Genomic DNA, 70,690 nt, shown 5'->3' on the forward strand with positions numbered 1-70,690 from the left:
CTTTAGCATTACATTAAACACAAAGGCTATCAGAACATAACAAGAGAGCTGGAGCCTGCTGGATCATTAGAGGCAAATGTGACCAATCCATCTGAATGTATCTGTCACAGAGCTCTGTTTGCTGTAAAATTGTGGCTCACGCAGCTGGTGACTGCATGTAATCAACATTTTTTAATTACATAAAACAATGCTTTGGAAAAAAAGAAAAAAAACAACCAACAAGCCTGGAATAAGAACCCAAACATTTAGAGGTGAAGTCACATGGAGCCTACACGGGGATTTCCATCCGTTTAGGTGACTGGCAGTCGTCTGTGCTTTCGCTGCTGCTGTTAACACAGGGGCCAAAGGAACAGAACGAAAAAGCATCCTCACAAGACCTACACTGACACGAATGAGCGCAGTCAAAGGAAATCATCACACAAATAGCTAAAGGTAGAAAGAAAGTGGGGGAAAAAAGAGAAACCCTTACATTTGAGAGCACAAGCTCTCCTCATCCTTCTGCTTTTCACCATTACAGATGCTTTTTCTGAGGGTGCCTGCATTCCCCAGATGCTGGACATCACTGCAGAGGCATCCAGCACCATGCCTGCTCCGTTCCTCCCAGGGTAGGAGAGACACTGGTGAAATACCGGGCAGCAGAGTCATGCCTTTCTGGGGCTGGAAGTTCACACACAGAGGCGTACAAAGCACCGCTTCCTGCTCACGTGCCCCATCACTGGGTCCAGAATACACTAAAGCTCCACGACAACTTTTGCACCCCTAAGTAATGTCCTTTGGCTTCCACCACAAGGACTGTCCTTTCATCACATCTGAGTTAAGGTCCTCATGCTCAGCAAAACAGAAGCGTAGATGGATCTCCATCTGGCAGGCTCAGGCTACAGGAGAGTGACAGTACAGAGCAGTAGCTCCCCCCTTTTCTCTGTGGGGTAAAATACTGGGTACAAATCCAGCTGCAGTCAAAACCATTCTTTGAAAATACCTGCTAACTTGTTACAAATTATAGTATTTTCTTATAGCAGTGGCTTGTTTTCAACAGAACTGGAAATTAATCAGCACCCCAAACCTCTGGGTAACTGCAGCGTGGGATTACACAAAGCTGTTGTGAAGTTCTACTGTCATTTAGCTAACTCTACAGAGACAGATATCAGTACAATGTAGGATTAAACTCCAGCTTAAGGTCTGAAGATGGTTCCTGTCTTTGTGGCAGTTCGTATAAAACCCTTGTAATATTCTGGATAGGCCTTGAAACTTTTCAGAGAAAACCCGCACCGTGGCTGCTGAGAATCCCACCACACGCTAAATTCCTGTTCTGGAAGGGGAATAAGTACTGAAACACAGCAGAAACTTATCTCTGATGTTACAAAAGGGTAAGATAAACTTACTAGAGGGTTGTTCCAGTCTAATCTACTGAAATATGCACAGAGCCAGTTCCCCTACAGGTGGGGAATGAGACGTCTCCCCATTTTACCAGGGTTTTGTTCAGATCTAACAGAAGAAATCGGCAAGCTGGAGGGGGTAAAGGAGTACCAAGGCCTTACACAGACTCTGGCTCCTGCAGGAGCTCTCCTTATACAATCCTATCGCCCACCGCAATGTTCACATCCCATGAACACTAGTTAAAGCATCATCCGCAGGAAAACACCAACCACCACAAGTTGATTCGTACCAGCAAAGATCCAAAACAAATCCTCAGGCAGCTCCTGTGTCCAAGCTGATGATTTCATTCCCAACAAAGCCAACTGCTCCGGGTGCAGCAGCCAGAAGATGGACAACTCTCTTGTCCATCACACATACACATTGAAAAGAGGTTGAAGAAAGAGCAGAGGAACCACAATGACACGTGGAAATCACTGCAGGATTATGGAGACAGTAACGATGTGGGGTTTGTTAGTAACTTTATGTGCACACATTCTGTAGCATAGGAGGCTGCTCTGAGTGCTGGGGCACATTTCTGGTAGCAGCTGATCATTGTCCCACAGAGGGAGGAGTTCGCATACACTAACTGTATAGCTGCTTCCTCTTTGGACAGAAAGGAATAGTATAAAGGCACCCTCGAAGCCTTTGGACTCTTGTTAAGTTGATGAACAGATTTACACTGCTAGTTTGGCTTGGTCTTGGAGACCTGCGCTGCGTGGGGAAGGGAAAACAAACCAGCCAACCCAAATCAAGCAGCAATACAGATTCACCAACCTTTTCTGACACACCAAACCTCTAACAGAAGATTCCTCAAAGATTAACTCCTAATAGAGGAGATGTTGCTCTGTAGTGTGACCCTTATTTCCATGGATTTCTTTGTAATATCTGTCTACTCTTGCTTCTGCCAAACCATGCAGCTAAATATGCCAACTAGATTGTGGTTCAGAAGTGTCTTCCTGTAGATCAGGCTTCTACGAACCCCAGCGAAACCTTACACAATGCTCTATAATAAAACAATTAGCATCGTCCCTGTGGCAATATTCACACAACCACTGGCAAATTCAGACACTTATACTGGAAGCCACCTTCATTCACAAATCCAACCACAGATGGCTTGCATAAATTTGGGATATATCTTTTCCACTGACTTAATTGTGGCAGGACTGCAGCAGCTCAGATGACGCGTTTTGTTCCTCATCTTTCACTGTAGCTAACTGTAGCTGTGTCCCACACCTAGAACTGCAGCGAGTCCTTAATATAGCAGTGGGTAAACAAACATCACCCAACACAGCTTGCACAAGAGAGATGTGGATGCCTTGGAGACAGCCTGCTCACGTTTTTACAAGTGCTCCGATGTTCTAGGCAGTGTTATATTTCTGCCTAAGCCTTTTAGAGCATCGGTTACCCTTAACGCGCTTGATAATAATCCTAATTTAAAGAACTGGGTCTCTCCAGTTGTAGAGAGCATTTACTTTTGCATGTGCTAACCAAATGATACAGTATCCCTTTTTTTCACAACTAAGATTAGTTCAGCACATTATGTTTACAGTTGTAAACAATAGTCTCAGGAGAGTGAAGAGCTGCTGAGAAGAACTGTTATCTTCTGTGATTTCATGTCCTCAAACAAGCCTCTGACATCCCTTCTTTAGAAGCACACGTGACCCTCAAAAGCAAATGCCAGTAATGAAACTAAATAACAAAATCGAGCATCCTCTAAAAAAGTGGTCTAAATACAATATATAGCCTTGTAACGGCTGTATTCCATATCACCACATACAAGTCAAGGGAACAAAAGCATCTGGTATAACTCTCACAAGGTGACACCTCCACTGTGCCGCAAAAACGACAACGGAAATTTAAAATTTGCTTTTAATGCAGATCTGCTCAGGGATCCAGTTGTCAGCTCAGCTTCTCTCTGAAAACTGATCCTCACTCCATTAGTGACAGCTTCTACTCACAGGGGAAAGAAAAGTAAAACAAAGGCAAGTTAATTGTGAAATTAAAATGAATAGCTCATACAAGGAATAAATTAAGGAATTCACAGTGTTTGAATACAAATCCAGGATTGTGTTTGGTTGGTTTTTTTTAAATAGTATTTAACTACACTCCAAGGCTGACGATAACAATCGTAACATGGGATAAGAAAGGATTTAAGTTCTTTTATATGCATAACTCCATCATTTCATGATTTGCAAAGCAGCAGCAAGTCAGCTCCACTGTCACTTGTATAAAGTACGCAAAAACCAATCCTAAGGCGAAGAGCCACATCTTCTACTGTTTCTTGTCAATAAGACAGTCCAGTATTTAAAAACACCAACAGTGTATGCCACCCATGTAATGCTATCCCATGATGTGGAAACTGAATTAGCTGACACCCCTTAGAGCAGCCCAGAATCTGTTGGAATCTGCAAGATAGGATCTCCTGCAGAAGGCTGAGTTCAGACAAGAATTGTCTCCCCTATGTCCTCCTGCACTTCCTCTGGCAGGTGCCATGTCCCACCCAGCTGAGACACAGCAGCTCTCAATTTTCATCTTTTGCACCATCTTCCTAGTTTATTCAGATAATCTCTTCCTTCTCTTTTCCCCAGCTCCTTCACACTCCTCCTCTCCTCCCACCAACTCTCTGCTTTGTCCCACCTAAACGCTTAGCTCAGAACTGCGGTGCTTCTGCAGAGGGCTCACTATACACTACAGCGCAGAGCCAAGTGACTCGGTCTGGGGATGCTGCCAGAGCCCGTACTCGCCACAGTACGGCCGCTCCTGCGCTGTCACTATTCTGCTGGGGGACACTTGCTTCACTCACCACTGTAGCAACAGGTTTGCAGGACCATGCAGAATTCATGCATGACAGAATCTTTGTTATCTCCTGGAGGGATACGGGGTCATAAGGAAGAACCGGTGGCTCTTACTTCTTGTAGGGAAAGCCCAAAGCCAAGCTCAGTCAGAACCACATTGCGAGATAAACTTTATTTACAAACATACAAACTTCAGAACTAGTGTGCTAATAAGCAGTAGGACCACAGGCCCCAAAGACAGCCCATCTCCTGTTTGACAAGTAGTATGAGGAAGGCTGTTGTAAATGATAAAAACACATTTCTCCCAGCCTTTGAAGAGAGAACACAGTCAAATATGAACTCACTGTGGCAAGTTCTAGATGATCTTGTAATCTTCAGAGTGAGACAAGCTGCTGGATGCACTGAAGCTTTGCTATGACGTGTCCAGAGCACTCAGCCCAGCATAGCACTGCTCCACTGGAACAGTCCTCAGCTACCGGATTCAACAACCATCAGGATACAGCCCATCTGTCCGGGAAGCTGACCCCATCCCCTCCAGATGCAAGGAGAAATACTTAACTAGGAACACGTAAAAAGTGCAGAATGGAAAAAAAGATCCCATCTTCACTCCACTATAACTTCCAAAGCCACCATTCTCAATATCCTATGCTAAAATTATGGTTTTTTCTCCTTTTGCTTTTCTACTTCTCCTTCCCATTACCAACCCAAAGGTGAATTCCAATCAGTGAGCCCTCACATCTCTAGCCCTGAACCTGTCATGGTACAGTGGGGTTGCACTACCCTCCACCTTCCCATAACAAGGTCTGTCTTCTGAACTGAATTCTAGTATTTAGAAGCCGTAACCACCTCTGGTTATCAGATCAGCTTACGTCAATGGCTTCAAGTCAATTTTTCTTTGCCTCCTCTTCTGCAAGAGGCCAGGAAACCTGGATGTGATATGGCTCTAGTTCTTCTGGAGTGACATAGTCTGGAGCATTGCCCATCAGGTCTCGTCCCCGGAAGGACTTAGGGAAAGCAATGACATCTCGGATACTCGGAGCATCAACGATGAGAGAAATCAGCCTGTCAAGGCCTAGAAGAAGAAAACAGATTGGTGAACTACTTGAGTTATGGCCCTCTGATTATATTATATTACGTCCTGTGATTCAGAAAAATCAGAAAAATGGAGTAGGTAACATTACTGAGTCTGAAGAAGAAAACTAAAGCAAGTAAGAGGAAAAAATTATTCACAAAATCACAGTAGCAGAGAAATGGACTTGCCCAAGCAGCAGAAATGCCTAGCAAAATAAAGGATTTCAATATTACAGAAAGTTCTGTAACACACCAACAGCTGCAAGACAGAGACAGTGTCTTTGCAAAAACAGTGTAACAAAACCAGGGCAGCTCAGTCACAGAAACACTGTCAGGGCACTGTTTACCTGTTCAGAACTTTTGATCAACCAGTTCTGAAGGATTACAATAACCAGGAGGAATTTAAAAATAACAGGAACCTTTGGGCAGTTGGATATAGGGAAAACACACTGGAAGACCACAGGTTAAAATGCCATCTTTCGGTTTTGGTAGGGTTTTGTTTGTTTGTTTATTTAGTTTGTTTTGGTCTAGGTTTCGTTTATTTGGTGGTTTTTTCTTCTTTTTTTAACCCACAAACCACAAACTTGCAGGGTTTTAGGAAAAAAAACCCACCTGACATTATCTGAATTAGTGTACAAAACAGATGGGGAATAAGGGAAGTGAGACTGAAGCATTGAGTGCAAGGTTGTGGCAGGGCGTGAAGCACAAAGTCCCATGCTGTCCCAGGCCTTCAGGTGTGCAGTACAGGGATCCATTCTGGCTGCACAGGTATGTGAACAAAGATGACCTGATCTTGATGAACACGCTGCTTGTAAAACAGCAGATAAGGATCATCCTTAGAGCCAATATGTGACATGGTCCTCACATAAGAACTATGCATAATCTTGTGACTAAATTCTTGCATAACTACACTATGCTGCTGGGAAGGAACATTGAAATATTCTGCACTTGGTGATGAGACCTCTGTTTCCTTCTACAAAGCAGTTAGAGATGGAAGCACTGTGCAAGCCCACAGTGCTACCATGTTGGTGTGCCAAACAGCAACATCAGAACAGCCGCCTCTGTCAGGAGGAGATGACACTTCTGCTAACAAGCAGGAAGCTTGTTCCTGAGATCTAATATGCCCCAAAAAAAGCTCACAGGACACTTGCATGTGGAGAGCTATAGAGCACTTACCTAAAGCAATTCCTCCATGAGGCGGAGCTCCAAACTCCAAAGCCTCAAGCAGATGGGAAAGCACCTCAGAATCCTCCTGCAAAATTACATAAGAAGTGTCACTGGACAAGCAATGATCTTCCTACTAGCAATGTAAAATGAAGGTTTGGTGAAGTTATCCATTACCTAGGGCCAGAAGGCACGTTTCTTTATCTGAGAAACACAATGAATGTTTCTTTCTGAATTTCAAATGAATATGTAAACTAATTAGTCCTTTCAATCTCCAAGAGAATGTTAGAGTTGCCTGTAGGTGTTACCTTCAGCACTTTCTCCAGCACAAAGCGCTGCTGTTCCGCACTATGAATTCTGATGGAACCACCTCCAACTTCATTGCCATTCAGCACAAGGTCATAGTGCTGGCTACGGACCTGCAGAAAGACATGAACAAGCACCTCAGCAAGGCCAGAGCAAAGCTGCATCTAATAACCTGCACGCAGATGGCAGAGACACTGGGAATGAAGCCATGACATACTACAACACTGGTATCTCAGTGGCACTTTGCAGTTCAGATACCAGTCCTATCAGAGGCATTGACTGCTGCTGACAGAAATGCGAACAGTATAAATCCTTTTGTAAAGCTGATCAGAACCTGAAGCAACATGGGATGGGTCAGAATATAAGACCTTAAGCAACTGTCTCCTATAGGCCTTTTTGGTCAGGGGCACACATGGATATTTGCCACCCAGAGTAATCTGGAAGCCGGTCTCTTCCAAACAGATAAGTACAATATGCAGACAGTTCCATGAAACGACATCTCTTTTTACGGTAAAAACAGACGCTATTTTCCCAGTTTTCTCGGACACACAGCTGGAATGGCAGGCGTGAAGTTAGTTACCTTTGTAGGATCAGAATAGAGGAGGTTGGCATCTGAAGGATGAGGAGCAGTGAAAGGGTGATGAGCAGATTCCAGTTCAGTGGGATTCTCTTCCTTGGGGAGGAAAAGTGGAAAATCCACCACCCACAGAAAGTGAAAAGTTATAGGATCCCGGAGCACCAGCCCAGCCGCCTCAAGGAGGCCAGCACTCTCCAACCGTAGGCTTCCTAATGCAGAGCACTGCAAAGAAGGCAGCAGCAAATGAGACACATCGATTTTACTAACAGAGAAGTCACTCAAACACGGACCAAGGAAAGAGTATTTCCAAGTGTTAAGATTGTTGCCTTAAACACTTTTCCTTTGTCTCCCAAAATACATCACCCTTCTGCTGAGGCAGCAGCAGCTCCAGAGTTTGACAAAGAAAGGCAAGTAAGGAGCTGGAAAGCTCATTTTCTTCCAAATGTTCCATCCTCACAGAACTCAGCTAGACTAACCTCTAACTCTAAACAACTGTGGATTAACTGGGGGAGCACAGATAAGATCTGCACTCTGCAGACAGAGAAATTAAGGCACATAAAGAGAATATGACAAAACTTTGGCTGTCAAGCAAAGCATGACACCTCCAATACTTGGAAGGCAACATCTGCTGGCAAGAACACGGCAGGGTTAGGACAGAATCTCCCATCACTGCTGCTATTAATAATAAGCAGCTGTGCTTCACTCTAATCACCCGCCTATGGGAGACAAAATTACCTTTTTGACTTTGTTTTCCAATCTCTGATGCTTTAAAAATTAAGTTAACACAAGAGAAAAGGAAGCACTGATTTGTTCCTGATTTATATTCCAGCCTTCATTTCATTTACAAGTTCTTCCTAGAATCTGACTGGGGGAAATAAAAGCAATAGGTGTACTTCATGCGCTATTTGCTGTTGCTATAGCTTCAGCTCCAGAGAAACACAGAATTAGATGATGACCTATTTCAATAAGAATAATAATTAGACTAAAGTCAGATAACATTAAAGTCATCATCAGCAACATTCAACTCACACAGCCAGACAAGAAATGCTTCCTACCACTTGCTTGTGTTCACCAGCTGCCAACAGCACCACATCATCCACCTGCATGTTCAGCGCTTGGCTAAGCTCTGACTGCTGCTTCTCACCAAGAAACTTTGTAAGCAGAGACTTCAAGCTTCCACCAGGCCTGCAGATAATTTCCATGATTTCCTAAAGAAAGGTAAGAGTATGTTCAGTCCAGTGCTGCCCTCTCCTGTCTCGATGCATCACATGCTCAAGCACTGATTCTCAGCTATAAAAACTGCTTTTCTACCTTTCTCAGCCTGCAAGCACCTTTATACACACTTTGTCATTCAGTTTCTGATGCCTCAGAAGCATTTCTCTCTCACCTGGTTAAACTGGGATTTTGCAGACTCCTTTAATGACTCCAAATCTTTATTTTTAAGATATCTCTGCGGAAAGAGCAAAAGAAGATACATTAAACATCAGTGAAATCTACTGAAAGCCAGAACAGGATTCAAATCTACTGACTGAGCTCTTTCTAAAGTTCTCAAGGTCTCTTGTTTCTAGCACAAGTTCTTATGAGGGCTTTGGAACAGGACAGAGCCCACAGCACTAGGTTGCAGTCGGGTGCCTTCTCCAAGGGCTTCTTTCAGGAAGAGACCCCTCTAGGACGCACATCTGGCTGCAGTTTTTCTCCCTGCTCACAGATGAGATGCAGCTGGTCAGCAGAGTCAGATAACACCAGCTAAATGCCTCCGGCGTGCAGGAACAAGGCTGCAACACCACACTGCTGATGGGGAAGGCACAGCTCAATTTAGAGGAACAGAAGGAAACCATCTGGGCTGATTCTCACATGCAAAAAAATGCAGTGATGCGAGGACCTGCATCAAGACCTTGATTTTATTCAGTTACTCTTAACGTCTAGGGGCTAAAGAGTCCACTTTTGTTTCAAATAAACGCACACGCTAGTGCCCTCTCGTGGGAAGCCGGTAACTTGTGCTTTGTGCCAAAACTAAGGAATTCCAAGAGAAACCATGGTCAGATAGTCCTATTCCCTAAATAAAACTCAGTGTTTAGTGGATTTTTTCTTTTTTATACTGCCCAAGCCGACAAGACGACCACAGCCAGAATTAAATCTGCTTCTCTGTCAAAATACATGGCTGTGAAAAATAATCTTCCATATCTACTGTCAGCCTTGGATTTGGCCTGTGAAATTCACTAAAAGACATGACTTGTGCCCACAAAAGCAGACACGAGAAGGGGTTGTAACCACCTACCTCCCTCTCACTACTCCAGAACAGAGCTGTGTGATACCTGGCTCTGTATCAATCTCTTGCTACAGAACACAATTTATTATTGAGATGCACATCAGAAGCCATCCTTAACAAAAGCAAGCTGAAAGCCCAAGAGGTTTCCCTGTCCTCAAGGGATCTTGCAGCAATGTTTTCTCCCCTCCACTTCCCGACGACAATATATTCTTCCCATCGCCTGATCATCTCCAATCCGCTCTTCCAACACCACTCAGCCCAACCTGACACCAATCACAATCAATCCAAAGTTCCCTAAAGGGCGCTACTCCCCCCATAATAGCAAGGAACATTTCCATTCTAACAAAGGAATTCAAATTGGCATTGTATTTATTCCCACATAAACCATAAGGCAGTATGTAGAAGCATCACTTACCACTCCCTGAGGGATACAAATGGCTTTGACAGTGCCGTGTGGGTAACTGAGAGCATTCTGCACAAATGGAATGTCCGATCTTCGTAAAAAGTCACTGATATCCACAATCTGCGAATGGAGAGAACACAGGAAAAAGCAGTGGTGGTAGGAACGTGAAGCAAAAATCCTGCACCCGTGTCTTCACACGTTCAGTACCATCCCCTGGGATCTCATTTCTTTCTCAGAGAAATCAAATGGTTCACAGAAAGAAGTGAATGGGGAATAAGCATTAGGAGACTCAGCACTGCAGAAAGACAGACAGGAAAATCTAAGTTTGAGATGGCAAAATCTTACCACAGCAAAGAGAGCTGGATACTGAAATAGCGTCCCCCAAAATTAATTCCTGAAGAAAGATAAGATGCTTTCTTGCTTTTCAGCAACCCTCTTAATACATTTGTCGATACCCTCGTATCATACTTTCATACTCTTATTTCATCTACAAACAGTGTAAGCACACAACTGTAGCTGCTTATCTTGAAAATATCTTCAGGCCATTAAAAGGCTGGAGAAGTCCGGCTCACAAAGCATGCTCACCAGGAATTGCTTTGGAGAGCAGCAGAGAACAGCACCTACTTTATCTGTGAATGCCTTATGCACTTCTGTTCCTAAGACAGCTGAGATATATTGCTCCTTAACAGCCCACCATCTTTAAAATAAAATGTTCTAAAAACATATATTTTGCCACAAGCAAGTAATCAAACCCTCTCTTCTCGAAGATTTAACTCCCTGAACAAAACAGCAATGATGGGATAATACCTTGAGCAAATTATAGCATTAAGAACTCCATCTGCTCACGTGTACGTCATTTAAACAAAGATTATTCATAAAATATCAACCAGAAGGAGAAGCTGCAAATTTCCAGTGAGCAAACCCTCACCTTCATCCCAAAACGAGTGTCTGGTTTATCAGTCCCATATCCAGCCAGTGCCTCCTCGTATGTCATGGACGGGAAAGGAGTCGTAATGGAGCCTCTTTCCTCAGGCCAGGAATACTGCAGGAGGCCCTCTATCAATCTCTGGATCCCAGCTTGATCTACAAATGACATCTCTATATCTATCTTAAAAGAGAAAACAAGAGGGGCAACTCCACATCAGCTACAGGTTTTGCCTTTTCACTACTACTAACAGAAGTCAGCACAAAAAGAAACAATATATTACATGAAATCATAGCATAACTCCATTAGAGTATGTGCTTATGATCTCACTACAGACCGATGACTCAGGTAATAATCTCCGCAGGGAACTGAATGAGGTAATGATGACAAGGACAGAGGGAGAAACTTTGAATGAACCACGTTAGCCCAGAATCTCAAGGCTGAGGAATGGGATGTGTACCGCAGCAAGACAAGGGGCTGTGTCTGTGAAACACAGAGCAAACAATGCTGTACCCCCTGAGCAGCACAAGAAACCTTCAGAAGGAAAAACAGCTACAAGCAGTTTGGGTTGAGGAGAAGGATAAAAGGCAGCCCCAGCTGGTTACCTGAGTGAATTCAGGCTGCCTGTCAGGCCGTGAACCTTCATCTCGGTAGCAGCGAGCAACCTGAAAGTATCTGCAACAGTACTTTTACTTAGACAAGAATTTATATTACCCTAAATTAAACTGTGGCTATGAAATTCTTTATTAAAAAAAAAAAAAGAAAAAAGAAGTCTGTTCCCTTTGCAGCAGATGATCATAGCCCTGGTTGTTCCCATCCCCTCAAAAGCAATAATTTTGAATGGCAGCAACTGTATGAGCAGTGGTATCTATCTCCAGTGGTATCTCCAGTGGCACACGGAGATACAACAGGGCCACATGCAACCCCTCTCCCACCTTCTGCTCCAAACCTGGACTCTACTAAGGGCCATGTAAAACTTACAAATAATCAAGACGTGCTCTGCAATTCACTGCACGAACAACTTTCCCTCTCCTTCAATTTGATTTAGAGGTACAAGCGCAGTTAAAAGCTTAGTCTTCATACACCCTATGAACATGCTTCCCTTGTCTCCATCCTGCTCAGCTGCCCAGCCTCATCTCCATTAGTTCTACAGGTCAGTCTTGGAGAGGCTTTTATCTGATTTTCTGTTCTTCAGGCAGACTGTGCCTGAATTTAAATGGAATCAGGTTTCAACTTAAAACAACAGTGAAGACTCCAACCTTCAAACAGGACACATTTCCTCTTACGTAGAAACATTACTGCTCAGGGGCAAAGGGCCTGCCTGGCCTTGCTGGAAAGTCCCAAGTATTTAAGGATCCCTCTTCAAAGCACACAACCCTTGGCAGTTTTTGGGGAAGTATCCATCTACAAACTCATAGATCAAAGCAAGTAAACCCTGGATGGGACATGCAGAGAATAGGAGTCCAAGAAACACTGACCTGTCCAGGCCTCCAACCATGAGGAGCTGCTTGAACTGCTGAGGACTCTGTGGCAGAGAGTAGAACTTGCCCACTTCCCTCGAGGGCACAATAAACTCCTTTGCTCCCTGGCACCAAAAAGAACAGATAAGCTTACACACTTCAGCAAATTCAACAGAGAAAGAGCTGACATGAATATACTCAGCACACAGAGATACACTGCCTTCCAAAGAGTCCTTGGGGTTTGGGTCTTTTTCTCCCTCCCTTCACTTTCAGAAGAGGCAGGCCTTCCTCTTGCCCAGGTTTTTCTTGCTCAGAATGTTACAAGCAGATATGGAATGGCAAAACCACAGAGTTTATCAATGTTAACAAATGGATTTTAAATAAAAGTTCACCTGAACTTTTCATCTGAGCACATGCACCAGAAACAAGCTATTTCCTACAATAACTCCACCAGACAATCAATGTGAATTCCTCAAACAAAGCATTCTATCACGGTTTTCCTCCCACAGATACTTTTGTGTTTGGTCGCATGAGTTCACACTGTAGCCTTTCCCTCCACTACAGAATTATAACACTTTAGGTTTTGAAACCTTTGCCCCAAGTCTAACACAAAGGGATTTAAAAGTTTTTGAGAAGGCCAATGGAATCATTGCCTTGTTGCCACAGGCAGCCAAGCTAAATACTACAAAATTTAGCAGCTGGTGTCCTACCTCTACCCTAGAAGCTGCAGGTAAGCTAGACATGAGGTTGTACTTGGTCCTTTTGTTGAAATCAGCCCCTGATCTTGCTCTGTTTGGGTCGGCAGGGAGGAATGCCCCATCCCTAGTGTTCAAGGCCAGGTTGGATGGGGCCTTGGGCAGCCTGATCTAGAGGGACGTCCCTGCCCATGGCAGGGCATGATTCAAACTTGATGATCTTTAAGGTCCCTTCCAACCCTAACTATTATATGATTCTATGATTCTTTCCTCTAGACACTTTAGATGAAAGAAACCAAATTAATCCTTCAATCTAGTGCTTCTGCTTTATAAATCCATCTTGGCTGCACAGACACTTGTACCAAGATCATGCCAGAGAATTGTGGCATCACTGAAAAGAGCGAAGGGAAAAATAGAAGGTTGACCATACCGCTCTTTTAAACTGGACCACACAACCCCATACTCTTTGCATTCAAATAGAGTTTATCATGTTTACCAGCCAAAAATCTTTCTTCAGCACGACAGACCCCACCCGCTCTGTGCAGTCCCACTGCATGACAATGTTCTGAAGAACTAAGAACCAATTTCAGAGACAATGCACAAGGTCACACGGCTTTCAGTGTGAACTAGTGCAGGCTACGCTCTTTGGAGGAGAGTAGAAGATGGCTGTGGAAAGAGTAGCAACTAATAAGATAAAACAGCTCTCCAGTTTACCACACTATAGCCTACAGAAGCCTTTGGACTGCTCATCTGCTGCAACCTGGGCTGACTGTTGCCTCGGCAAGTCTGCAGCACTGACTTCACAACAGTAAAGCTGATCTCCTCTGGAGGGAAACCACGCGTGCAGTTCTTCTTCAGATGCATGCTGAAAATGGGAATATTCCTTTTCTGGCTAATAAGCCCAAGAAATACCATCTTTTTCTGCTCCTGTCTGCCTGCCTCTTGCAGCAGAGCTAACTAGAAGACAAGTCAAGCCAATGCTTCCTCATGTAGCCCAAAACAAGTTGTACAAACAGGCTATAAATCTGGAAATAAGCAGGCAGAGAGACTTTTTCCAATATCTGGTAAAACTAAAACACTGCTGTAATCACCACTCTTGAAATCTGGATCCCACTTCTACTTCCCTGATGCTTCCGACTCTCCATTGCCTCATGTGCAACGTGGGCTTTACCCTCAGCTCATGCCACAGCTCAAGCTCAGTAGCAGTTTGCTCAGCTGTGAGGGAAGAAAATACCCGATACATGAAAAAAGCCTTCTGCACAGCTGAAAGTCACATGAAATTCTGAAGACTACCCCCCGCTGTAAGGATGAGGGTATAGAAGTGTCTTTCAGAGAGAAACTACAGAGAATTGAGAATTTCTGAGCACTCATCTTAAAGTACAAAGAAAAGTGACAATACAAGTTAAAATTAAAAAACATCAGTGCATGTGTTTCCTAATCTATGAACCAATTTTCCACACCTTTTCTACAGACTTTCTTCCATTCACCCAGGCAAGAGAAGACTGAAACACTGAATTTTCCAGCAAGAGAGGTCAGCACTTCAACAGAAGAGTGGTATGTTAAATAAAATGCTAATGAAGTGCACCACCTTTTCAGAATTCTCTAGGAATTACAGCAGAGGCCATCCTTTTCAAAGCAGTCACAGTTTTCAACAGACTGCAGAACACCATCTTTTGCTTCCACCACAAGCATATTTCTACCACTGAGCTCTGCTCAACTGTTGAATCCAATGCAGTATCAACATCGTGGACCTTTTTGCAGAAATTAAACATATATAGGGATTAAGTCTTGGATCACATCCAACGTAGAAACGGGGTGGATCATTACTGGAAGACTGGATCTCTGGCAAGCAATCACAAAATAGCCTTAGACACACCTATTTTGCAGGATTAAATCTACAAATTCTAAACTAATATCATGGCCTAGAAGCACAAGAGGAAAGGACTCATTCTCCCCACGATGAAATCCCACTTGTGGTGTACAAACAGCTATTCCATCCCATTTAGAAAAATCTGTTAACCAGCTTAGTCCAAAATATCCCAAAAGATTCTCCACCTCCTGCTCCAAGAAACTAATGCATAACAGTACACTATCCAAGACAGGGGTTTAAATGCAAGAACTCCATGTTTTAGCTTTCAAGGCTCTCTTCTACAGCTCTCTTCTCTGCGATTATTTTTGAAATGAAAATAATATAAACTCAGAAATTAAAATGAGTTAATTACAATGAATCTTGAGTAGTGCCACTGCAGTAATCCACTAGCTAAGAGATAAATGTAGGGGAAACAGTGCTAAGAGGACGTTTTGGGGGTTTGATAATCTGGCTGGCTGTCCCAGGACAGGACTCACATTCAATATGCACTCTACAGAGGCTTTACTCATCTGAAGGTTCAAAACTAACACACAAGACACCACCTCTCCCCTTTCACTCCCTCTACTTTTAAAAGGATCATATCAGAAATTTGCACATAGAGCTGTTACTTAAGTAAGGAACAGCAATGAAGGCAGAGTGGCAAGTGACAGTAATCCAATCATGAACTGCAACCACAGGAGGCTAAAATGCATTACTAACAAAATACGTACCCCTGGGGTTCTCTTAAAGAGCGTTGGAGTTTCTACATCCACAAACCCTGGGGAACAAACACACGCTTCAGACACAGAATATGCCATGAGCAGGAAGAATTAGTATGACAAAGAGTGGGTCAGAGCAGGGTTAGTCAGCAAAATAAGTAATTTAGCACACCATGTAGCCTCTCCAAAACCAACAGATTTTGCTGCTTCCAAGAATAACTTGTGCCGTGACAGACAGAAAGGCTCCGAGCTACTCTGATGTCCTGCCAGAACTGCTGATGATAGAGGACTTCATATAAGCTGAAAAACTGTTTATTCTCTATCCATTTTGAAATAGGCTTTGCTCTTCCAAAAAGAAATTCCTGGTGTTAAGATAAGCATAATCCCTACAAGAAATCTACCTCTTTGATACGCCTCAAGTTGGGGGACCAAAAGAGGAAAACTACCTGCAAAAGGCCTTTTCTCAATGAATTTTCTGGCTATAGCTCATTTGAAATAACTGATTTGTAGCATGCTAACAGATTTCAACATACTTTGTTCTTCAGGCCTGCCAACATCCCTCTAAAGACCCCATGCAAGCAGACATGTCTTTACTAAGTGGGTCCGGTTTGGAGGAGCAAACTCACTGGCCATCTCTCCCAGCAATAAGAAACAGAAGGGAGGGCTAAAATATTGATTGCTGCAGAGTGTTCTTCAAGCGCTTTTCTTACCATGCAGGTTACACAGATATTCCCGCATCTTCATCACCATCTGTGATCTCAGCCGCAAGTTATACTGCAACTGGAAGCTACGCAAGTCCAAGTAACGATACTGCATCCGTAATGCCTCTGATTTCTGGAGATAAAAGGTAATTAGGATTAAGAGACAAAATACAAATTGCATGTCCAACGAAGCTGCTCCTAAAGCCACAGGACAAAAGGAAGAAGCTAAAAAATGGGGCCACTCTACTGCACAGCCCACAGCTCTCAGTCACTCAGTGTTTCCATGCATGATAACCACTTTAAGAAAAAACCCAAATCATTCAAACATTTACGGTGATAAAAAGTCAAGATTTCAGCCCTCCTTATTCTCAGTCCACTGTAGCAAACCTCCTTGTGATTTTTAAGCAGAGGAGCGGTATCATACATAGATCTAAAGGGACAATTAAATGGTGATCCATCCTTGTTACACAGGAAAACTGAAGTACTGTGGACGATGGGAATTGTCCAGGACCTGTGACATGGAAGGAACAGGACACAGTTCTCCCAATTCTAACATCTATGCATCAATCACAGTTTTAATGGCACAGAGTATATCTTCAATAAACACCCACACCACAGAGCCTGCACTATAACTGACCTCTTATAAGGCTGTGTACTTACAGGGGAAGAAATCCTCTGGCTGACTAGCTACTCGTCCAGTAAGACACCCTGGCCTTAAAACACAGCAGTGCACTGGCAGGTTCTGTTTCACACTCTAAAAATCTAACACAGCCTGATTTCTTTTGCTCGTCCCTCTACCATCTATTCTTGCAGCGATATTTAAAAACCCTGTGCACTGGAGTCATTCAAGCCTTGTTTCCTGCTTCACTTTAATTAGAAAAAAACCCTCAAAGCTAACAAGCAGCAGCCCTATTTCAAATACCACCACTCCCCAAAGCACAGCTGGGAGAATCAGACAAAATGCTCAGATGTTTTGCCATCACCCTGGGCAAATTTGCAATTTATTGAAAAGTCTCCATTTTGGTAAAAAAATAAAAATCACCAACACCTTGACAAAATTCTTGATTTCAAAAGGTAGCTTCTTGCAGGAGTTTAGTATCTCTGCAGTCTCCACCTTCACTTCAATATCCCCTGTTGGCATTTTCTGGAGCAAAAAGGCAAGGAAAAAAATTAGATTCAAAACTTAGGGAAAGCAATTGGACAAGAGTATTTCACAAATCATTGGGGGAAAAAGAAACCCATGTGATTATCCTCCCTGCCTCCTAACAAAGGATAACTCAGAGCAATTTTCTCAAGAACAAATTTTTCCTCGATTTCCCTTCTGTTCAGAAAAACCCAAATCATCTCAATAAAGACGGTACGTTCTTTCCCAGCAGCATATTGATCCCTACAAGAAATATAATTACATTTCCTTTGCCTTCTCCTTGAAGGACATGCTGAGCGCAGAGGAACAGTCAGGCACAGAGCTTTCCAGGTCAAATACATTTGGACAAAATACTCATTCCATTAGCTTCAATGAAACCATGCAGTACGCTTTTTAGTGCCCATTAGCAGCATCACCACAAGTCCTTAATACAATCCATAAAATGCAACTTTTGAGGAATTTCTCAGAATTTCTAGTTCAGAGCACAAGTTCTTCTTAGACTCTGAGGAAGAACAGACAGCTTCTCCCACTCAGAACTGTGCCACATCAAAGATCACCTGATCCTACTTTCTATTTACCAGGGGAAAGTAAATATAACCTTCCAGCAAAACATAAACGACTGAAAGAAATAAAGCATGGCTAGAAGCCTGCACTCTTCACAGACATATCTCAGCAGTCAGAGTGAAGAAAAATTACATTCCTAAATCCAGGTACTGTTTTCAGGCCTGACAGTGATGGGATATATACGACCCCAACAATCTCACCTATGCTTTGAAAGCCTGAAAAAGACAGCTGTTATCCTTTCAAAGGGTTGGAATACAATATAATTTGTGGGTGTCTGTAATAGGCTTTGGGGTTCCACTAAGTCACATGTCTGAGCAGTTATTTCACCTCATATTATCTGAGCCTTCACACACACAGAGCCCATGGCAAATTCATGGCACAAAAAACACCAAGATCCCACTACCTAGTGAGCTTTACCACAAGGAATAAAAGCCTTGAAAGACCTCATCCTCCTCACCGGATTCTCCTGCCCTGGGGGCCGAGGGCACACAATTCCCGTCACTCGCACAACAGACTCCACTGGGGCGTCAGACAAGAGCTTCTTCACATGGGAATGTGCCTGCAAGAAGATGACAATGACTCAGAGAAATTCAAAGACAAGGACAAACACACCGTGCTCAAGGGTCTCGTTTCATAATGGCCCGTTTGAATTCGGTATCGCTTCTCATAACCCAGAGGAAATGGCATTAATGTCTCCTGCTGCAGTGTCAGAACACGGCTCTCATAAATCACGCCTAAATCTACTTGTGGATCAGAGCACTCCATCTGACCAAATACTTCATTCTGCTCTCCGTGTCTGCCGGACCAAAGCTAGCAAAGGAAAAACAAATTATGGAGGTGCATAGTTTGGTAGCACTTACTTCATCCTGTGGAATGATGATCTGGGTCAGTCCCTGGAAATCCCTCAAAACCAGAAACATGCCTTGTCTGATCCATGCAAAACACAAAAAGAAAAACATTTTTTTTAAGCATTCAGTAGTCTTTTGCTTTTTAAGCCAAAGCACGTGGCAACTAGCTATTTTCTGGACCTGGTGACTAATCTCAAAGCACTTTGAAGAAACGTACTTACAGATAACTTTCCCACATTGGAATCTAATCTCAACAATTTGTTTCAAATTTTGCCTAGTCACAGGCAACGTGCAAATAACCAGGAAAGGCAGGATTTTAATCTAAACATTAATCCATGTAGCAAAAGGGATTCTGAACACATGTAATTTCTCTGTACAACAAAAAGCAAAAAAGCAATTTTTGATACTAATTAACTTCAAAGTTACAGGGCCTATCTCCATTTTACAAGCATCTACCCAGGATGAGAGTATTTTGGAGCACCGTCTACACTCTTTGCAGACAAGCTTTTCACTGCACATTTAGAAAATCTTCAGCTCCTTAAAAGTGATTATATCACACCACCGGTAGCAGGCTGTTAGAATAAACAATTCAACCCCTGCTTATTACCTTTGCTTAATATTTCTTTTTTAAGCAAAGCTTGCATACTTTAAAATTATATTGTTAGATGCTGTAGCTGAAAAGATAAAACAATGTTGTTTGCTTAAAATTTAGGAATGCTATATAATAGAAATTATTTGCTCATAGCTGTTAAAATTGCTATAAATATGCTATTAGTGGCTTTATGTCCCACACAATGAGGGTAACAACACGTAACTGCTTGATAGTGTTGCAATAAGGATCAATTAACACTTGTATGAAACTGAAATTTTAGATACTGCTCTAGCACAGCTCTCAGCTGTTTTACTCCTTTCAGAAGTGACTGCTGCACGATATGAAAAGATAACCTGAAGTACAACAAGTATTTGAATCCAGGCCTAGAGTCTGGATTTAGCAAATGAGCACCTCAATTTTCACCTTGGTTTGCATTTACCTTTGATACTGAATCCATCCATACAGTGTGACCTGCTGCCCCACGTGAGCAGAACGCAGCTCTCCACAAGTGTTGGTGCGAGGGACAAAACTATTGAAGTCTGGAATAAAAATAAATTCTTTTGTGGCTTTTGCAAGCAAGCAAAACAGTTACAGAATTCCACATGCATACCAGTTTAGGCATATACAAATAAATTATCGCATATAACCCAAATATGCTGTAAGACACTAGGAAATAAATCTGACATGAAATTATTGTAGAGATGTTTTTAAGAGGAATTATTTATATGTCTCAGTTAAACTTTCATACAGAAATCTGAATACAATATTTGAGGGGAGGGGAGTTCAACAACTACTGCTAAAGAGCCTGCACCACGATTACAGAAGACTTTCAACAAACGTGGCATCATGATGTGCCTGGCATCATGATTTAGTTATAAAACTAAGCACATCGTTTAGAAGAGAAGTGAATTGTTTAGGTTGGAAAAGACCTTTAAAATCATCAAGTCCAACCGTAAGCCCAACACTGCCACTGAGTTCACCACTGAGCATGTCAGAGTTTCAGCTCGCAAGGACAAGTTTGAAGGACGTTATTATCTATACGCATATGTATAATTACATGAAATAATCTCCCTTGCTGCCTTCACAAGCGCCTTTATGAATTAAAAGAGTAGAGTAGAGAGAACAAAAGCTTGTTTTCCAACTATCACACCAGGCATTCAGCTACCCCTGTGTTTAGCTTGCATACTACAGAAGGAAGAGAGTCAAAAAACAAAGTAAAAGCCTAGGAAAAAATAAATTAAATTACTTTTGAAATTCTTTGAACCACAATTCACTGTGAGAAACCATATGTCAAACAGAAACACAATGTGGAGATGACATTTAAAGAGTGGGGAGTGGGAAGTGATCTATTGTGTGTGCTTTTACTCTCTTGTGCAGACGACTCTGACCCAGACCCTCACCTGGAGCCAGAGAGGCAGGGACGGTGGCCAACCGGCGCAGAGCTCGCCCGCAGCCCGGCCGGGCCAGCACCTGCAGAATGCAGGAAAGGGCCATGGCACAGCCTAGAGGAGGAACAGAGTGAACTTTCCTACTCCTGCTGAAATAAACACACATAAGTGGAACCACTAGCCACAGCCCCAAGTTCCTCGGGCCCCTGCCCAAGTCCAAGTCAAACCCCTCAGACCCCCACACCCCTGGGTCTCCACAGCCCCTCAGGCCTCAAACACCTCAGCCCCCCAAACCCCTGATGTCCCCAGAACCTCTCAGGCCCCTCAAAACCCCTCACGCCCCAAGAAGTGGCAAACCCCAGGGCCCTCAGATCCTCCTCCAGTCCCTCAGGCCTCAAACTCCTTGGGCCCCCAAGCAGCAAATCCCCAGCTCCTCAGCATCCCCCAGCCCCTCAGACCCCCAAATCCCCTCAGTCCTCTAAACGCCACAGACCCCAAGACAGCCCCCCCACCCCCTCAGGCCTCAAACCCCTCAAGCCCAGCAGCCCCTCATGCTCCCAGCCCCTTGGGTCCCCATAGCCCCTCAGACCTCAAACGCCTCCAGCCCCAGTCTCTCAGATCCCCCGGCCTCTCGGACTCCCAAATCCCCGAGGTCCCTCAAACCCCTCCAGCCCCCCAAAACCCCTCACACCCCCTCAAGCAGCAACCCCCTGAGTTCTCAGACCCCCCGAGCCCCTCAACTTCAAACCCCTCAGCTCCCCAAGCAGCAAATTCCCAGCCTCTCGGACCTCGAAATCCGTGAGATTCCCCAAACCCCTCGACACCCTCCTCCCCCAGCTCTCAAACCCCTAAGGCCCCCAGCAAGCAAATTCCCAGCCCCTCAGAACCCCAAAGCCCTAAGGTCCCCAAACCCCCTCCCCCAGCAGCAAATCATAAGGCCCTCAGACCCCCCCAGCCCCTCAGGTCTCAAACCTCTTGGACCCCCCAGTTCCTCAGGCCCCCAAGCAGCAAATCCTCAGCCCTCCGGGACCCCGAACCCCTGAGGTTCCCCAACTCCCTCAAACCCCCCAAAACCCGTCGCCCCCTCCGTTTCCCCAAGCAGCAAATCCCAAAGCCCTCAGATACCACTCACATCCCCGAGACCCTCAGGTCTCAAACCCCTCGAGTCTCCCACAAGCAGCAAGCCCCAAGGCCCTCAGACCTCTCAGGCCTCAAACTCCTCAGGTCCCCAAGCTCCTCAGGCTCCCCAGATCCTCCTTCTCCCCTAGCCCCTCAGGCAGCCCAAACCCCGTCTTTTGGGAGCCTGGGGCCCCAGTGCGGAGCAGGCAGGGCCGGAGCGGCAGGTCCCCTGCCGGCGAGGCCCGCGACCTCCAGGCTCACCGGGAGCTCCCCGAGCCGCGTCAGAAGAACAGAATCCACGCCGCCACGCCACACACACCTGCCTCCTTGCCCCACTTCCGCCCGGCACCAACATGACGTCGGCAGCGCAGGGCGCACCGCAGAGGGTGTCGGGAAGAGGTTCACACGGGGCGCGCGTCGCGGAAGTGATTAGTTCCTGCTAACCTTCTCCTTGCCCCACTTCCGCCCGACACTAACATGGCGGCGGCGGCGCCCAGTGTGCCGCGAGGGGTGTCGGGAAGGGGTTCGAACACTGCCCGGCGGGGAGCGGCGCCCGCCATGGAGTCAGCGGCGCGGACTCTCCCCGGCACCGCGCGGCTGTCGCGGGGGCTGCCGTTCGGGCGGCTTGGGATCAGCCACAGCCGGCTCCTCCCGCCCCTGCCGCGGTCACAGGTACGGGCAGCGGGGGTCTGACCCGTCCCCTCCCTCTGGGGACAGTGGAGGGAGGGAAGGAGGCTTTTGTCCCCTGTCCCCCCGGGGACACCGGGGGGGGGGGGGTGTCTTTGTCCCCTCCCCTGGGGACACTTGAGGGAGGGCGAGGGACTTTTGTCCCCTCACCCCCCGGGGATACCGGAGGAGGGGGTGCTTGTGCCCTCTCCCTGGGGACACTGGAGGAAGAGAGGAGCCTCTGCCCGTCCTGTTCCCCCGCGGACACCGGAGAGAGAAGGGGGCTCTTTGTCGCTTTCCCCTGGGGACAGCAGAGGAAGAGGGGGGTCCTTGCCCATCCCATCTCCCTGGGGACACCAGTTGGGTGCAGGGGGGTCCCAGACCCATTTTCCTCGGGACACTGAGGGAGGGCAGAGTCCCTGCCCCAAGCCCTTGGGGACACCGGGGTGCCAGGGATCCCAGTCCATCCCAGCTCCCTCCCTACCAGCTGGCAGGAGCACAGGGCCCTGGGTGCCTCTGCCAACCCTAAAAGGGAAACTATGCCCATTTGTTTCGGTATCATTATTTTCCTAATTTTTCTACCCAGGAAATCGCAGATCCCCAGAGAACAGCGTTTCTCCTGCGCAAGCAGTGGACCTTATACAGCGTGACCCCTCTGTACAGATTCTCAGACACCCACCTCAAGGATTACGCTCGGCTGCTCAGCATTTCCATTGCTGCTGAGAAGCAGAAGGGGCTGGCAGTGGAAGTCGGGTTTGAGCTGGATCTGGATATCAAGGTGGATGTCTCCAGCATCCCAGATCTGAAAGGCAGCGACCAAGACCACGCTGCGATCCTGGTGCAGGTAAGGAGCCTTCCTAGCAGTGCTGTAATGAGACTGCGTTGTACGAGTTGCTTTTGCTATCATAAAACACCCTGTCTCTTAAAAAAAATGAAAACCCAAACCTAAACCCTACCTTTATGGAATAACTTGCTGGTGAGGTTTAATGAAGGTGAATTCTGTCTGTTTTTAACTGGGACAGAACATCTCATAGGCAATGTTTAGGTTTAATTGCAATTTTGAGTTCAACTCTGATAAAATCAGAGCAAGACCATAGGGAGCAATCTCTTTATAATTTTTTAGTCCAGCAATTAATTTACTGCAAGAACTTGAACAGGTTATTTAGCTTCCTGGGTAAAGCTGGTATAATCCTACCTCCTGGCCATAGCTCGAGTCTAATTAATGTTTCTGAAATGCTTTGCCTCAACTGAAAGATGCTGCTGAGACACCAAGTTCAGTATAGAAGTGATTATAGGATGTGCTGTGGATTGGTTCTTCTTAAACAGCATAAACTGATTTCAGGACTGCTCCTAATGAAGTAAAAAGTGCTTCTCCTGTTGTTTTCAATGGAATTTTAGGGATGTAATGGATAGACTGAAAAATTTTGAACTTTACAGAGAAAGATGTTGCATGTGAGGTCCGGAGAAAAATCTTTACCAAACATTTAAAATTATAAAGCAAAAAACATCTTTGGCTAAGAGAAGTCAAATGCTTCTTTTCCCCATCCCAGCTTTCTTCAAGATCACCAGCCTCCTCCAAAAATTCAGAAAGGAAACTCATATGGTTGGGCTGCTTCTGCTGTGTGTCTGGAGATGACCTTTCCAAGAACTTGCCAAAAGACTTCACTTATTTACCTCTGTTTCTTGTTAATGGGGCAGAGAAATACACATCTATTATTGGAAGTTGGTTTCAGACGACTTTTGACTGCTGCTTCCACCGTTTAGCTATCAGCCCTTTCAATCTCAGTTGGATGGCAGCAATGTGGACTGGATGCAAAGTGGACAAAACCGCGTCTGCCACAGAACTTGTCTTCTCTGTCCCCCGTCTGCCCCAGCCTCTGGATATTTCGTATGCCATTCATCCAGAAGATGCAAAAGCTCTATGGGACACAGTCCAAAAAACTCCAGGAGAGATCACTCAAGAAGAGGTGGATGTCTTTATGGACTGCCTCTACTCTCACTTCCACAGACACTTTAAAATCCACTTGTCAGCCACAAAACTGGTGAAAGTGTCGACGGCGATTGCCTCAGCACACTGCGATGGGACTATAAAGGTGAGGTTGTAAGTTATGTGTTGTCCTAACTAATGCAAGACTAATAAAATAGTTGACTAGAAATCTCTTACTTTTAAAAATGAAGGCTTTGTGTTTCTTGTGCATTATTTCCTGCAAGAAGTTAGTTAAACACTCAACTTTTATTATAATTAGTTCTGGAGCAGCTATCGTTAGTCTTTTACTACTATTGTATTAGCAGCTCGTAACCCTTGTCTTTGTCTGGAAATAACTGTATTAGCTGTGATATGATCAGGAAAGTGTCTTTGCCCGTTGGCCAAAACTTAGGTTTAAAATATCCCCAAAACCTTAAACCCATGTTGATTAGTTTTCTAGTATTGCAGCTATTAAGATTCAGACAGAAAGCACTTATAATTAACTAGCTATCTAGTGTGGTGTGGTGGCGGTGAGCTGAGAGACAACAATTGACCTTAAGAGTCAAAATATCTTGCTTGAAGCGTCTTCACCTGTAACAGTTTTATGGAAAGTGCTGGGCTCCCTACAAGAGGTATCAATAATGTGCTTTAAAACCATAGAGGATTAAACCTTCCTGAAGTTTCTTCAGGCAATGCAATACGGTCTTGTGAGTTAAAGAACAGTTGGTGTAAATGCGATTGCTTACATTTAGTCAGTCTGTGATGTGCTGATTGTGGTGTTCTGGGTACAAAGGGAACGTTAGGGGCTACATCAGGGACCTCACTCACACACCTCTTGCCTTGAGTGTGAGTTCATCAAAGGAAAGAAAACAAGCTTTGCTGGGAAGCATTTCTTAACAATTTAAGCCTTTTGTAGGACAACTGCAAACCACTAAACGTTACTGTTACATTGCTTAGTTCCACCCGTAGTCATTTAAAAGTGGCTAAAACAACTGTTTACTTTGCAGGTAAGTAAACACGAGAGACACTCAACTGAATAAGCTTTCTGCAGATGAGTTCTCTTTGGGAAGGTGTGTTGTGTAAACCCAGTTATAGCTCTTTCATAACTAGGACGATGAGTTCAAGTCAGATACATTCAGTACGGGAAAATGCAGGTATTTAAGGAAACTGGCATAGTCACCTTCCTACAGAAGGAGGGAGAGTAGCCAAAGGAGCAAAATGCTATGATTCTCACCTTCCAAAAAGCTGGAGTAGAAGCAGGGCATTCCTTAAGTACCATGCTTCACACAGGGCTCTGAAAAGAGCACTGTGTAGGCATTTGTTTGTTTTCCATACCCAGGGCTGAAGAGCAATAAAGGTACCTTGTAAACAACCATAGAGAAGCTGATTTGGAAGCTGGTTTCCAACCATTTAAGAGTATGGAAATCTGCCAACTGCAATGTTTGTTTTAGTGTACTTTTCTTTTCTTTCTTACAGTTTCTACAAAGCAAACACCTAATGGGAGTGATGATGCTACTGACTGAACTAGCAATCTCTCAGATAGAGTGAGAGTCATTTCAGCAAATCTTCATGCTGAAAAGGCTCAGTGCTGGAAGATGAACACTGAGAAATCAACTGGGAACTCGCTCCTGCAGCATCTTTTTTCCTTTTATGCTGTGACTGTCCAAAGCTGGACTCCCAATTCCTGCACTCAACTCCATAACTAGCTGTAATTCAGTGTCACAGCAAAAAACAAGTGGACATTTTGCCCTAAAGATGGGCTTCAGTACAAACTTCTATTAGCTTCTAAGCACCTTTGTTTTATCATAGTCATGCTGTTCATTTATGTGTAGATTATCAGCCAGCAGCTAAGAGAGACTTTGCAAATCTTTGGACGTGACTTATTGACAGGCGCTTCTGCTGTTTCAAACAGCAAGTTGGTTTTCAGTTTACGGGGTAGCCTAAGCTGTACAGACCTTAGCCTTACAGAAACCGCAACTGCTCTTGGGCCAAAGTCAAGCACACCTGAGAAGGGGTGCATGCTCTGCAACCCAGGGCAGAACAGTCCAGGTTCCAAACTTTCTTCTAGCTTTCCAAGGTCATAAACCATTTGTCTGTATCTTGGCCGGGCTAAGGCAAAGGGCATGAGACTGACAGCTGCCTTGTGTCTGCTGCCTGTTGGTCTTCTCAGACAATTTAATAAGAAGAAAGTGAGGTATGTGTACAAGCTAGATAGTTACCATGATTTGCCTGACATTTGTTGTCTTGGATTGTAATGTAGGCCAGAGAGCTCTTGGGGTTGGAGCTATGGGTGCTACAGGTTTGTATTAGATCTCTCCGTTCTGTAGTAGGTAGGAATTCAGAGAGCTCGTGCACAGCACCTGGCTACAGCTTAAATGAGCAAAAAGGAAGGAAAGTGTATTTTGTAACTTGTGTTATGTTTTTTCTATTATAGTACCAAATAAAGAAAATATTTGCCATCTTTTGCCACTACACTGGTCTTCAGCAAAGTCAAGACCACCTCTGCCATCAAATATATATATACTTGGGTGGTGCTTCTTTCCAACCATAGCTTATGTGACTAAACAACTATTTGTTACCTATTTAATAATTCTGTGACGTCAAAATTCAAAGTCTAGTTTCCTATACAGTTCACTTTAATAGTTTTGCACTTGTGCAGCATCTCCAAGGTCTGCTAAGTTTGTGCTCTGACCTTCCCGCTCAGCAGGGATGCAAGGTTTAGGATTTATTTGTCAGCTGTCACTAAAACTGCATTTTCTCCCCAGCACTGTGCAAACACATAACTGCCTAAGATGACATAATTGCATGCTCAATTCCTATTTTAATAATCTATTTTCAGAATTAGATAAGAAACATGTTTACTATTTGAAGATGAGTTATTTTTGAGTGTAAAGGTTGCATCCTGCAAAGTGTGAACTCCTACCATGGTAGGAGCAGCTAAGCAATCTTCTGAAGGTCTTGGCAGCACAGCACCTGTTTAAACTATGAGTTCTAATGCTTTAGTTTCCTCTTATGAAACATCTTACACAAAGTTTGCTATCTCAATTCACAGGAAGAGTGGGTAAAGCATAAATAATCTTACAGAACCTCTTTTACATTTTTCCTTGCCCGAAGAACACAGACCAATAGCACATGAAACTCCAGTGGAGGATGTGTATGAACTACAGCCCTACTCAGCTTTCCAGGGTGGTACTTTGCTATACACGCGTGCTGTGTATGGTACTGCTGAAATGAAAAGCTACTCCCTTCTCTTTTTTCACATGCTTGTCTTCAAACAGGGGTAGGTCCTGTATTGGTAACTGCAGTTAAGTCAGAGCTAGGTTTAGCCAGCTAGCACAGATGCTTTCTTCCAAAAAAACAGTTTTAAGCCAGTTTTACTTGGACTGGATCTGAAAAAAAACAACCCAGCATCTCTGTCACACAAACTATACACATGTATAGTTCACTGCTTTCACCTAAAGGAATAAACAAAAGAACAGCATAGAAGAAATTTATTAACATAGCACTATTTATACAAGTTACTCATGCTAGAAAAAAGCATAAATGATACATGTAAACATTTGTTTACAGAATACTTGTTTTCCTTGTAAAGGTGCAAATGATCTTCATATGTAAACACAAGAATACCAACCTTTAGGGGAAAGGGGGCTTTTAAAAAAAGTTTTAATGACCCATTTATTACTGTAGTGTAATTTTTACTATATTCAAGCACATTAAAATGCTGAGTTACATGAATAAAATTATGAAGTTAAAGAACTTAAGATGTCAGCACTGCCTTTTTCATCTCAAGAATTTACAGTCCTCTTACTCTTTCAAAATCTGATTTAGTAAGGTCCAGAGTTATATCAGGTGCAAAAGGTCATCTTTTCATACTAGACAGACATGAGATAGAAACATATCAGAACCTTTGAGACAACCGCAGTTCATCCTTCCTCTCCCCCCACCCCTGGGTGCCCCCACTTGTATCATAGCAGTTCCAGTGCCAGCAAACAGTCCTTCCCCTTCAAGTTCTGTGTGAGCCTCACACCTTTTCTTGTTCTAAACAAACACAGGCGAAGTGCATAAAAAGCACTAGAAGGGAGGGCACCATCACCTCATGGTCAGTGTTTTACAACAGGAGTTCTGAAGACACGGGAAGGAAGGCAGCTAAGATGACGCTGGTCTAAGCTTTTTTCAGCAGGAGCTGATTGTGGATCTGCCTTTCCGGCCGGAACCTGAGAAGTGAGGGTCAATCTAGGCTAGCCAGAACTAACAGACAGTACCTGCATCCCAGGTTCAGACATGAACCGATATCTAGCAGGCAACGCGAGAAAAAGGTTTTTATAAGTAAGCAACAACTAGTTGGTTCTATGTTCACATAGAGAGGAGGGGAGAGACAAAAGCTGAACTTTCGTACCATACGCTGTACAGTAAAAAGGCATTGTTGGAAATCCTTTTCACTCTCACCCCTTCTGGGCACCATTCAGTCCACAGATGAGTTCCAGTTCTACTTCCTGCCCCCACCAAGACTGAACGGATACTCAGGGCACCCATCCTTACAGCTCTCCTGTACTCTGAGAGACCCTAAAACACTACAAGAGTTGGAACCACAATAGCTGGCAGGACATAGCCCTGCCCTAACCACCAGCTTCTCAAAACTCCAATCGCACACGCACATATACATATATATAAAACACATATATATATATGCACACATATATATGTATATAAAAAGCTGGAATTATCGCCATGAGCAATACAAAGAAAATACTTGATACAAATTAAATGAAAAAATAAATATATTCTGTGCACAGAAAAGCTTCTGTGCAAAGGTGGCACCTGGCAGGTCAAGTACTTTTTTTGAAGCTCTCTGTAAATAAGGCAAAAGCAAAGTTTTCTGTATCCCATCCCTCTTTCGGGCGCCACACAGCTGCCACATCCACTGCTCACAGCAAGAGGGAAAGCAGGAAACTCTCCTCCTTGCCAGACTCCCAGTATAGCACATGGTCTCTACATTAGCATTGTTTACGCTACAGTAACTTTTACAGTTTGGTTTATTCAAAAATGTAGACTATTTAGAAAAAACATGGACATAAGCAACACTTCTACTTTTGTCCAGTGGTTCCGCGGAGTCTGACAACGTGGTCTCCCATTGGGCACGCTCTCACAGAAGTCATTTTTTTAATTCCATAGAAAGAGTCACCGGCAAAGATTTACATTGGATCTAGACCGTTCATACTAGAGCTGCAAAGAGGTCCAGTGTCAACAAGTCTCTTCAGTTTTTCTAGGAATGAGAACTAAGGGGTCTCCCTCCCTCTGGATGCTTACCATATATGAGATTCACAGTGCGTCATTTTGATAACACCTACTCCTCCTCCCAGCCGCCGATAGTTCATCCCTCCATACAACCTGCAAAGACAAGGGTTTGGTGGTCACATCAATTCAGCTCCTTCGTGGAGTTACTGTGGGAAAGACTGGACCAGCCCTTGTAAGCATAGCTACACCGTTGTTAACTTCTGGTTAAAGCAGACCACGACGAGCTGGGCAGCAGTCATCTTACATCCTTCCAAGGTAAACACCTGTAATTGTTCATGCCTTTCTCTCTCAAAACAGTAACCACGTCTTGGTTTGACGCCACAGGTTTCTGGTACTTGAGTAACCACTTGCTTTCTCCCTCTTTGGTGATGTGCAAGATAGGAAAGAACTTTGCGGGCTGTATCTGATCTTGGGTTACATTTTGGGTAACACAAGAGCACGGATAGGTTTGCTACTTAAAATTCAACTATTTTTTTTGTATTTTTAATACCCTAAATTCATCTGATCCATCAAAGATGTAACACATCCCAAGCACCATCTGTTTCTCCAAAATGCTACTGAAATGGTGCCTGCATTTCATATGGAAATCTGATCCCTACAGACTCCAGCATCCCACTCACTTCAGCTGCATATTCCCCTCTCTGCCCCTGAAGCCCGCTGGCAGAAACAGGAGAGACAAGTTCTTCCAACAACTCCTACCAATGCCTTTTGTTAAATTCAAATTGCATCGGAAGCATTTCTCAGTCAGGCTACACAAAAATATCCTTCATGGAGCAAGAAGTACAGCAAACAAAACAAAACCACCGTAGATGTTCATCAGCTACACTGAATTCAAAGGGAGAAAAAAAGAAGCTAAGGTGGTACCTTGAACAGCCTCCTAATCTGTGAACGCGAGCCCAGGCTGTAAAGCTCCTAATTCTAGACATCTTGTTATTGTTAATGCCACTAGATGTAGCTAAAAGCATTCAGCTACGGAATGTGATGTATGTATTACTCTCCACTCAACTGGTTTTCTCAGTAGCTCAAAAGGCATTGTCCATTACTCAGCAAACAAGAGGAAGTTCCTCCACTGCTTCTTAGGACAGCTTATCTCAGCAGGAAAGGGTTAATTCACTAGTATTACTAGGCAGAAAGAAATGAGGACATCAATTTCTTTCTGTTCCCTACCTTTGCCAGATCCCTAAAGAAGCAAGAATACAGGTGGGACGTGAAGTTTTCTACTGATTAGATTTGGGAATAAATATACAGGCAGTAGCTTTCAAGCGTAGTTATGATTAGAAAAGAAACAAGAAAAACAGTCTTTCTGCTCAGTATGCATTTTTTGATTGGAAATTTTGCATTATTTCTCTAAGCCTGTCAATCAGATAAAATCCTAATTGCTGTCTTGCAGGTTTAAAGGGGAAGAACATCATATGTTCAAAGCTCCTCCACAAGTATCTAGAAATCAGAGCCTCAGCTTTAAAGCAAAAAAATGAGTAGGCTGAGTTCTACATCACGACCGTGAGCTCCTTCTGCTAAGGGCAAGCTTAGTTTTATTGGGAAGCAGAAGAGACAGAGCCCAAAATAAACAGGAGGGCAGTATCTCTCTCAATGCAGTCCATTGTTGTTATGTTCAAAAGTTGCACTTGGAAATCAAACTAGGCTTTGGTATGAACCTTTACTCACTATCCAACAAGCCTACCAAGTCAGTTATTTTCTCTGGCTCTCAATAACTCACCCATACATGGTTTTCCTACCTGGAAAAGATACAATGAGACTTCATTCATTATTGGTTAAGTCTGCTGGGATACTCGAATGAGAAAAAATATGGTAAACTATCTCCAATTTTACTTAAAATGGAGTCAGTGGCTGGAATTCAAACAGAAATATGCAAGAAAATGTTTCTCAACTGCTTACTGTTGTCATAGTTATAGACATGGGGATGCTGTAGGTAAATGGCATAGAGTTGTTTCTCAAAATGTGATTCACTTCCTTACACTTTCCTTCAAGCCAAGAAGCCTCCATGGGAACATTACGCTGGCTACCTGTGGTGTACATCACATTTCTAATTTGGCTGGGACAGCTCCAGCTGGGTGGCAGCAGCTACAGCTGGGAAGTGCTATTGGATTGTTTCAGAAACTAAAATTACCTCCACGTGTTAGCATCTGGATCAAACACCTCAATGGTCTTCAAGTACGTCGTGCCATCAAAACCCCCCACTGCCATCAGCTGCCCATTCACCACTGCGAGGCCAACCTGCAAACAACCATCACAGACAGAAGCCATTTATTGGGGATGTCCTCAAAAGAAGGGTTGAAAAGAAAATACTAATAGAAGAATTTAAGTCGTGTTTAGGAAAAGGCATTCTGCAGTAGAAGGCAGGGGGTAGGATAAATAAAATAGCCTAAAAAAATATCAAGACACGAAAAATTAAATATCTATATCAAAATGAAGAGCAGAGAAAATAGAGAAACAGAAAAAGCAGGTTCCCATTATTACCAGCTACAAGAACTACAAGTTTGCATGGTAACAGATACATAAGACCCTAAGACCCTAAGTTTTTATCAGCCAAAACTTACGTCCTGGACTGAAATTCTTCACCAAGTGTGGCATGCATGCAGCAGAATATCTACCAGACTATAGCCTGGAACGCTCGCTTAAATAAGAACCATATGCAAGGCCCTCTCCTGCTCCTCTTGGGCTGAGCCTTGGACCATCTGTAAGCACCTTGGCCTCCAGCCTTTCTATTATGTCTTTCTGCTAAAGCACAAATCACTGAAATCTCAAACAGTTCTGTGGTTTAGGAAGATCACTTCCAGTGAAAACATCTCGTGGCATAACAAAAAGATGACAAGAACAGAAGGCAAAATGGTTCTTGTTTTGGCTTTGAGGAAGTTAGGAAACTCAGGAGGGCTGCAGATAATGATGCATCTATTCAGCAGTTTCTACAGAAAGCAAATATAGGAAAATCAATGAGAAATCAATGCCTAATCAGTAACAAAAAAAGAGTGTTGGACAGTACTTGAGGATGGATATAAATACGTATTCTCTGCCTCCAAAACCAGTAGTTACTCAAGTTATAATTCATACTTGCATCATTGGATAACGAAATACTAACATACAGACAGAATTAATCCACCCTTTACTATATAATCCAGTATCCAATGATAAATATTCATAACATTTGTATCTGTCCAAGTGCAATGACTCCCTAAAACGTTATGTTAATCTTTTCTTCACATGTCTATAGAAAGCAGGAACATTAGCAGCTGATGGGAACATGCTGTTACATCCTGTACTCACAGGATTCGGGGAAGAGAGGCAACATCCCAAATGAAAGCCTAGAAACCCTGTTCCCACACATCGCAAGGCAATAAAAAGACTTTGAAGGAAGTCTGTGTCTAAACACATGCTTGCCCAGATTCTCAGCTCTCTCTTCTGGGCAGGTAGGTACGTTCACGTCCTAATTCATCCAAAACACACTGTGGGATGAGAATCGGGTATTAATTTTTATACTGTTCTCTAACAGTCCCTCATGTCAAGTATGGCTACTTCACCAAGTAAACAAAAGTACTCCTCTGTTACAGGCCTAAGTAGTTGACTCTGCATAACGGACCAAAACTACTAATAAAGACCTTCAAATGACTCCATTTTCCCATCCTCGGGCACATCAGCCAGCCGTCTACAGCATTACACGACTACTGCTTCATTCTCTAGTCTTGCTAAAGAGCTTGAACTTCTTGCAAACCTTTACCCTCACAGAAGAGAGGTGAAAAGTACAGAGGAAGCAAGAGGAAAACCTCACAAGATAACCCCCCAGCTCTCCCCACATGGTCATGTAAAGTATAGGCAAGCAAACCAAGCCAAACTCACTCCACTCCGGCGCGATGTCATGGCCACAACAGGAGACCACTGGTTGGTTCGAGGGTTGTATCTCTCAGCGCTACTGAGCTCTGTCGTGTCATCTCTGCCTCCCACAGCATATATCATGTCTTGGTATACTGCACAGCCCAGGTGCTTCCTCCTCGTCCCCATGGGTGCAATTGTGTGCCAGCGGTTCTCCTGGGGATTGTAGCGTTCCACTGCAGAGGAAATGACACATCTTTGGACAACAGGGCTGGCAGGCAGTGGGGGTTAGTACCTGTGAACCTGCACCCAGAGTACTGCTCCATCTGTAAAGACACTGCAATTTCCACACACCAAAAATACAATGAACCAGTTTCTTACCACTCTAATGCTTCTCTTCTACAGAAGGCTCGCTGTTCTCTCTCCTGTACAGTCAATCACATTCAGCATCTTAACTCAAGAGTGAGCTGGCAATGCTACAAACTGACCTGCATTACCATCTTGCAGTAGTTTTACCTTTGGCACCTTCCTTCCTACAGCAGAAAAGGGCTACTGCAGGATAAAAAGATGTGCTTGCAACTGCTATGCAAATGAACAAAGTATTGTATTCAGGACACTGCCAAATGCAGCTTTGAGAAAGAAGAAAATGACACGGAACCGGGTAGCAAGGGCTCTCCACTACCCTGGAGAGTCAACTACTGTATGGCAAAAATCATATTTAAAGAAAACACGGCAAGCTGACCACAAAGATATTCAACAGCCATCTGGGGACACTAACGACAAACAAGCTCATGACAAGTGCTGACAGCAACAAGGGACAGCAAAAAGCATACCAGTATTGAGAGGGGAAGTCCCATCAGAGCCTCCCACAGCATAGAGGAATCCCCCTAGCACAGCCACTGCAACTCCCAGGCGCCTGGTGCTCATGGAAGCCACTCGAGTCCATTTGTTTTCTTTGGGATCATACCTGGCAAAAGAACACACGCCAAAGCTTAGTGAAGCGTTGACATCAAAGGGACAGGAAGACTGACCTCACTCTCCCCAAACAAAAATCTTCGTAAGATTCATACAGTATTTACCTCCTCTCCAGCTCATCTGCATCAACTGCCCCTCCCAAGTCCCTCCTCTCCCTGCACCCCACTTTTTTAAGTTAAAAGGTACCTTTCCACAATGTTGAGACAAGAGACACCATCCTGGCCACCCACAGCGTAGAGGTAGCCTCCAAGAACTGCTACTCCAACACTGGTCCTGCAGGTGCTGGTGGGGGCCACATCACTGCTCCACTGATTGGTCTTTGGATCATACCTAGAAAAACAGGAATTGCCTGTCTAGGAATGCTTCAGACTCTCCCGTGCTTCGGAATTAGTAAAGCAGTGAAACTGGCCTAGGTTGAGTTTAAACTGCAACACAGCTATCTGTAAGCTGGATAAAGCCCCTCAAGTCTTTGTAAGCATCCGATACATCCCTGGAATAACACGTTCAAACTGCAGATCAAAGGTTTATGTTCATAAGGCAGCAGGTTGCCACGGACAGGCTGACATGCAGAAATTTGCATCTCTGCAAAAAGCAGCAGCCAGAGTTCCCTGCAGTTCACACAAGAACTCAGCCAGCACTGGGATCTGTACTTTGACATAAAGATGAAGGAACCAGATGGAATTGGCAATCCAGAGACAAAGGAATATGGTGCACAGCAGAAAAGTGCAGGAGATGGAAGATGTAAGGCTAGTGTCACAATGTGGGAAGATGGAACTATGAAAGGATATGCGTGGGGAGGAAAGGGAGGCTCAAGGTAAAAGCAGATATTTGGATAGCTTATTGGATTTGTTACAGGGCCAAAATTTAGAGTACCAAGAGTGCTTGAGCTGCGTGGCTTTTAGGCTTGGGGATTGCCATATGCAGCTCCCAGAAACAAGAAGCTTGGCAATGCCTGTTTGATTTTCATCCTTCACAGGTTTATAGGACTGACCTATTTTCTTTCTTCTGTCTAAGTGCCAAAGTTCCTTAATTCTCTAGCTACCACTCCACAATAAAATTCCAGGATCTCTCCCTCAACATCTAAGAAATGCTTACTGTAACCTCACCTTCCTCAACAATGCTAAAAACAAACCAGCAATTGCAGAGGTTAACCAGCATCATCGCTCCTCCCATCAATTATACCCAGACCCATCTTTTACACATGCCTTCCTTACACCAAAGGCCATGTCTTCTCTCATTAAACTGGGGGTAACGTGACACAAGCTGTTATGCATGAAGCCCTAGTTCAGCAGTAAACAAGCATGATATTGAAGGCGTATGCAAGGGAGGAGGAAATGTAGATAACGTGTAATATAAATTTAAGGTTTTCAGCAGAACAACCACACAGCCAGAGAAATGAACTTATTTTTAAGAGGCTGCACCCAGATTTAAGGAGTCAGAGATAACACTGGCCTTACAGAGACTTACCTTTCTACACTGTTAAGATAAGAGGAACCGTCGTGGCCTCCCACAGCATAGAGGAGATCATCCAGAACGCTGACTCCAACGCCACAGCGCCTTTTGCTCATGGATGCCACCATCCGCCACTCATTGGTTTGAGGGTCATAGCGTTCTACACTGGAAATCGCGTCTCCGCTACACCAGCCTCCCACTGTAGGAACCAACGCAAGAAAGTGTCACAACAACACGCTGAGCTCAGGTAGTGTATCTGTGCCTGGTACAAAGACCTTCTGGTCTAACCCACCTCCTAGTTAGTCATTTTCAGAATTATAATTAGAAGACAGAATGCAATTTTCAGGAGGATTAGCATAAGTTTGGAAGTAGTGTGGCATTCATCGCACCAAAGAAATCATACAAGTAAGAAAGGGTAAGTTAAATCTCCAACTATTAATGCACAGGTCACTTCAGAAATACGTTGTAAAGACTAGCCTTAGGGAAGCACTCTCACCAGAAAACCCAGACTTGAATCTCCTGCCCTAAGCCAGCAGGAGCTATACATACCTGCAAAGAGCACTTCTCCACAGCGTATGGGTTTGCGTGGTCTAGTTCTTGGTCCTTGCATCAGTGGCCGCTCTTGGGGCAACAGCAGGTAGTTTTTAGCTTCATCCACTAGATCCCTGTGCAAGACAGGAAAATATTATTCCCCAAAGTTCCCCTGACACCAGACTCGGGAGAAGGTACAAATTAAAACTGATGGCAAGAGCAGCCAGCACCAGTCATGCACTTCAGGTATTCACAGATCCAAAGTGCACCAACAGTTCTAATTAAAACATACACTGTCACCTGAATACTCATCAACAGTTTACAAGTCATTTCCACAGTGACAGCAGGAGACCAGTATCAATATCTGGATAGAGTTAATAACAGATATTGCTTGCTACAAAGACTGATAAACTGTGACAAGAGATTTGTCAAGCTTACTCTCCAGAAAAGAAAAACCCAGATTGCCTCAAGCTAAAACTTGACAATCACTTGTTTTGTCTAGGAACAAATTGGGAGCTGAAAAGCACACAAATACATAATACACAAACAACCAATAGATGGAGATAGTACCCTTCTGATGAATATTTTCTCCATCAGCTCTGGCCAGCTCGCACTGTCCATCCACTCATGACTTGCCACCTGGACTAATCCTAATATTCCAAACCCTTGAATAAAACAAAAACCAAAAAAATGTCCTCCTTCCCCCTACAAACGTGGAATTCCCCCACTATGAATGCTTATTCAGGAAGATAACAGTTTAGCGTATCCCCTGAACTTTCGTACATTAAGCACAACAAGAAAAATAGTGTGCTTCATAGATGATACAGAACTCCTTAGAACTAGAAAGGGGAAACTCATACCAGAAGAGAAGGAACTAACAGTTTCCTTGCACCAGCACAGTGGGAAATAGTGGACTAATCCCAGAGTCCAATTCAGTTATCATCAAAGCACAGATTTTTTTACAAAGAGAAACTACTTTAAGCCATAACGAGATCATGAATGCCATGCAAGTGGTAAGCTGTAATGAATGGCCATGACTAGAGAAAGAAAAAAAAGGTGAAATGAGAAAGAATACACTGAAGAGTATTTTACCAGTGGTCAAACTGTGCACTCAAAGTCTGGTATTGCACTGAAAACTTGAAAGAACAAAAACATTTCTAGGGCACACTGACTACAACACAAAGAGAACACAGGCTTTCTTGCATTTCTTCTCCTCCCAGTCGCAAAAATGGAAACTGTGAGTGATCATTCATTTACCACTGACAAATCAGCACCATTTTAGGGAACAGATGCAAATAAGGCACCCAAATACAGCAAAATCCAATTCTGTACATCAGCGAGGAGATTTACCGGCATTCCTCATCGCTCTTAATAAGTGGATCAGAGCCCACTGTACCCACAAGGAACTTGGGACTGAGCAGTGGCAGACGAACATGCTGCAGGACCTAGAACACAAAAGAACGTAGATGGTAACCACGTGCACCTACAGCGATGCAAGTAGCCAGATGGCAAACAACAGTGGCTAACAAGCTTTGATAAAGAGTTAATAATTCCTCTGGCATGGTCATTCACACCTCCAAAACCTGGCATTTTAGTGAAATGCAGTTCCTCTTACAGCACCTTTGCCTTTTCCATGTATCCAGTTAGATACCCAGGAGAAAATCAGTATCTGAAAGAAGACAATCCACTGGACCCATTAACTGACGAAAACAAGTCACAAGATTGAAAATCTTTACAAAATTACAGACATCATTACATCTGCTTGAAGCACTTGTTTAGTTATAAGTTTTAGCCACCATTTAGCTCCCTTAAATGTGACCGATATTGTGCTATAATTGAACAGTAACGAGTAACAAGCCATTCACAACAGCTTAGATTTAGAGGTGTAAACAGAGGGGCCTAAAAAGGCACACAATTCTAAGAGCCTTAAGAGCTACCTTGACAACAGCAGGTTTTTCTGGTTTGGTTTGTTTATTTAAAACAGTTTTCAAAAGCTTTCTGCTAAATAAAGTTGCATTTCATGTCTATTTCCAAAGCAGAAACACTGAGGCAGGCAGACTCTCACTTCTTTTGATCAGAAAGCCCGAGACTTCAGAGGCTTTCCGCCTGACAGCTTTGTCAGAATCGGTGCTTCTCTGTGAAATGGTTTGGCTTAGATGAAGCATCATATTTCAACAAAACCATTCTGACAAGCTCCAGTACAAGATCATGAGGGCTGATGCATAAATTAAACAGAAGAGCTTAAAGATACACCGCCAATGAAGACAAGCCTTTTCTTATCCACTGAGTTTTTTCTACAACACTCAAAGCAATGCAGGCAGGTTTGTCTGAACAGAGTACTGGAATGATCTAATTTGGCACATCCCACCTGGTAACAACTCAACAGAGTCCCTGTTGAAAGTCCCAGCCACTGCACCTTCTGGCCTAGGTGAAGTGCAAGCACCCAACACAGGTGGAAGTCAGGTACTGTGGCTTTGCACGCATTCAGAATCCTGTATGCTGTAACAGCCCTCCTTGCCGTAGACAAAGCTGTCTCAAATGTCACCATGCCCACCTGTGGTAGCTGGGGTCTTCTTTCCTGAATGCTGTATTTCACCCAGGCCATCACCGCGTTGAACACCTGCTCTTCACTGCGAACGTTTAACTCATCGCTGGATATAATATCTATGAGCTGATTGGCAGGGAGCAGCATGAACTCCTCACTCTCCATCACCTGGTTAAACAGAAAGGGAAGGATAAAAGAAAAGGTAAGGACAGTGGCCAAAGTACAAGAGCCATTCAGCCCCTCAAGACTCCAGAGCAACTCTAAAGTGGATACAGTCATAGAATCACAGAGTGGTTTGGGTTGGAAGGGACCATGAAAGTCATCCAGTCCCACTCTCTTGCAGTGAGCAGGGACATCTTCAACTCAATCAGGTCACTCAGAGCTCCATCCAACCTGACCTTGATTGTTCCCAGGGATGGGGCATCCACCACCTCCCTGGGCAACCTGTGCCAGTGCCTCACAGGAAAACATTTCTTCCTAATATCTAGTCTAAACCTCTCCTCTTTTAGTTTAAAACCATTACGCCTTCTCCTATTGCTATAGGTCCTGCTAAAAAGCTTTTCCTCATCTCTCTTCTAAGCCCCCTTTCAGTGTTGAAAGGCCCCAATAAAGTCTCCTTGGAGTCTCCTCCAAGCTGAACAACCCCAGTTCTCAGCCTCTCTTCACAGGGAAGGTGTTACAGGCCTTTGATCACTTTTGTGGCTTCCTCTGGACTGACTCCAAAAGATCCACGTCTTTCTTGTGCCAAGGGCTCCAGAACCGGACACCATACTGCAGGTGGCGTCTCACAAGAGGGGAATAGAGAAGCAGAATCCCCTCCGTTGCCCTGCTGGCCACGCTGCTTTTGATGCAGCCCAGGACACGGTTGGCCTTCTGGGCTATGAGCGCACATTGCCGGCTCACGTCAAGCTTCTCATCCACCAGGGCCCACCAGTCCACTTGAATTCGCAGCTCATCCAGTGAAGTGCCAAATACCTATCGCTGTTTTGCCACCAACACATGTGAAGGGTTTGTGGCACAGAGCGGAACACGGTCCCTAGCAACACCACACAGACCTCTTTAGATGAGGATAAAAGTGAAAGGGAATTTTATAAAAGTTTTTTTGTAGGACACTTAAAAGTTTAAATCACAGAACACACTGATCAGGTTTCCAAAAATCAGCAAAAACAAAGCCCGTCTTCAAAATCAGCCTCCTATTTGCCAGTAAAGCAGAAATAAAAACATTGCACAGGTGATAAATGAGTGACTGAAAAGTGGTACCAGAATAGAGAGGCTCTATTCACAGTAAATCCAAAACAGCATAAAAATTAAAGGCTCAGAAGCAAGTTGCCAGAGGCATTGTAGAGAACATGGAAAGTCTTCTTGAATGCTGATTTGTGGCAGAACAGAAAACATTTCAGGAGATGATGGACTCCTTTGATCCCACCTCTTTCATTTGCTCTAAATGTATACATTGAATTTTCACAAGTCCAGATGCACTTTAGAGGAAATCGGAGCCTCCTAAGGCCCCAAGGACTGATCTCTTTTGAAACTCAAGACGCTGACAATCTGCAAACACGTCCATTCCCTCAGTACCCAAGCTAGCAACAGAGTTTCTCAAGAGGCTTTAGCTGCTGCTAGAGGACAGTCCACACCACACAGAGCGTGTGTGAGCCAGGCTGCACTGCCTTGGGAGGATACAGAGCTCAGGCACCATCACAGCCTCAGCACCAGTACCAGGGAGACAGAAAAGATGCAAGAATCAAAATAAAAAGAACTGCAGGAATGGTTTGATTGATAACTGCCAGCTTGGCTTCCCAGTTTGCAGCCCAGAACCTCCTAGAGGTTCAGGGGGATGGGAAATAATGGTGCACTGGCTCATCCTTATTACTTGCGACCATATTAGAATTCCAGGACTTATTTTATGATTTGCAGCATAAATGAAAGAAAAATACATTCTTTGGCACAAGCACCACAAGAGCAGTCAGCTGTACAGTCCTTAATTTCCTAAGGACTTTAAGTTGGATGAGGCTATGAGAAACCAGATCCAATGGGAGGTGTCCTTGCCCATGGCAGGGGGCTGAAACTGGATGGGTTTTGAGGTCACCTCCAACGCAAACCGCTTCATGATTCTATGATTAACTAAGAGCATTGAAAGAATATACAAAAACTGCTAAGTACTGACAATGGCAAACATAGTTAAAAGGAACCCAACGGATACTGAGACCCGTTACCAGGCTTTGGTCTCGGATCCTGTGGGCAGGAACAGCCACAGCAAAGCTAGCCCCTCATGCTTCTTCAGCCTCAAAGTACAAACTGGGCTGCCCGTTAAAGATCTCCATCAGCATTTTGCCACAGCCTCCCTCCCTTCCACACAGACTAGCTTCACTCTGACTGTTTGTAAGTGCAGCCTCAGACTCTGAAAGCAGAGGGAATTTGAGTTATGGATGGTCATCCAGACTCTCCCTCCCAGCCTCAGAAAGCCCAGCTGCACCAATGTCAAACCAAGCCATTACTACTGTGTAACTTGCTAGTTTACGTAGTAAAACAAATAATTATTTTAAATGCTTTGGCTTATTTTGGCTTAATTATCAGGACACTAATAATTATCTGACTAATATTAATGGTCTATGTGACTGACCTGCTTACTAAACAAGTATTGGATGGGCTTCATTTCCTTTAGAGTATTCATGTGCATTCAGAATCTACATTTACAGATAGAATAAATGTCAGAGCACACAATATCGAGCACAATTTTTGTCTGTTGATACTGAGTACAAGTTGTTCATCCTAAAGTATATTTTTCCCTTCACACAGGTGCCAGACACCAAACAAAAAACCACAAAGGCTGTTCTCGTACAGCGGAGTTGTTAATAGAACCATTTCACATTACATGCACACAAGATTCACAAGGGGTTTTAGGCAACAAATTCAATCAAGGGGAATGGAAAACTTGGAAAAATATTTTACCAAGAAGTTAACGATGTAATGCAGCAATACACACAAAAATTAATAGAACTAGTGGTTAGTACAGCAGAGGAGGTGAAGCAATTCAGCATTCAAAGTAACTTCACGGCTTGGCCTGATGCCTGGTGCTTAATATTCAGCATTGCCACTCAGGAAATTCTCATCTCGCGTTTCTTTTTGCCAGCTGAAAGGAACGATGACCACACAGTGACGATGCAGAGGAGGGCACATTTTTTAGCAATTCTCAGCCTCCACAGCGGAGAATGGTTAAGTAGCCAAGTCCCTGGTCTCCATCAGGGATTACCAATCCACTCTCCAGATGGAAAACAATGGCAGAACAGAAAACAATCCCCATGCTATTAAGATTGTCTGCAGAGAAACAGTGGAAACAGAAGTGATCATGAAGGATGAAGAGCTGCAAGGGCACTGAAAGGCCCAGGCCAAAGAAACAGTGCTCTAATCTAAGCAATTGTTTTCCAGAGGCCAGGATTCAGTTAAGTCGATTATTATACACAGAACCTTCGAGGAGAGTGTTTTCTCGAGTCCAAAACTTTTGCCTTTATGTGTTTTAACAAGGATAAGGAAGACGGGAAGCTGTCTTCAAGGGACTGCAAAAGAAAAGAACCCACAGCAGGCAGCTCTTAAAAGCCAGCTGCACGTATTAATGCTAAAATGTTTAAAAACAAAATTGTTATGCTGTTAAGAAGTTATTTAGAGGGTTGTAAGCATGCCCTACTCATGTAATAATGAGAAAAGCACAGATCTAACCATTAAAACCACCAAGCACTGAAAATAAACGACCATCTGGTTATCATCCTGCTCCCAAGAAAAACACAGAAGAAAAGAAATGCAGAGCAAGCACGAAGCACATGAAACGGCCAGCTAAAATGTGGGGTTTTGGGGAAATCATTGTGTCCTACAAAAAACAAGCTCTCATGTTAAACAGCAAATTCTATTTCCTATCTTCACGGTTAGGAAATGCCTATTTAATTGTATTTAGAGCAAACTGATGTCATGTGTCTATAGTTAAATATCAAATATTATATTCAATGTGCCCAACAGCCAAGTTCAACTGTGTTTGCTTCTTCTCATAATTTTCTTAAGTCCTGCCTGACTGAAATTAATACAATTCCAATCTGCTTCCTGCAGGGAAAAAAAAGTCAGCAAGCTGTAATCAATCACAGCACTTACACCCTGCCACTTCTCTGAGCAAACTAAATGAGTTGACACTGGAGCTACTCCCTTTGGAAAGGATCCACCTGTGAAGCAGGTGCAAAGAGATTTCTCCATAGCAGTGTACCTGTTCCAAGGGAGGGAAGAGTTTCTGGAAAAGGCAAGAGAAAAATCTCTCTGGCAGGGAACAGACCTTCATGCTGAGCACATTCCTAGAGAGCAGCTGCTTCCAAAACACAGGCCAAGTCTTGTCCTTCCAACAAGGGCACAGGGAAGACACCACTTCAAAGTGTTGCACTCCTTTCTGCATCTGGGTGCAACAGTTCACTCTTCTCAGACTATTGCTCACAAAATCCTTAGTTATTATGCTGATCCTTCCCTGAACCACTTGCTGGCAATTTTTCTTCCCCCAAAAAATCATCCAGGCAGAATTAACAGAAACTTAGGCTTATAAAGGTCAGCTACAATATTACACATTTGAATTACTTTCAGACAACTTCTGCTGAGTAACAGATGCAAAACCATAGCTCTGGTACAGCCAGAGAGTTGAAGACTCCACTGAGGCAGCTGTACACCCCCCTACACACCCAACTCTCCAATCTCTAAACCCAACATCAAGTGTTTAGGGTTTGCTTGATGTACTGTCCTTACTTCAATGCCCGTCTCCCCTCCAGCCATGTACAATCCAGAACATTTTTGGAAGTGGAGCACAATGTCAAACCATGCACAGCCATGTCGGCTATAAAATCCCAAAGTCCAACTATGCCTGTGACCCTGCCTCCTGCATAGCACTTGCCACACACATCTAAGTAACACTGCAGATCATTACAAACCACCAATACAATGCAAGTACCTCTTCCCTCTTTCTTTCCCAACCAACATCTCACAAGCATCGCTACTAGGGCACAGAGTGGATGCAAATGCACGGTTTGAAAGAAGCATAACATGAGTTGTCAACGTGTCCCTCCAGAGCCTGGACATGTTTTACATCATTATTCTAGCACACCAGCATCTTACCTCCTGGAAGTTATGCTGTGTGAACTTGTCAGCAATTCTCAGCAGTTCACGGCACGAGTGAGTGTCAGCAAAAGCCCGGATGCCCAGGCAATTGGAAGGGTCCAACTGTCTCTTAAGGAACTCGCAACAGGCCTCCTGGATCTCAGCCAGCTGGAGAAGGCAAGCAGCTGGCAACAAGGTCTGGACATTTCCCTCCTCCACTGTGATCTGAGAGGTGTACGCAAAGTCAATCAGCAGTTCCATGGCCCTTTCATCGATGTCTCTGATCACAACTTCTGTCTGCCGACTCTCTGCAAGCTCCCCAGTGAACATGGCTCGGAAGTAAGGGCTGCAGGCTGACAGAATAACCCTGTGGGCATAGATCTTCTTCGCACCGACTACTAGCACCACATCGCACAACTCCCGGTGCTTCCGGAGGAGATTGATGACTTCTAAAGTTTGTCGAGGGTGCTTGTCGGAGATGTAGGGCATCCGAGCAGGCTGCGGCACCCCTTCAGGCAGTTTGTTAGGATCTCCGAGTGTGCAACGGCTAGTCACGTCCATTCCGGTCTCTCCTGGTCGAGTACTGGTACACCTGCAGAGGAGGAAGCCATAAGACAGCACGATCATCATCTCATCTATCACCAGCTGCCAGCCAAAGCTCTACAACTCGCAGTGATTACGAGCACAAAGCCAGCAGTGCCCGCAGCTTCATGCTGGAATGTGGAAACAACCAAGTGTTCACGTGAGAGAGGAATCTGTCTCAAACCAAAGCCTACCTAGAAGTAAACAAATGTCAGCTTGCAACAGGCTTATATTTATATCTATTTTTATGTGCTTTCTATGACACACCACTGTAATATCCAACTACACATACATATTTATTAACTGAACCTCACCATAGCCCAGCATGGTCAAGGAGTATTAGCCCCATTTCACAGAGGGTGACTCAAAGCAGAGATTAGCTGACTTGACCATTGACTCTTTAGTTTTCTTTTGCAGGGATGAATTTCCACTGCAAAGAATTCCAGCTGCATGATTTAATGAAAATTCTCTGTACTTTTGCCTACATTTTTGATAGGGTTTCTCATCACTGTGATATCAGAACACACTAAACTGTCATGCAGACTTCAATAACTTAAAGTGGCCGGCAGCCCACCAGGAGCATCTCTCAAGTGGAGATCCTCTCTATTTTGTGGAATATCCATTTAATGATATAACCTCTTCAGTTATTTTTGAATTACGGAGGCTTTTGATTCAATCCACATTCCCTGAGATGTTTCAAAAGAAGGTTAATGTCTCCCAGGAATGGCAGACTAAAAACTGAAGAAGAAAATGGGGATTATCAGACCAATCAGTAAAATGTCAAAACAATCAAAGTATCCACAACTGAGGGCCTTTTTAAGCAAGAAAATAAAGTCAAGATGGTGACTTTAAAGATGAGGAACCACTTGAGAATATATAAAGCAAGTTTCCGTCACAGAGTAGGGAAAACACTATCCTCCCAGCCCCACGTGCAATGTTCTGGCTATCTGGTGTCCTCCTTTATGGAAGTTCAGGTACCTTTTCTTTATCCCCCACATCCCTGAGAGATGCCAGCTCTGTCGTGGCTTACATGCAATACCTCTCTGCACAGCAGGGCTGCCAGATCACGCTGTACGCTCCTAACTTGAAAGAAGGGGGATGAATATTGCCCCGAGCAACTACAGGGATGAACCGGGATGACGCATCTCATACCTCACTTTGCAGCCTACACCTCAGGCTTAACTATCACGTTATGACTGAATTCAGTGCTAAACAAGAAGAATTAAACCCAGCTCTATTTCCAGCAATCAGACTAAGCAGATCAGTGCATGCTTAAGACACCACACACACAAGCAAGATGCAATTTAGCATGGCTGGAACATATTTGAATTTCTGCCACGTATCGTATGAACAGTTATTAAAAAGATGCATCAGCACCAGTGACAGATCAATTATTACAAAAAGAAAGCAAACACAGGAAACTGTACTATTGCCTCTTCCCACTTCAGAGGGAAACCATCACTTAGAGCAATGAAAGCACACTGAGCAAAACAGCAGAACATGGATGGCTATGGATTATCTGGTGAGTGCACTGGCTGCTGGAGGTACGCTGAAAGACTCAACGCATCTTAGCCACTACCAGCTTCACTGGCACACTGACACTTCTGAGCTGTCACTTTAGTCATGCTAAGAGTTAAACAGAAATCTAACTTTGCTTTGCCACTGCTCAGTGTATTTTGCAGCATGCTCGAAGGAAAGAATTAAAAATATAGCCCACACCTTTTCTTCTCATTATTATGTCACATGCACTTTCTAACCACAGGGAGACCAGTCTCTGCAGCAGTTCGAATTATTCACTTGCCTCCGAGCCTGTTTTCCCACTCCCCCCACATCCTCTCCTTGATCATCGTATTCAGATGTTTCAGACCATTACCTTTTCCTCATATCTCAGTGACACAGATCCAGCTGGGCCTCTCCTCCAAGTTCAAGTTTTTTTATCCCTGCTCCATCTTTTTTTATATCCACCATTGTTTTCCTTTCCTGACACCTCTGACAAATCCTTCTCTCGCTTTCCTCCACCCGCTCTTGTCCCTCACAACCCAATTTCACCTTGTGGGGTTTGACAGCCATTTTTAAAGCTCTGCTGAGTTCCTCACCAAAAACACAGCTAAGCTCTGCTCACCACAGCGTACACAAACCAAATTTAATGGTACCACTGCAAAAATCCCAAGAAACCTTGGCTAAAGACTAATTTACCTAATTGGCTTACTTTCATAGTCCTTCGCAGCTAAGGCCAGGGAGTAAGTAATTTAATCCCTCCACTGAGGGATGGGGAAAGATGGTGACAAAAGTCCCCCTGTAGAGTCCAGCTTTTGCTAAGTAAGCCAAATGGATTTTATTGTGCATTAGTGGTTTCAAGTTATGTCAAACTAACCCTAGGAGGAAAAAAGACAAAAAGAAAAGCCCTATTAAGATACATGCTACTGTAATAATTTTGGACAGTTTGTCTTGACCAGGCTGTCAGTCAAAGCACCTAAGGACAGAACAAGCGTTCTTAAAATAAAAAACTCATTTCACATAACTACAGATCACAAGAGATGCTCTATATCCCTGACAGGACCTCCTTTTGGAAAGCAGAACCCCATTATTATCACTGTAGGCTTTCCTCAAAGACGACTTGCACTTAAAACAGCCCTAAAGCAGATCTCAGAGCTTTTTTTGACCGACACAGGTTCAAACTACAGAAAGATTAGATTAAGGCTACGCTGCCACAAGGAATACGGTGTACCTTGTCAATTCCACCACCCACGGCTCTCTGCTGACACAAAGTAAGGAGGTGGCCCATCTTGTGCCATGTGAACAGTTGGCCAGATTTAGGCAGCAGTCCTAGTCTTCCCTAGCAAGGACAGAGCAGGATTTTTCTGCCCCACTGAGACTCGGCTGAACACAATTTTAAATGAACTAACTGAAAAGGAGTCTGGTTAGAGAGAACTGGCGACATTCCTGCATTGTTCCCAGCTACCTAAGTGCCCGCATTGTATCCAGCCTCCTCCCTCCAGGAGAGAAAGTGCTGGTTAATAATTAAAGAAAACTGAATGGAAGGAAAAAAAGAGTAATAAGCAAATTAGTGCTCCTGATTCATCCTCAACTTATCTCTGGGTAACACATAAGCTAGAGATCAATGGGCTGGGGAATTTCCATAGTGGATCGAACCAGATACTTGAAGTTGAACACAGTGGGTTGCTGCCATACAGAGGCACAGAAGTGTGAATTAAAAGGATACTGTCTGATGGCATGTGTCTCCACGAGGACAATAATTTAACTGCATTATGTGTGCGCTATGCATATTTATGCATAGAGAACGAAATGATGAGTCAGTAGCTTAGAGGTGTGAAAGACAGAAGGGAGCACTTGATTCTCACGCGGCAGGCTGGCTGCCTCCCCCTTCGCAAAGCTAAGAGCCGCTCCTCTAGACTCGGGGTGATTAAGAAGGGCTGAGGATCGGAAATGTGTATGCAAGGGTAAAAGATTCACACTCAGCTATGCAGATATTCTGGGATTAGCTTCCATCAAAATGCAGGGCTGGGGAAATCAGCAAATACAATGGGATTAATAAAGGGCTGACAAAGGATCAGGTTTTGTAGCACACTGCTGCAAAGTACAAGTGGGAACACAGGCAGCCTGCAACACTAAGTCAGCTAAATAAATAGGCTGCTCTGCCTCCATTTTATTCAGCTATGACAGTTCCCAAAACTTTGTTCATTAATAGAGGCATCTACAAGACATCCATCCTCACTTAGAGCTCATAGCAGCTGCTTCCAAAGGTCAAAAAATACCTAGTAACACAGATCAAAGAAAAAGTCTCTCTGATGCAGTCATAAAGCTCCTTAACTACCAAGTCAGAGTGGCTCACATCACGTTTTTATTGAAGATAACGTATGTTTTCGCGTGAGACTGCAAACAAGCTTTAACATAGTACAGCAGAAAACAACAACCTGACCTGGGGCGAATGAAACAGAACAAGTCTCGGACTCAAAACATCAACTGATGCCCAAAAATCATACACCGACCTAGTGGATTTCAGTAGCAATGGATTTTAGTAGCAAATAAAGACAAACCAAACCAGTAGCGATTTCTGTCAATGCCTTGCTTTGAATTTAATGCATACACAAAGTATTTCCTATACTCATTACAGAATTGCTTGAACAAAGTTATTTGATTTGGTCCAGCCAAAGGTGACACCTTCAGCAGCAGAAGTGACTATCACAACACTGCTGACTAAGTAAATGGAACTGCTTTATTGTGGCAATCAATATTCCAGGAATAAGTTAGCTAAAAGCCTGTTTATTACTATTTATTAGCTATTTATCAGTAAAATACCACCCATTCCTTTTCTTACCTAGACATACATTCTCAATGAGGCTGAACTATGCAGACAAGCAAATAAACCTGACTGCAATAGATTATTCTAGATTACTGAAAAGAAGAAGAGCAAGGATGCGGTGTATGTGTCCGTATTTACATCGTTCACTTTGATTTTCACTGACCAAGCCCATAAAACCCAGTTTCACCAAGAATGAGGATATCCGTAGTCTGAAAGATGAGGTCATTACCAGAGTCTTCCAAAACCTTCCCAAGCCTTCTGCATTTTGTTTTAGGCAGGAGCAATGTTCAAGCAATTGGTTCCCCCCCTGAGGGCATGTGATCCCCTCAAGATCTGCAGCCTCTCTCCCTCAGCGGGGTCTGGAGCCAGCTCCGATACAGCACCGCTGTAACCTGACATCAGGCTGCCAGGAAAAAGCTGGCTGCAAAGGAGCTGGGAAGACCTCCCCACTTTGCCTGGGAGCTGCTCAAGCCCTCGTGCCTGACCTAAGCCATGTTAATTCTCTACAACTAACTGAAAGGAGGTTGTGGAGAGGAGGGAGCTGGACTTTTCTCCCAAGTGACGGGGAAGAGGACAAGGGGGAATGGCCTCAAGCTGCATCAGGGGAGGTTCAGGCTTGACATCAGGAAAAAAAATTTTCACGGAAAGGGTCACTGGGCACTGGAACAGGCTGCCCAGGGAGGGGGTCGAGGCACCTTCCCTGGAGGGGTTTAAGGGATGGGTGGACGAGGGGTATGGCTTAGAGAGTGTTAGGAATGGTTGGACTCCATGACCCAGTGGGTCCCTTCCAACCTGGTGATTCTATTATTCTAAAGGCATGTATGCACCTCACCACATACCCCACGACTTGTGGGGCTGCCTTCCTGGCCAAGGAGCCCTTCCACATCACTACAGACTTGCCTGATGAGCACCGTATTCTTGGCTGACCCTGGTCATCAGATCTGCCCTGCCCTCCTTGCTTGGGTACTGTGGGACTCTGCCTGGCTTTTACCTTCAGCTAAACAATGCTCTCGTGCTGCTCCCTGACAGCGAGAAAGAATAGCCTGCCCCAACTTCCACTTCATTTCTCATGCAAGACAAATCCTGTTTGAATGCCAGTGTATTTTCTCCACTCTCATCTTTACAGGAATAGCTGCAAAGCCTTTTCTATTCAAATCGTGCTTCTCGTCCTCTGAACGCTGCACACATTTGATACCAATTCACCACGCTTACACAGCACTGACCGAGGCTCACGCCCCTCTCCTTGCGGATTCTAACGAGATCTCGGCTGTGGTATTAAATGGCTGCAGAGCCCTGAGTAAGAGGATAAAAGGAACGGCTCCACCACCTGTTTAGCTGGACTTCATAGGAAGCTCTGACAGCCTGAAATCTAACCAGGAGTCTTTCATTATTTTCTGCTAAGACACGCAGTAGAATAACAAACAGAAATGTTAATAATCCACACTGAGACCTTAACACATGCAAGCACATTCAAGAACTGAAGTCCACAGTCTGACAGAGCTGTGCTTGCCAGGTGAGGCTGCAGCAATACCACACATCCAGGCTGAGAGATCAGCTGAGAGGCGAGTTCAAAAGCAAAGCCATGTAAATATGTCAAATGTGTTTTCCATGCTCTACCCTGGTCTGCCAGAAAAAGGAAAACCAAAAGGTACTGAAGGGTCTCACCTGCATCCACTACCTAAATAAAATTAAAAATATAAAAAAGCCCGAGGTGCCAGGATTAGCAGCATGACAGAAAACTTCTACTTCTGCAGCCCCGTGCTGCTGCCCACCATTAAAACAACCCAGTCTGAGCGGCTGACAGAACTTCCATGAGAGCAAGTCCAAGGCCATAAAGGCACAAGGGATTTTCAGGACCTTTAATGGTCAGCCTCAACACCACACACAGAAAACAGAAGGCATAAAAGTAAATTTAGAACCTCAATCTTTCCACTAGGAGCACAAAAAAAATCAAGCAGAGAGAAAACAAGAACACAAGCCCAGCTACTCACCAATTTTATGTCATTTTGCAAAAACACTTTGATAAATGGAGCACAACATTAAGAACCTGAAAAGCTATGGGTTTTCACTGGCTAAGATTTAATCATTCTCCATTGCAGAAGAGAGTTCGACCACTACTTCATCCGTCTCGGAGAATAAGGAACTCACTATAAGAGTCAAACAGTTCCACTTTGTCTAAACCACATTTCTTATCTTGGCCAAAATGATGAACATCACACAGCCGCTGTGATGCCCATGCCATATCCCAGGGTTTACTCATTAGCTTAAATGAAGCAATAGCACAGTCTTTTTTGTCTTGCCTGAGGAGTTCATTTAATTAAACAATGTAGTGTCACTCCTCAAGGGCTTAAATGGCTACTTATTTCTTACCTCCTTCCCAACACAGGGCCCTGCCTGATGGTTTCTGCAAATGCTGTAGCTCTATACATTAACCTCTGGCTAAAATTCCTAGCTTTCCTTTACGTGACTGTTTTAGAGAATTATCCAGAAGAAAGTTTCCCTACTTGCAACATCCCCAAGAGCACAGACAGACCAAGCAATGTGCATGAGTCCTCTTGACTTCATTTAGAGCATTAGAACTGCAGGCAACTTTGCTTCCACACAGTCTGTACCACCTATAGAAAATATATCGGCTGTTGAGTTCTGCCACGGGATTGCCACCGGAGAGCGAAAAGCCACCAGAATGAGCAGACAATCCCGTTTGCCAAGTCGTCACGGTGCTGATTTACTGTGATAATTTTTTCTCTATGTAACAGATACTCTTTCTGACATAACCACAGCAAGAACTCCCCAGAATTAAACCTCAGCTGCATCTTCAGCTCATTAGAAAAGAGGCAGCTGGCATCCGTAATTAGAAAAGGAAATCTCTTCGCCGAAAACCTCACTTCTTCAAAGGGACTAAATTCTTTCAGTTAAGGGAAAAATAATGTCCCTTAGAAATCAAGTTTAAATTTATTCCCAGGCAGGTTTTTTTTTTCCACACAATTTGAATACTTAAGTAATTAAATACTGAATTTTAAATATGATAGTAAATGGGAGAAATAGGGAGGAGTGCTGGAGAATTATGATAACTTGTCCTCCATAATCTTCCTAGCAGTATCTTCATTTAAAGACTTCTGGTTTTGCAAGCACTGGAAACTAAGTACATTTAAGGAAGGACAAAAGATGAACAACATATATTCTATTTCTCCTAGCCGGGTCTTTAAAAACACAAAAATGTATTTTATCATTTAGGCACTTATGAAACCAAGGCCCATGACTTATCATATTTGGATTAAAAAAGGACAATTGTTTTTCATATCTTACCTGCGCATTGGCTTTCCGTCCATGCACCGTTAAGAGAAACCTTCACCCTGTGCTTCAATACCTGATCCAAAAGAAAAAAGGGAAATAAAAATATGGGGATATCTTGATATTCTGAAGCAAGAAAATCTTCTTTCTTCTCCTCAGTCTGGCTCTTGGACAACAGAACTGACCACATCCATGTACTGATATGCCGCCTTCAAGCTCTTATCCAGCTATAAAATTCACTAGATGAACGATGTCTGGATTGCAGAGAATAAAGCAGAAGAAAATATAGTCATCATTAAAAGTAATTTCACCACAGCTGCATCGTGATTCTTTAGGCAAACGGAACACATACATCATAAAGTCAGTAAATTGTCTGCCTCCTCAAATCCTTAAAATTGTTCTTTCAATGGAAACTATCTGTCAAGTAACAGGGTGCGCGCTCTCCCTCCTCGCTCAGAGCCAGGAGGGATCTCTCGCTCATGCACTTACCAGAGATTTAAGGCAGGCTGGCTCCTAACAAACAGCACAGCTCAACAGCTACACTGCAGAGCCAGAATCTGATGGCAGATAAAACTTGTGTCTGGAAATTGAAGATAACTGTGTGCCCCAGAGGGAAAGGAGATGCTAATAATGGTACTACAGCCACGAAGATTAATGATGCTACACGATGCTCACTCCGCTTCCACTCCAAATATTCATTTTCCGAGAGGAATAACCGTTGCGAACTGCACAGGCCTTCCAAAATCAACCACCAACTTCTAACGCAGATTAACCCCTTTCACAAGGGCATCAACCATTCCCATTTCATTTTTAATGACTATTCAGTTAAGAACAACTTTAATTCAATCATTATTTAAAGCAGTGTAAGCCTAACTTTTATTCATGCCTTAAAAGAACAGAAGAGCGTCTGCTTCCATAATGATACTCACACTTCTTCCCATACAGAAATGGAGTGAGAAATGGGAAACCAGTGAAATTATAGGAAAAGCAATGACACAGAAAGAAGAGCTCTTAAAATAACAGAAGCAGCATTTAAAATAGAAAAAGGTAAACATAGGGAGAATAAACCCATTCTTGGAAGACTGAGATTGTCAGATTGGAGACTGTGTCCAAAGATAACACTATTTTTGGCACAACTTCAGTTAAAAATGGCTATAGCTTGGCTATGTGAACAAGCACCTTGTCTGATCCGCAACCTTCTCGGGGTGCATTATCCCACAGGCACAAACGGGGCAGGCTGCAGTCAATAAAGAACCAACTCTGACTTGCTGATTTCCACAGCTCCAAATGACTCCGGTTTGTACTTTCCTGCAAATAAAGGAAGCCAATTCCCCCCAGGTCAGGGCATCCAGTGTCAGGCTGAGCTGTGGCTGCCCAACTTCTGCTCCTGCTCATCCCACCAGTGCCGAGGGACTCCCTGGAAAAGGCAGGTGGGACATCGGCTGGCCCACGAGCCAGAGCCATTCAGGGCGCTCCAAATCCACAGGAAATGCTGCCCTTGGACCTTGTGCTGCATAAGCTTCGATCGCCTCCCACCCGCAGCTGGGGAATGACCCACTCTGGCCCAGGCTTCTCGAGCCAGCGCTCCCCATGGGGCAGTCGAGAGTCCCTGGGGACTGCTCAGGAGCAGCCTCAGCTCCCTTCCTTCTCTTGCCTCCCACTGGCAGCCCCGTGCCCGCAGCCAGAGCTCGCAGCCCCACGCACCCAGTGCCCTGCAACCCCATACCTGGAGCTCACAGCCCCATGCACCCAGTGCCCTGCAACCCCATTCCTGGAGCTCGCAGCCCCACGCACCCAGTGCCCTGCAACCCCATTCCTGGAGCTCGCAGCCCCACGCACCCAGTGCCCTGCAACCCCATTCCTGGAGCTTGCAGCCCCATGCACCCAGTGCCCTGCAACCCCATACCTGGAGCTTGCAGCCCCACATGCCCCCAGCACCCGGAGACTGCAGCCACGGAGCTTGCAGTCCCATGCACCCACACCTGGAGCTCGCAGCCCCGCACCAGGCAACCACATCCCCACGCACCCACAGCCCCACACACTCAAAGACCACAACCCTGCACTTGCAGCCCCACAACCCCATGTAACCCGCAGCCCTACAACGGGAGACAGCAGCCCTAGAGCCCTGCAGCCCTAGGCATGCCACAGCCCCACGCACACGCACCCAGAGCTCACAGCCCCGCAACCCGGAGGCCCGCAGCCCACACACCCACTCTTCGAACTCATAGCCCCGCACCTGGCGACCAAAGCCCCACGCACCCACAGCTTCGCACCCCGCGGCCCCATGCAACAAGCAGCCCTACAACTAGAGAGAGCAGCTCTGCAACCCTGCAACCCTAGAGCCCCACAGCCCCACGCATCCATACCTGGAGGTCGCAGCCCCGCACCTGGTGACTGCACCCCCACATACCTGCATGGCCCCGCAGCCCCCAGAGCTCGCAGCCCCGCAGCCCCAGAGCTCGCAGCCCCGCAGCCCCAGAGCTCGCAGCCCCGCAGCCCCCAGAGCTCGCAGCCCCGCAGCCCCCACAGCTCGCAGCCCCGCAGCCCCCACAGCTCGCAGCCCCGCAGCCCCCACAGCTCGCAGCCCCGCAGCCCCAAGAGCTCGCAGCCCCGCAGCCACCAGAGCTCGCAGCCCCGCAGCCCCCACAGCTCGCAGCCCCGCAGCCCCCACAGCTCGCAGCCCCGCAGCCCCCACAGCTCGCAGCCCCGCAGCCCCAAGAGCTCGCAGCCCCGCAGCCCCAAGAGCTCGCAGCCCCAGAGCCCGCAGCTCGCAGCCCCGCAGCCCCACGCACCCACACTTGGAGCTCGCAGCCCCGCAACCCAGAGACCCGCATCTTCACGCACCCACACCTGCAGCTCAGAGCCCCACACCGAGCGAGCGCAGCCCCGCAACCCCGATCCCCGCAGCTTCGCAGGCCGCAGCCCCCACGGAACCACACCCGCAGCGCTCCCCACTCCGCCTGATCATTCACTGAGCGGCGCGCTCACCCCGCGCCGCGCCGGCCCCGCCGAGCCCCTCTCCTCGCGGCAGGAAGCGCGCGAGCCCCACTCCGCCCCTTCCGCCTGTCGCAAAACCCGGAGCGGATCCCGGCGTCGCGCGGGATTGGGGGGCGGTGGGGCGGGGGGAGGGCGCCCTGAGCCGCCCCGTCCGCCCCATGCAAAACCCGGAGCGGATAACGGCGCCGCGCGGGATCCGGGTGTGGGGGGAGGGGTGGCGAGGCGAGAAGTCAGCACTGCCACAAAAAGTGGAATATTGTGATTTCAGCTAAAGTCAAATGCATTCAAGTAGCTGTGTTTGTTCAAAGGTCCCCGAGAGCGTGCGTTTTTATAGCACCTTGATACAAAAAGTCATTACTGTTACAAAAGGTGGAATATTGCGATTTAAACTAAAGTAAAACTCACTCAAGAAACTGTATTTTTTAAAAGTTAGACAGTATGTCCCTCTGAGAGCATGTTTTTTAATACCATGTTGATACAAAAACTATTAGTATTACAAAAAGTGAAATATTTTGGTTTAAGCTAAACTAAAATTCACCCAAGAAACTGTATTTTTTGACAGTTAAACAGAATGTCCCTCTGAGGCATGTTTTTGTATACCAAGTTGATACAAAAAGTCATTACTATTACAAAAAGTGGAATATTTTGATTTAAGCTAAAGTAAAGTTCATCCAAGTGATACAAGAAGGAGTTGCTATTATAAAAAGTGGAATATTGTGATTTAAGCTAAATTAAAATGCTTCCAAGTACCTGTAATTTTTGAAAGTTAGACAGAATGTCCCTCTGAGGACATGTTTTTTTTATACCATCTTGATACAAAAACTATTGGTATTACAAATATTGGAATATTTTGATTTAAGCTAAAGTAGAGCTAAGTTCATCCAAGTGATACAAGGAGTTGCTATTACAAAAAGTGGAATATTGTGATTTAAGCTGAAGTAAAATTCACTCAAGTAGCTGTGTTTGTTCAAAGCCAGGCGGAACGTCCCTGGCTTTTTGGTGGATTTTTATAGCACCTTGGTACAAAAGGTCATTACTGTTACAAAAAGTGGAATATTGTGATTTAAGCTAAAGTAAAATTCACGCAAGAAACTGTGTTTTTTGAAAATTAGACAGAATGTCCCTCTGAGAGCACGTTTTTATACCCTGTTGATAAAAAAGGAGTTACTATTACAAAAAGTGGAATATTTTGATTTAAGCTAAAGTCAAGCTGATTGAAGGAACTGTATTTTTTGAAAGTTAGGCAGAATGCCCCTCTGAGAGCACTTTTTTTATGGCACGTTTTTTGAAACAGCATTTTCCCAGACACTGTTACGTCTTGTGTTCCGCGTGCTCTGTGCTGAACAGATGTGTCTGTTTCTACAATGACCTCTGTCTGCGATATTTCCCCATCTCAAATCCAAGGTCACGCAGAGCTGGAGCCAAAGCTCCAAATTCGCAATAGATTTGTCTGTTGTTAAGTTCATAATAACATTAAAATTAGACCTTGGAAAATAATAGAATATGCATAAGATTCCCACGAAAATTTAAACACACGTATGTAAGTGGGAAATCCATTCTGTAACAGCTCTTGTCTCACTGCACATGATTGATGGAGATCACTGCCTCGTGTTGCCCAGGCCTGAGGAAAGATGTTTGCTTTCTAAAACTCAAAAATGAGTCTGAAGAGAGATTATTTGCCAGAATTTTCAGAGAGCAAGCAGGTGCCCCTGTCTTTTAAGGCAGCCGTGTCGCAGAGGTGTGCCCATGCCCTGGCGGCGGAGTCAACAGCAGCACAGGTCCCAGAGAGGTGGCAGTGGCCGCTGCGTGCCCAGGACATTGAAGGTCTTCATAAATGACCTGGGTGCAGGACCGGAAGGTTTGATGTTTTACCACAAGGTGCTAAGCACAAAATGCGATCAGCATAAAAGCCCAAACTCTAGAATACTCTGTGAAATCAAGTTTTACTCAACTTATTGCAGCAAGAAAGGTAACAATTGTTTAGTAGTTATCAATAGCAAGTTAACAGTAACAGCTTTAAAGGCAATGCATCTAATAATTAGTACAAAAGAATAAGTAAAGTAATTAAGTAAGGTACATCACCAGTGTCTTACTATTATCATCCAGACCTGCAGTCGCTGGGAAGCCCCTCTTTTGCAGCAAAGATTACGAGAGTCTGTCCCAGACAATTGGGGTTCCATGCAGTGCATCCACTTGTAGGTGAGGTCTCCAACCATCTCTGCGAAGGGTCCAGCTTTTTATACCCTTAAATAGACAAACTGCATCACCCTAAAAATGCGGGCTCTCTGGTCCCAGCTGCCTACGGACCACTTCTCCTTCTGGAGTGTAGCCAAGGTCCCAGGAGAGGAGAGAAGGAAGCAGCTGGATATCTCTTATCTTCAACCTAAGGGGTTCTCCATTCTCTCAGAGGAGATCTTACAGCGACCTTCCAGTACCTGAAGGGGGCCTACAGGAAAGCTGGAGAGGGTCTATTCATAATTGCTTGTGGTGATAGGACGAGGGGGAGCTGGTATAAACTGGAGAGGGGCAGATTTAGACCAGACATTAGGAAGAATTTCATTACTATGAGAGTGGTGAGGCCCTGGCCCAGGTTGCCCAGAGAAGCTGTGGCTGCCCCATCCCTGGAGGTGTTCAAGGCCAGGCTGGATAGGGGCTTGGGCAGCCTGAGCCAGTGGGAGGTGTCCCTGTCCATGGCAGTGGGGTTGGAACTGCATGGGCTTTAAGGTCCCTTCCAACCCAAACTATTCTATGATTCTATTATTCTGTGGTTGTCGAGATGCAGCAATCCTGCACAGCTCCTCTCTTTTTTATACAGCGCCCATGCTTGTGCTGATTGGTCAGCCAGGGTGTCGATAGTTGTCTTTTTCTCCTCTTGTATATTTGAGAAGCTACAATTAAGGTAGCACAGCCCAACTCTGCTGATAATGCCAGCCATGAAACACGTTCTCACTCTCCCTAAGAACAGCACAGTTATAATCCTCTGATCATAGCAATGTGAGAAGTTACAGATTAAACAATACACGTAGCAATGCAACATGAATCATCCGTGGGTCACCTATATTGTTTTAAACCTGTCAATCAGGCCCTGCCACTTCAGATACTAAGTTTGCAGATGACATGAAATTGAGGGGGAGCTGTTGACACAATCTCTGACGGGATTCATCCGAGGGTAATTAAAGAGCTAAGAGATGTCTTAGAGAAGCCTTTCTCAATGATTTTTCAATGCTCTTGGGATTCTGGAGAGGTCCAGGTGACTGCAAGCTGGAAGATGTTGTCCCAATCTTCAAGAAGGGCAGTAAGGGGTGACCCTGGTAACTACAAGACTGTCAGTCTCACATCAGTGCCTGGGAAGATGATGGAGGAGATTATTCTAGGAGGCACTGAAAAACACCCGAAAGACCACACAGCCATTGGTCCCAGATGGCCTGGGTTCACAACAGGAAAGTCCTGCCTGACAAATTTCTTTCTCTGACAAGGTTACCCTCCTGGTGAAGCGACAGGGCCTGGTAAACAAGCCTAAAACAATACCAGTGGACCCATGGAGGATTCGTATTGCGTTGCTATGTCAACTGTTTAATCTGTGACTTCTCACATTGCTATGATCAGTAGAACTGTGCTATGCTATCTGTAATACATAGAATGTGAGAAAATGCATCATAGTCACTATTATCAGTAGAACTGGTCCAGAGGAGTGCTACGAAGATTAGCAGAGGGCTGAAGCACCTTCCATACGAGGACAGGCTGAGAGAGTTGGTCTTGTTCAGCCTGGAGAAGAGAAGGCTCAGAGGAGATCTTACAGAGACCTTCCAGTACCTGAAGGAGCTACAAGAAAGCTGGGGAGAGACTCTTCATAAAGGCTTGTGGCAATAGGATTAGGAGAAACAGGTATAAACTGGAGAGGGGCAGATTTAGACTGGACATTAGGAAGAATTTCTCCATCATGAGAGTGGTGAGACACTGGCCCAGGTTGCCCAGGGAAGTTATGGCTGCCCCATTCCTGGAGGTGTTCAAGGCCAGGTTGGGTGGGCCTTGGGCAGCCTGAGCCAGTGGGATGTCTCTGCCCATGACAGGGGGGGTTGGAACTAGATGATCTTTAAGGTCCCTTCCAAAACTAACTATTCTATGATTCTATGATTCTATGATTCTATGATTCTAATTGGGCTGTGCTATTCTCAATTGTAACTTCTCCAACATACACAGGACAAGGAAGACCATCAACACCCTGGCGGACCAATCAGAACAAGCATGAACATTGCGTGAACGGAGACAAACTATGTAGGAATGCTGCACCTTGAGTTTGAAGATGAGAGATATCTTCTCTCTTGAGGCCTTGGCCATGCTCTAGGAGGGGAGGCAATGAGCAACTGGGACCAGAGACTCTGCATTTTAAGAATTATGTAAGTTGTTTATTTTATGATATAAAAGCTGGACCCTTTGCTGTTATCTTTGGAGACCCCACCTACAAGTGCATGCACTGCGTGAGACCCCCCCCAGTTGCTGGGGCAGGCTCTCCAGTCTTCACTGCAAAAAGGGGCTCCTGCAGCAGCTGCGGATCTAGATCATGATCATAGGGCGATTAGAGATGTACCTTTCTTAATTACTATCCTTATTCTCTCGTGATCAGATGCATTGCCTTGAAAGATGTTACCGTTAACTTGTTATTCATTACTAGTAATTTGTTACCTTTCTTGTTTTAATAAGTTAAGTAAAACTGTTTTCACAGAGTATTTGAGAGTTTGGGCTTTTATGCTAATCACACTTTCTACTTAGCACTCTGTAGTAAAACACCTGGATGACCAAGGGAAGACTGTTGATGTAATCTTTCCGGATTTCCACTCTGTTGTGGCCCCAGCTTGAGTGCTGGATGCAGTTTTGGACACCACAGGAAAAAAAGTCTAAAACTACTCGAGAGTGTCCAGAGGCCACGAAATTGCTGAAGGGTTTAGAGAGGAAGTCATATGAAGAGTGGCTGAAGTGACTCATGCTCAGCCTGGAAAAGAGGAGACTAAAGAGAGACCTCATTGCAGATTACTGCTTCCTCACCAGGTGAGGAGTAGGAGCAGGAGCTGATCTCTTCTTTCTGATGAGCAATGATAGACCCTGACAGAATGCTAGAGAGATGTACTCATGAGAGTTCGGCTGGATATTAGGAAAACGTTCTTCATCCACAAGGCAATGGAACACTGGAACAGCATCCCCATGCAAGCAGCTTCAGTGCCAAGCCAAGCAATATTTGGACGATGACCTCAGACCCATGGTGTGAAGGTTGGGGTAGTCAAAGGCAGGAAGAGCAGGTGGACTCAATGATCCCTGTTGGTCCCTTCGAACTCAGGACATTCTATGATTGTGTGGTCTCTGAAGGGAACAGCCAGACCATATCCTCGCAGCAGAGCCATCTGGCAGATTCAATAAAATTAATACTGGTAGCACCCTACTATGCCAATTTTCTAACACTGTTCAGACCAATAAGGTTTACTGTACTTGTAGCACCGCTCGTTTCGGTACTGAAGGGATCCAGGGCAGGGGCAACAGGAAAGGCAGTGACGTGAGTCAGGCTGCTGTATGCGAGCTGCATGAAATGTGCTCCAGGAGAGCAGGGAGAGCTGGGCTGGCAGGGAAGGGCCATGCGTGGCTGAGGGAGGCCCCACGGGTGCTCGTCTTGCAGGAGGAGGGCCCCAATCCCAATGGGGTGCCCACGTCCTAGTGACATCCACAGAAGGTGCCCATTGCTCTGTGAGCTGTAAGATGGACCCCCAAGCCCCAGTGAGCTGACAGTGGCTCTTGCCCTCTGGGAAGAGTTCCAGACCAGTCACAATCCTCATTCTCCGCAGTTAAGACTTTTGTCACACCAAGGGGGAATTTTTGCCACCTGGGTAACCCTAGCCAATGCGGCAGGGCAAGAGTCATTGTGTTTATCGGTAGCAACACTAACCAATCCATTTAGCACCTGCTTAGTAGCTTTGCTGATAGATGATGTTCTTTATTAGCTGTCATAAAAGTAGGCAGATTTTAGTAAATATTTATTATTATAGGCAAAAATGTAATGATTATATAAAAAGTTAATTCCTTACTTAGTGCGTGTAGAAATTATTTGATATGATGCAATTACATGTTTGCAAATATATATGGTTGGACTCGATGATCCAGTGGATCTTTTCCAACGTAGTGATTCTATGAGTCTATGATTCTATGATTCTATGATTCTATATCCAAATCCAACAACATCTCCCTGCAATTACTGAGAGAGTTGTATTTTATTTGAGGAGATAGAGCATGGGCAGGTATTCCTTCTCATATTTCAGGAGGCCCATGTGCATTAGGCAAATCTACATTATTAACTCTAAATGTTTCTCTGACTTTATACCACACTTTGTTTCACCGTCATCAAATAAATGCCACATCGCATCTTTATCTAGTCTTTTGATTAATTTATCAGATCATCCAGAAATTATACATAGAAGTATTAACACCTTAGAAGATTTAACAGAAAAGTTGCAACTATAGAATGAACGGAATACATTTGCAGGACTTTTTGTTGGATTTGGACTTCGGATTATAAAATTAGTCATGATAGGTTTTATGATTTTACTTGGGTTTTTTTTGTAGCATATTGATTTGTGTGCCTTGCTTAATCAAATTATTGCAAAGCTGGATTGATAGTGTGTTAAGATAAATATTAGTAGTTCACAAAAACAAAAAAGGGGGAGCTGTCAGAAGAGACAGTGAGCAAGAAATAGCCACGAGTGTTGTTGGGCCTCTGGAGCATTAGTGCAGAGCATTTGATACCAAGCGAGCCGCCGGCCTGAGAATAATCAGCATCAGTGGCAAAACCAAGAAGGCATGAAAACCGTAACAGTGGTCACGAGGAGCTTGGAAGGAGAAGAACGTGCTGTGGAAATTTTTATGAAGAACTTGTGGGACCGGTGTTGACAGTTTTTGTAAGGCATAAATACAAGCTTGTAACAATAAACTTGGTCTTAGCTTGAAAGGAAAGCTGAGTCCGTGCATGTTAATACGCCACAGAATTCCTCTCTGAAGGCAAAAAGGAGCAGCCTGTTGATGCTGAGGGCTGGTTCGTTGAATGGCCAAGCAGCACTGCCTTCACAGCCCCCACAGCTGGGTCAGGATGATCATTTCTTTGTCACTTGGTGTGCTGATCACTGCCTGACCTCTGCACAGGTGGCAGCCCACACCAGCTCGTGCACTGAGACTTTTTCCCTCAACAAAGACTACGATGAGGGTCACTCCACTTCTCTTCAGCACCATCTTTCACTGCACGCTGTCTCTGCTCAACAGTGACATCCGTCTTTACAGCCACCGCAACTGGGTCCGAGTCACAATAAAAATCCACGGCTACTGGGACAGGCTCCAGACACAAACCCGAGGGCACTGGATCACACGCATGACACAAGGCCATCCAGAAAAGAGACGCCCTTTGATGCCAAGAGCCCATTTTCCAAATGGCCCAGTAGCACTGGCCTCCGCAGGCCCCAAAGCCGGGTCAGGGTCAGAATGGGAGTCACTGTGGAGAGCCCAAACCAACCACCAGTTGCCACGAACTGGCCCGGCAGCACTGGCCTCTGCAGCCCCCAGCACTGGCTCAGGGTCAGGGTGGCAATCTCTCCAGAGAGCCAGTCAGGAGCTTCCCAGGAAATGTCCATATCTCCACGAGATGCCAGCTGGGTCGCCCTAAAGGCAGAAATCCTCTCTGCAGACTGGAAGGAGCTGCCCGTGGATGCTGACGGGCACTTCGCTGAAAGGCCAAGCAGCACTGCCTTCACAGCCCCCAGGACTGGCTCAGAGACAGTCTTGCAGGAGGAGGGCCCCAATCCCAATGGGGTGCCCACGTCCTAGTGACATCCACAGAAGGTGCCCATTGCTCTGTGAGCTGTAAGATGGACCCCCAAGTCCCAGTGAGCTGACGGTGGCTCTTGCCCTCTGGGAAGAGTTCCAGACCAGTCACAATCCTCATTCTCTGCAGTTAAGGCTTTTGTCACACCAAGGGGGAATTTTTGCCACTCCTCTTCACAAGGGCCACCATTTGGTCCTCAGGAGCCTTTCCTGCTGACACGAAACATGGCTGCCCAGCTGGTGAATGCAGTGGGGATGGAGCTCTGGGCACCAGTCCTTCTCGCTGATGCAGTCAGGGCGCAGCCCAAACCACGCGTGGCTCAGTCCTGGTCCATGGCTGAGCTCCGTGTCCTCTGCTGGGCAGAGCAGTGGCAGCAGCAGGCTTCAAAAGCTGCCTACACAGCTCCTCCCCAGCTCCGCCTCAGGCTTCATCACCTGCAGCGTGGGCGGAGAAAGCCTTGTGACATCACAGAGCCTGCTGTGACATCAGCCCGTGACTGCTAAGACCAACAACCCTTGCAAGCACACTCCGTGCAGCCACTTGGTCCTGCTGGTCACTGCCTCACCTCTGCTCGGGTGAGGGCGCACACCAGCTCGTTCACTGAGGCTGTTTCTCTCAACAAAGACTATGATGACGCATATCCCACTTCTCTTAAGCACCATTTTTCTCTGCATGGTGCCTCTGTGCAACGGTGACATCCGTAATGGCAGCAACCCCTATTGGATCCAAGACACCTTAAAACTCCATGGCTACTGGGACACCCTCTGGACAGAAACCCACCACTCCTGGAACACACACACGACACAAGGCCATCCAGAAGACAGAATAGAGATGCCCTTTGATACCAAGAGTCCGTTCTCTGAATGGCCCAGCAGCACTGGCCTCCGCAGCCCCCAGCACTGGGTCAGGGTCAGGACGGGAGTCATTGTGGAAAGCCCGAAGCAACTGCCAGTTGAAGAGGAGATCATGGGCACGAACTGGCCTGGCAGCACTGGCCTCCGCAGCCCCAACCGCTGGGTCAGGGTCAGGACGGGAGTCATTGTGGAAAGCCCGAAGCAACTGCCAGTGGAAGAGGAGATCATGGGCACGAACTGGCCTGGCAGCACTGGCCTCCGCAGCCCCAACCGCTGGGTCAGGGTCAGGACGGGAGTCATTGTGGAAAGCCCGAAGCAACTGCCAGTGGAAGAGGAGATCATGGGCACGAACTGGCCTGGCAGCACTGGCCTCCGCAGCCCCAACCGCTGGGTCAGGGTCAGGACGGGAGTCATTGTGGAAAGCCCAAAGCAACTGCCAGTGGAAGAGGAGATCATGGGCACGAACTGGCCCGGCAGCACTGGCCTCCGCAGCCCTCAGCACTGGGTCAGAGTCAGGACGGGAGTCATTGTGGAAAGCCCGAAGCAACTGCCAGTTGAAGAGGAGATCATGGGCACGAACTGGCCCGGCAGCACTGGCCTCCGCAGCCCTCAGCACTGGGTCAGAGTCAGGACGGGAGTCATTGTGGAAAGCCCGAAGGAACTGCCAGTTGAAGAGGAGATCATGGGCACGAACTGGCCTGGCAGCACTGGCCTCCGCAGCCCCAGCCGCTGGGTCAGGGTCAGGACGGGAGTCATTGTGGAAAGCCCGAAGCAACTGCCAGTTGAAGAGGAGATCATGGGCACGAACTGGCCTGGCAGCACTGGCCTCCGCAGCCCCAACCGCTGGGTCAGGGTCAGGACGGGAGTCATTGTGGAAAGCCCGAAGCAACTGCCAGTGGAAGAGGAGATCATGGGCACGAACTGGCCTGGCAGCACTGGCCTCCGCAGCCCCAACCGCTGGGTCAGGGTCAGGACGGGAGTCATTCTGGAAAGCCCGAAGCAACTGCCAGTTGAAGAGGAGATCATGGGCACGAACTGGCCCGGCAGCACTGGCCTCCGCAGCCCCAACCGCTGGGTCAGGGTCAGGACGGGAGTCATTGTGGAAAGCCCGAAGCAACTGCCAGTGGAAGAGGAGATCATGGGCACGAACTGGCCTGGCAGCACTGGCCTCCGCAGCCCCAACCGCTGGGTCAGGGTCAGGACGGGAGTCATTGTGGAAAGCCCGAAGGAACTGCCAGTGGAAGAGGAGATCATGGGCACGAACTGGCCTGGCAGCACTGCCCTCCGCAGCCCCCAGCACTGGGTCAGAGTCCGGACGGGAGTCATTGTGGAAAGCCCAAAGCAACTGCCAGTTGAAGAGGAGATCATGGGCACGAACTGGCCTGGCAGCACTGGCCTCCGCAGCCCCAGCCGCTGGGTCAGAGTCAGGACGGGAGTCATTGTGGAAAGCCCGAAGCAACTGCCAGTTGAAGAGGAGATCATGGGCACGAACTGGCCTGGCAGCACTGGCCTCCGCAGCCCCAACCGCTGGGTCAGGGTCAGGACGGGAGTCATTGTGGAAAGCCCGAAGCAACTGCCAGTGGAAGAGGAGATCATGGGCACGAACTGGCCTGGCAGCACTGGCCTCCGCAGCCCCAACCGCTGGGTCAGGGTCAGGACGGGAGTCATTCTGGAAAGCCTGAAGCAACTGCCAGTTGAAGAGGAGATCATGGGCACGAACTGGCCCGGCAGCACTGGCCTCCGCAGCCCCAACCGCTGGGTCAGGGTCAGGACGGGAGTCATTGTGGAAAGCCCAAAGCAACTGCCAGTGGAAGAGGAGATCATGGGCACGAACTGGCCCGGCAGCACTGGCCTCCGCAGCCCCCAGCACTGGGTCAGAGTCAGGATTGGAGTCATTGTGGAAAGCCCGAAGCAACTGCCAGTTGAAGAGGAGATCATGGGCACGAACTGGCCCGGCAGCACTGGCCTCCGCAGCCCCAACCGCTGGGTCAGAGTCAGGACGGGAGTCATTGTAGAAAGCCCGAAGGAACTGCCAGTTGAAGAGGAGACCATGGGCACGAACTGGCCTGGCAGCACTGGCCTCCGCAGCCCCAACCGCTGGGTCAGAGTCAGGACGGGAGTCATTGTGGAAAGCCCGAAGCAACTGCCAGTTGAAGAGGAGATCATGGGCACGAACTGGCCCGGCAGCACTGGCCTCCGCAGCCCCAACCGCTGGGTCAGGGTCAGGACGGGAGTCATTGTGGAAAGCCCGAAGCAACTGCCAGTTGAAGCGGAGACCATGGCCACGAACTGGCCCGGCAGCACTGGCCTCCGCAGCCCCCAGCACTGGGTTAGGGTCAGGGTGGGAACCCCTCCAGAGAGCCCCAAGCAACCGCCCAAAGAGCAGCATGACTGCACGGCCAATGACCGTCTCTGCCAGCTCTGGCACCACCTTGCCCAGGTGGACATGACCTGCCTGCTCTGCAGGGCTGGGCAAACCCTCTGGCTCTTCTGCATCACTTGGATTGCACTTCGCCTTTGGAGAAATGGGAAGAGACCTCAGAGACAGGTGGGCAAGCGAGATGAGCCGTACGGGGAGGAACAAGGTTGTGGGCAGCAGGGAATCACAGTGGCCTTGGCCAAGAAGGCTGGCGACGAAAAGCCAATACCCAACGCCAGCAAGGAACCCCCAGGGGGCCCTGAAAGGTCTTCTGCCCCTTCCCAAGGAACACTCCAAGCTGCAGGGCTGAAGCATTCCGGGAACCACCAGCATGGCACAGAGCCTGCCAGAGGTTTCCTCAGCACAGCGTGCTGCCTAGAGCAGTCCTGCCAGGCTGGAGTTCCTCCAGAGGATGCCAAGCCCAGCAGGACACTTCACAGCCCCACAAGCACCGTCCCCCTGTCTGGTCATTTCCAGGCAAGGCAACCGATGGCCTCGTCTTCCATGGAGACAGACAGCTGGAGAAAGGACATCCTCTGGAAAACAGACCTGCTCTGCTGGATGGAGGCCAACACTGACCTGCTGGCCAGGAGCCTCAGGCGTGAATACTCCATGTACCGGAAAGCGCTCCGGCAGCAGCACTCCAAGAGGAAAGCGCCAGAATAGGAACAGGAGAGGAGGGTCTTGTGCAGCTCCCCAGGCAACTCCAGCCAGAGCGTGCACCCTGCGGATTGGTGAGACGAAAGGCAGCAGTGCAAGGGTGCCTGAGGCAGGAGACAGCAGGCATGCGTGGCCGTCAGGTATCCAGGAGTGCCTACGGAAGAAGAGGAGGGCACCCCATCCTGCCAGGACGCCCGTGTCCCTGTGAGGTTCCTGCTGGGTGCCCACGTCCCACTGAGGTGCCTCGTGTGTGCCCATGTCCCAGAGAGATGGCTGCAGGTGGCTCCCCGTGTCCCTGTAAGGAGGTCATGGCCAGGGCTGCCCACGAGACACTGGGTTCCTCAGGCCTTAGCTCCTCCACCACTGGTGTGAGGGCAAGCATGGGAGCACGAAGAGGTCTGTCTGTAGCAGACCCCCACAACAGTGGCGAATATGTTGCCTCTTCATTTGATTGATCAAATCCTGTGCATTTCAGACTCTATTAGTAATAAGTCTTTCCAGAGGAACGCTTCATATTTGATACAATGAAAACTGGACATTATTCTTTTGCACCATACATTATAAGAAGAAAGTCTAACGTCTTCAATAACGCACTGCTAATATTTCAGCGGTTGACTCTTCATTTCTTCACTTCTTCACGAGAAAATAAAATAAGAAATAAAAATCCAGAGGTAATAATTGAAGCACTTTGATGTTGATTGTCATTGCATATTCTGTTGAGGAAAATTTTATCCAGTCTAATTTTCTAGAGCCTTCCTTTTTATAAGTGACACACCTCTACTACAGGCAGGAGTTGGATAACAATTCCAACTGTAGCATTTTCATCCTCCTTTATTGGGAATTCTCTTCAGGGTGGCCGCCAGGTGCAGCATCGGGACACGCCTTGTGCCAGCGCGGGCTCCTGGGCTGAGGCCACCTCCAGTGACTATGACCTTCCTGCTGCCTGCAGGCCATTATCGCCACAATGTCCTTGTTCCTGCGTGGCAGCCGTGGCAAAGGGCCGGCCACATTCTCCGGGCTTGCCTGTGAGTACCTGGAACAAGTGCCACTTTCTAAACCTTCTAGGCCTGTTCAGTTCAATACAGTTTATTGTTCCAGGAGCTCCAGCCGTTTGGGTACCAAGGGGATGCCAGGAAGAGGCAGCAGGAAAGGAAGGGGCGTGAGCCAGGCTGCTGTATGCGAGCTGCATGAAATGCGCTCCAGGAGAGCTGGGAGAGCTGGGCTGGCAGGGAAGGGCCATGCGTGGCTGAGGGGGGCCCCACGGGTGCTCGTCTTCCAGGAGGAGGGCTCCTATCCAGACAGGGTGCTCATGCCCCAGGGAGCTTCCATGTCTCCGTGAGATGCCAGCTGGGTCACCCTAAAGACAGAAATCCTCTCTGCAGACTGGAAGGAGCTGCCCGTGGATGCCGACGGGCACTTCGCTGAGAGGCCAAGCAGCACTGCCTTCACAGCCCCCACAGCTGGGTCAGGTCTCGATGAGAGTCGTTCCTGAGAGAGAAACCATAATGAAGCTCATCTCGCTTCTCTTCAACACCATCTTTCTCTTTTGACGTTTGCTCAGCATTGGAGCAAGAAAGCTGGGAGGAGATCGTAGTTGGACTATGGGATCGAGCCGAGCAAACGGCTACGAAGTCGCTCGGTCCCCGGCGGGCTGTTTCTGAGGCGCTGAAGGCGCGTGCCGGCTCCAAAGACCACAGCGGAGGTTCGACACCGAGTTCAAGAGCTGCACTAACCCCCCAAGCCCTACAGGGGCGGCGCTCGCCTCTGCACCCCCCGAAGGGGAGGCCGACAACCCCTTTGATCCGCCTCCGACAGCCCCCGAGTAAGAGGTGGAACTGCTTCCGCCCCGTCCCTCAGGCAGATGGGCGCCGGGGAGGAGGGCAGCGCAGCTGTGGGGGGAGGTTGGAGCGCTGAAAGCTTTTCCTACCATGCGTGCAGGGGAACCCATTGCTTATGAAGCGATAATAAGCGAGATTCGAAAAGCTGTAAAAGAGAACGGACTGAGTGCTCCGCCGCCAAGCCGCCCGGCTGAGGTGGGGCAGCCGCCGGGCCCGCCCGCAGCGCGGCTGGAGCAGCCCCGGAGCATCGGCGGCGCCTCCAGGAGAGACGCTGGCGGCGCGCGGGGCTCCCGCTTTCCCGGGCGAGGGCGAGTCTAGTGAGGCTGTAGCCCGAGCTGGAGAAGCAGCGGAAGGGCTGCAACGATCGGCGAGTTTTAGTGCCTTGAAAGAACAGAGACCCGTCACGCTGCGGTTCGGCTCATCCCTGCGGCCGTTAAGGGCCCCTTAGGAAATGGACTTAGAGCACTGTTAATTGGACGATCGTCTGTCACAAAGCAAGGATTGTTTGTTTCACCGGGATTGATTGATGCCGAGTTTTCGGGAACGACACAAGTAATGGCTTGGGCGCCTCTGCCTCCTTGCTTTATACCGAAGGGCACTAGAATTGCTCAGCTGATTTGTCTTCAAGCAATTGTACCCCATGCAGCAAATCGCATACGGGGAGAAGGAGGCTTTGGCCCGACTGACCAGCCCGTGCTTCCATCTATGCACGCAGAAACTGCAAAAATCAGGACCGACGTTAACCTGCAAAGTATGACACTCACGGAGCAACAGAGAATAATGTTTTACCGGTCTTACAGACGGTTATATGCTTGTTTAAAGGAATTGAAATACCTGTTTGACAATCGACAGGAACCTTATTTGATAATGCATGTACGTTCTCCTGCAAATTTACCAGGATATTTGGGTGAAGGCAATCGCCGAGCTGATGCTCTGGCAGCCCCTGTCATCATTCCAGCTACATGACAACAAACGCATAGGTCGCATGATTTTTATCACCAAGGTAGTACGGCCCTTAGGAAAATGTTTCAGTTAACTCACGAGCAAGCTCGACAAATTGTACAAATGTGCCCTGATTGTCAGCTAATCCCAAACACTGCTTTTGACGGTGTAAATTCCCGTGGATTAGGTCCACTTGTAATATGGCAAACTGATGTAACACACATCCCCGAGTCTGGACGTCTAAAATATGTACATGTGTCGACTGACACCTTTTCTACCTGCATTGTTGCTTCCGCACACACGGGAGAACGAGCAAAAGGTGTAAAAAAACCCCATTTATCATATGCAATTGCTATTTTGGGGGAGCCAAACCCAGTAAAAAAAAACAGACAATGGACCGGGATATGTTTATAACAAAATCCTTTTTTTAGCAATGGGGTCATGTCACAGGCATCCCTCACTCAGCGACAGGGCAAGCCATAGTCGAATGAGCTCGTGGTACGTTAAAAATATGTTGTTAAAACAAAAAAGGGGGAGCATGGGATATGCCCCT

At 46.0% G+C, this 70,690-nt stretch overlaps 3 protein-coding genes across 10 annotated transcripts; 1 reads left to right on the forward strand and 2 right to left on the reverse strand.

The window, feature by feature from the left end:
* Nucleotides 1-4,213: 4,213 nt before the first annotated feature.
* DARS2 (aspartyl-tRNA synthetase 2, mitochondrial) lies at nt 4,214-21,055 on the reverse strand. Its single transcript, XM_009559617.2, has 17 exons — nt 20,899-21,055; nt 19,938-20,037; nt 18,919-18,985; nt 18,516-18,617; nt 17,399-17,494; nt 16,360-16,483; nt 15,662-15,708; nt 12,405-12,511; nt 11,532-11,601; nt 10,930-11,109; nt 10,014-10,121; nt 8,717-8,779; nt 8,385-8,537; nt 7,333-7,551; nt 6,755-6,865; nt 6,459-6,534; nt 4,214-5,283 (listed from the first exon to the last, which is right to left on the reverse strand). Exons 1-17 carry the CDS (start codon nt 21,050-21,052, stop codon nt 5,096-5,098), a joined length of 1,965 nt encoding a protein of 654 aa, XP_009557912.2. The 5' UTR covers nt 21,053-21,055; the 3' UTR covers nt 4,214-5,095.
* A 1,416-nt stretch (nt 21,056-22,471) lies between these two features.
* Nucleotides 22,472-28,033, forward strand: CENPL (centromere protein L). Its single transcript, XM_009559616.2, has 4 exons — nt 22,472-22,677; nt 23,258-23,515; nt 24,222-24,764; nt 26,114-28,033. The coding sequence occupies exons 1-4, from the start codon at nt 22,483-22,485 to the stop codon at nt 26,183-26,185; spliced, it is 1,068 nt and encodes a 355-aa protein (XP_009557911.2). The 5' UTR covers nt 22,472-22,482; the 3' UTR covers nt 26,186-28,033.
* A 188-nt stretch (nt 28,034-28,221) lies between these two features.
* Nucleotides 28,222-55,654, reverse strand: KLHL20 (kelch like family member 20). 8 transcript variants are annotated; one of them, XM_054073169.1, is made up of 14 exons: nt 53,755-54,892; nt 52,761-52,829; nt 52,591-52,651; nt 44,397-44,970; nt 39,270-39,428; nt 38,066-38,160; nt 36,734-36,849; nt 36,200-36,383; nt 34,919-35,062; nt 34,591-34,724; nt 33,785-33,993; nt 32,061-32,167; nt 29,945-30,025; nt 28,222-28,851 (listed from the first exon to the last, which is right to left on the reverse strand). In XM_054073169.1, exons 3-14 carry the CDS (start codon nt 52,611-52,613, stop codon nt 28,800-28,802), a joined length of 1,878 nt encoding a protein of 625 aa, XP_053929144.1. In that variant the 5' UTR covers nt 52,614-52,651; nt 52,761-52,829; nt 53,755-54,892; the 3' UTR covers nt 28,222-28,799. The 8 variants fall into 8 exon arrangements, with proteins under 8 accessions (XP_053929144.1, XP_053929143.1, XP_053929142.1 ...); XM_054073163.1 differs by lacking the exon at nt 52,761-52,829 and adding an exon at nt 55,564-55,654 and having other exon boundaries at nt 28,224-28,851; nt 53,755-53,883; XM_054073166.1 differs by lacking the exon at nt 52,761-52,829 and adding an exon at nt 55,426-55,443 and having other exon boundaries at nt 28,224-28,851; nt 53,755-53,883.
* Nucleotides 55,655-70,690: the final 15,036 nt, after the last annotated feature.

Source organism: Cuculus canorus, chromosome 8, assembly GCF_017976375.1.
Source record: "Cuculus canorus isolate bCucCan1 chromosome 8, bCucCan1.pri, whole genome shotgun sequence".
NCBI classification, from domain to species: domain Eukaryota; kingdom Metazoa; phylum Chordata; class Aves; order Cuculiformes; family Cuculidae; genus Cuculus; species Cuculus canorus.

Coding starts and splice junctions, on each gene's coding strand:
- CENPL (XM_009559616.2), top strand. CDS start 22,483: ATGGCGGCGGCGGCGCCCAGTGTGCCGCGAGGGGTGTCGGGAAGGGGT. Junction 22,678..23,257: donor CGCCCCTGCCGCGGTCACAG/GTACGGGCAGCG, acceptor TTTTCTACCCAG/GAAATCGCAGATCCCCAGAG. Junction 24,765..26,113: donor ACTGCGATGGGACTATAAAG/GTGAGGTTGTAA, acceptor TCTTTCTTACAG/TTTCTACAAAGCAAACACCT.
- DARS2 (XM_009559617.2), bottom strand. CDS start 21,052: ATGTGTGTTTATTTCAGCAGGAGTAGGAAAGTTCACTCTGTTCCTCCT. Junction 8,780..10,013: donor TTTGTATCCCTCAGGGAGTG/GTAAGTGATGCT, acceptor CTCTTTCCGCAG/AGATATCTTAAAAATAAAGA. Junction 6,866..7,332: donor TCTATTCTGATCCTACAAAG/GTAACTAACTTC, acceptor GTCTTTCTGCAG/GTCCGTAGCCAGCACTATGA.
- KLHL20 (XM_054073169.1), bottom strand. CDS start 52,613: ATGGACGGAAAGCCAATGCGCAG. Junction 39,429..44,396: donor CACAGCATAACTTCCAGGAG/GTAAGATGCTGG, acceptor CTGTTTAACCAG/GTGATGGAGAGTGAGGAGTT. Junction 38,161..39,269: donor GAAGACCCCAGCTACCACAG/GTGGGCATGGTG, acceptor TTTGTGTTCTAG/GTCCTGCAGCATGTTCGTCT.